A 72,089-nucleotide genomic window follows, 5' to 3' on the forward strand; every position below is an offset into this window, starting at 1 on the left:
TAAACTGGCATACCGAAATAAGGTTCTTAATAAGACCAGGCGAAACAAGGACATTATTAAGATGAAGGTTATGAGGAGAATTGGTAATGCTAGTGGAAGTAACAAGAAGAAGGTTCCCATTACCGACAACAATATGAGATGGAGATGACGTATGTGGAGGAGAAGGGATGGTGATTATACCAGCGTCAGAAGCCATGTGGTTGGAGGCGCCAGAGTCGAAGTAACAGTTGTTCGATGGAGGTTGCTGGAGTGACATAGTCGAAAAGTTCGCAGCCAGGCTTGGTGCATCCCAGCTAGGTGGCACGATGCTAGGGTTGTACAGACCGGCCGGAGAGAGTGCCCATTGCTGGATGCTAGGATGAACGCCCCATCCTTGCTGAGCCCCGGTTAGGAGCGCTTGGGGAAGCTGCTGACCACCGGGTGCCTGCTGGATGCCGGTGAGGAGGGCGTGGGGGTGCGGTAGTGTCAAGGGCTGGGGTCTAGGCCACATGATGCACCTGGTCCACAGTTGATGAAGATTGGACCACGTGACGGTGGCTGGACCTCTAGGTGCGCAGTTGGAGGAGCCGCTCGCGCTTGCCCCCCTCCCTCCCCCCCTCCCAAGTTGGAGGATGGCTGCTGCGGGTTTGGCGCCACTGCTGGGGTTGGCGGGCTGAGCGGCTGGTGCTGGAGCAGGTGGCCGAGCACCGCCGGAGGTGGCAACCCCATTGTGGAGGGCGGTGGCTAGAGGGGCTGGAGTGGACTCCTCCATGGTGAGTTCCTTGAGAAGCAGGCCGTTGTGCACCTGCAAAAAAGAGGAGAATGTACGCCCGTGGCGAAGGTGGAGCCCAATAGCTTCAAAACGGCCGTTGAGACCGCGCAGAAGATTAAGGACAAGAGTCTGTTGATGGGCTCGCTAATGTCGCGGAGGGTGTCCGCCATGCCCTTGAGTTTCCGACAGTATGCAGTGATGTCGAGGTCGCCTTGCTTGAAGTTGCGGAAGGTGGCGTTGAGGTGGAGGGCTCGAGTTTCAAGATTGCCACGGAACTATGACTCGATGCCCAGCTAGGAGATGCAAGCGGTGGTGCCACACTCGACGACGGCTTCAGCGAGGACGTCGGTGATGCAGTCCATGTGAGCCCAATCAGGGGAGTTGGGGGTGGCCACGTCGGAGAGGACATGGCTCTCCAGGGAGTAACGGCCGATGGCGAGGAGAAACGACTCACGCCCGCGGCCGTAGAAGGTCGAGGCGACGTCGAGGACGAACGGCACCAGGAGGCGGATGTTCTGCACAGCAATGACTTGGGCGTGCAAGTTAAGGAGCGCTGCTGCCTCATGTTGAAGAAGAGCATTGTGGAGTTCCGGCACATCGGCGGCAGACACATCGTCCTCGTCCTCACTAGGTGCGGCATCCTCCGGAGGCGGCTCAGCCACCGCATGCTCAAGGGCGGCGCGATCGAGGGCAGCACGGAGGCGCGCATCCGCGGCGTCGTGCTCCTGCTGGGCGAGGGCAGCATCGCGGGTGGCCTTGGCCTGGCGGGGCGGCTTCGGCCTGCTAAGCGGCAGTAATAGCGTCCGCATCGTCGCTGATGACCGCGGAAGAAGCAAGGGCAGGGGCGACGGGAGGAGCGGCAAGGGCTATGGGAGAAGCAGACATGGCAGTGCGTGCGCGCACACGAGAAGTAGCGACGGGCACGGGTGGTGATGCGCGGAGGCAGCGACGGGCACGCAAAGGGGAGGCGGCGGCCAAGAAGGAAAGGTGAAAATCTAATCTCTTGATACCATGAAAGCAATAAGGAGTGCATGAATTGGATTAGATTGATTGAGAGGCCTATATACATATATATAGGGGAGAGATCTCATGGTTTATAGAAACAGCACCAAACAAGATCTCCTCGTATCACTCTAATCAACAAGGTCCGGCCGGCTAAACTAGGCCTAGGCCCAAGACATATACACATGCAAGGCAATACATGTACAATCTAACACGTAAGTCTCTTACACTTTTATGTCTATATTTTGGATTATTAGTATGGTGTTTGAACTATTTGTATTATAATTTATGGATGTTTTCAACTTAATCTTCAAATTTAAGACTTATCGTGTTATTTAGTGCATACATCCAGAATTACGTTGTAAATTTTACAATTGTTACCAAATTGCCAAATGGTTTTATCGTATTGTATATGAAATTTTTAGGTGGCATACCCTTGTATAAAATCCTAGAGCCGCTACTGTCGCCGCCTCCGGGGATTGGGGATTATTCAGCTCGACGTCGATGCCCAGGGGCGCCCCGAGGCAACCTGTGAACAGCTGCACGCACCGGCTCTCGATGAGGGGACCGACGCGCGTTAGGTGTTCCACGAAATGCTCATGGTACTCCTCGACCAATCTCGTCCGTTTGGTGGCCATCAGCTCACCCAGCAGGTTGGACCAGAGAAGGGGGCCTAGCAAAGGTTGAGGAGTTCGACGACGCTACTCCAGGATGGTGTGCCCTCATCACATTGGAGACGGGTGTACCAAATCTGAGCGGAGCCCTCCAGGTTGTAAGTCCTCAATGATGTGTTGCTAGAGGATGTAGGATTGGCATCGGTTGATGAAGGAGAGCGGATCGCACTTCCCGTCGAAGCGCGGGAATTCCATCTTCTACATCTTGGGGGTGGGGGGGGGGGAGGGGGGGGGGGGGGTTCGATCCTGATTGGGTCGATGGTCGTCACGGTGGCAAGGGCCCTCCAATTCCAGGTGGAGCAGCGACACCTGCTGCCCTTGCTGTCATTGATGGATGTCCAAGATGGCCGTCTCCATGGAACCCAGCTTGGACACCAGGGTGGTGATCACCGTTTGGAGTTCTGAGGTGTCGGCCGGCTTGTAATCATCCAGCTTGGGTGGCATGGCGGTGAGTGTAGGAATGCCTAATCTTGATACCAATCTGTTACGGACAGGCAAAGGAAGTGCAAGGACGGGATCAAACTGGCACATTGGAGGCTCTGTGCCTCGCTGCCGCCGATCTATGGTGGAATAGAGTCGGGAGGATGGTAGAAAGGTAGGAGGAAGATTATTTCATTGCTTGTGGAATCATCTGTCCCTGCGGGACTTACATAGGCTAGTAGCCAACAAGATCTCCTAATTTCCCTCAAAATCTAGCCAATCCAATCAGTTAAGCCAATATCTAACCTTATTAATCTTGCTATGTATTCTGTTGTCGACTTATTCTTGTTACGTTGCCCATAGGTGCGTCCCCACATAACAATTTCTATAAGAAGCTGTTCGGAGGAGAATTGGAAACCAGAATCCATCTACATCAAAAGTGCTGGAGGGAGAGAGGAAGACTCTTCGGAGGATGATAATGAGAGAATAACAAGGAAGTTCACAATGGAGTTGGAAAAGGCGGTGAGAGAAATGAAGACTAACACTGTGCCAGGCCGAGATGGTTTGACAGTGAGTTTTTGCAAAGAATTCTAGGAATGAATTGAGTGGGATATTCTAGAAACGTTACTCTGTCTTCTTGCGGGCAACTTAGATTTGGCAAGGATGAACTATGGGGCAGTAAGACTACTGCCAAAAGTGAAAGGGGCAGTCAACATCAGACAATATTAGGCCGATTTGTTTATTGAATGTGATATACAAGATTACTATAAAGACACTGACATTGAGACGTGATAAGCAAGACCCAAACAGCCTTTGTGCGGGGGAGGTATATACTGGATGGTGTGGTCATTCTACACGAAGCACTTCATGAATTAAGGAGCAAGAAGAGGTGATCATTCTAAAACTCGATTTCGAAAAGGTGTATGATAAAGTCAGTTGGAATTTTTTGAGTGAGGTGCTGTAGAGGAAAGGTTTTAACAGCAAATGGATAAACTGGGTGGAGAAAGTAGTTAGTGGAGGAAGAATACCCATCAACTTGAGTGGAGAAACAGGGGAGTATTTCAGAACATATAAAGGACTGAGACAAGGTGATCCCCTGTCACCACTTCTACTCAACTTTGTGGGGGACGCGCTACCAGCAATTTTACAGAAAGTCAAGGAAAGTGGAGTGATAACAGGAATGATTCCAGAATTAGGGGAGGGGGATCTCACACACTTGTACAGTATGCGGATGACACAATCCTGTTTATTGATCATACTTCCTAGAATATGGTAAATCTGAAATTTCTGCCTTTTTGCTTTGAAGAGATGTCAGGTACGAGGATATAAATTATAATAAGAGTGAGATTTTCAGTGGGGATTGGGAAAGAGGAGAGTCTGAAAATAGCAAAGGCGTTTAATTTTAATTTAGGAAGTTTTCCAATGACCTACACGGGCATCCCATCAGTGATAGGAAACTGAGAAAAGCAGAGCTAAGTGGAGCAGAAGGTAAAGTTGAGAAAAGATTGCAGACTTGGAAATCTGTCATATGGAGGAAAGTCGATTCTGATCAATACAAGCTTAACCAGCATTCTGATGTACAAATGGGTTTTTATTGGCTCTATGAAGGAAATCACCAAAAGCAAAAAGATTGACTCTTTAAGAGGAAAATTTATCTGGGAGGGCGTTGGCAATAAGAAGAAATATCACATGATAAAGTGGGAGGCCTTAGCTGTACCAAGAGAGAGTGGAGGTTTGGGTTTCATAGAGACTAGAGCCATGAACACAGCCCTGCTTTCAAAGTGGATTTTTAGGCTGGAAAGTAAGGATGACAGTATGTGCATGAAGCTGCTAAGGAAAAAAAATACCTGGGAGGGAAAAGCTTTTTCTGGTTCAAAACACAGAGGGACCTCACAATTTTGGCAGGGCCTACATAGTGTAAAAGAGTGGTATGAAAGAGGAAAAGGATGCTTAGTAGAGAGTGAGCATAAAACCCGATTTTTTGGATGATCTGTGGTTAGGAAACTCCCTACTCAAAATCACTTTCTATCATTTGTACAGGATCTGTCATGATGTAAACATTTTGACTGATTTAAGGATGACAGATGTCTGGCACACAAAATTGCCTTTGAAAATTCAATTTTTTTTTGTGGATGATGTGGCATGATAGACTCCAAACAGCAACCTAGCTAAAGAAACAAAACTGGGATGGCTCAATAAACTGCAATCTGTGTGGTAAAGTAGAGTCGATGGATCATATCATGTCAGATGCCCAATTGCGATAGTGAACTGGTGTTGGGTGAGGGACGCTATGGGTTGGCAAAAATCCTGTTATCGCTGGCTGATTTCCAAGACAACTTCCCGGGAGAGGCTAAAGGAAGAGACGTTTGGTGGAAATTGTTTGTGTTGGCTGGAGTGTGTTGGAGTTTGTGGAAGGCCAGAAATGAATGGCTTTTGCTAACACACTAGCCAAAACACCTTTACAGGTTACTTTCAAGATACAGGGCTTCCTACAACACTGGACGCTGCGGGCAAGGACGGAGGAGAAGCAGCAACCAGAGATCTTAAAAGAGCTGCAGGGGGGCTTGTTGAGATGGAAGTAATCTGTTAGTATCACTAGGTGAAAGTGTTTGCCTGAGGAGAGAGGTGTAATAGGCCTTCTTGTTAGTGTGAGGGCATTTCTTTCTGTTTTGGAAGTCATAGAGTGGCTGTTCTTTTTTCAGTCAGGGTGCAGAACCTTAGAGCTCTGGGAGATGGAGGGAAGGGTAAACCTTTTCGGGTTTTTTCTTTGTTGCGCTGTACGCCTGTGATCGCTTGTGGGCTGACTCCGCCAGCATAAACCTTTGTGCTTTCAATATAAGCAGTACCGTGAGCTCTTTGGTCTAAACAAAACTAATGCAAAGTCGAAACATGATAGCAAACATGCAAGGAAGGCATGAAACATAGACAAAGATGTTGCAAAGAGGATGGTAAATCGTTATATAACCTGACTCAAAGTTCAGATAGGATAACAAACATGCAAGTATTTGATGTTTCACAAAAGGAAAGAAAATTCAGTTAATATATTTAGATTGTTAACGGTATTAGCAACAAACATTTTTTTTTCTCAAACATGCAGGAGAGTTGTATATCATTATATTATTAAGAAGAAGAGGGGTTTTAGAAACCCGTACAAAACCCACACACCAGATTTTCATTTATAATGTAGGGACAAGGGACAGCATGTTAAAATATTGAGGTACATTCTTAAAACTATTTAGCATCCACAGGTAAGCAACACAACTTAACCATGATTTAGACAAAAAATTCCCCTGGTTACATGGAATCTAGCCTGCAGACTTGTACATTCCTGTTAGATTGATCTCTAATCCCAAACTAGGCCCAACGGCCCAGTTGGGCCTTTGATCCGCGCCCTGATCGGCACTGTGCTATATATAAAGGTGGGGGCCGGCGGCTCTGAGTACGAGGCTCGCCTGAGCCGAGCTCCCCACCGATAAACCCTAACCCGATCTAGTGAGGGGCGCAGTCAGTGACAGGAAGCACCGCCACCACTGCACTGCGCCACCACCGGTCTTCACCGCCGGTCGCCACTGCCCATCACAGTCACCGTCCTCACCGACCATCGTTGTCCTCGCGCAGACACCGACACAACGACCATGGCCGACGCCTCTGGATCGAAGGCCTACGATGGTCGCTAACCTAGCACTACTCCTCCCTCTAATCTATGTCTAGTTCACGTACTAGGACATGTTATCCATTTACAAGATGTACCCGGCTAGATCTATGACTATGTGATCATAATAAATCTCGACAATGGTACCAGAGCTAGGTCTTCTAGGGCTTTTAGATCTAGATCGGGTGAACGAAAAACAAATCGGGTTAATTCGAACCCTAACGAAACCCTAACCCTAATCGGGTGAAGAACAGAGAAAAGAAAGGGGTCTCGGCACGCGAAGCCAAACCCTAACCCGCGAATCAAACTCGGGGAAGAAGAACAGTAAAAGAAACCTAACCCTAAAAAGAGAAAGGGGACGGTAGATAAGGGGCTTCCTACCTGGGGCCCGGCCGTCCCGTCTTCGCCGCCGGCCATCTCCATGGCCAGTGCACGGGAAGAACCAGACGCGCCGACCGGGCAGGTCACGCCACCGTGTGGCTCCGCCTCGGGCTCGGGTGTCAAGGGCACCGTAGCACAGCCCTTTGACGGCGGTGCACTCACCCTCGGGTGGACGCACGCACCGGCGAAGGGGCGTGCGGCGGCGGCGCCACTTCCTCCGGCCGCCATGGCTGCTGCCTGCGCTTGCGTGAAGAGCGGAGGGAGGCGAACAAAATGGGGGCTAGGGTTATGGGACAGTGGCTAGAGGCCGGTTTTGTCTCTCCAACATTGAAGCCTGTCCGTTGGATTCGGATCAACAGACGAGATCGCTCGGGCCAACATTCGGCCCAGGCGAGATCAAAGAATCCCGGGCCAGGCCCAGGTTGTGGCCTGGGATGCGGGGGAGTGCGGCTACGCGCTGGGCCGTGGGCCGCGTTTCTGCTCTACTAGGCCAAAATGGCCACAAACAAAGTGAAACGGAATTTTTCTTTCGGTTTATTTTTCTAGAAACCTTTTGATACATATTTGATGAATTTCAATTGAATTTTGATGTCCAACTCTGCACAATTTTGATTCAATGACAATTTTGATCAGAGAAAAGTATAGTACTATAAAGTTTCTAAAAAAATAATAATAAGAATATTTACACTTTCCGCTGCGTATTTAAAGTTGTTATTTTCATTATTAAATTCGAACCAACGGGAGAATTTAATTTTGAAAAATGGATATGTTTTTAGTTTATTATAATATTGTTGTTCTTCTGACCAACATTGATTAATGGCAATATTATGATGTTATTTATGAGTTTTGTCATGCATTAAACAAGGCTGATGCCGCTTGGACAACTAGAGAGAGGGATTTTGCATCCTAAAAGATGTCCTATGATCTTGAGCATAGGAAGTGGGTCACTGCCAACAAAAAATATTTGGCTGTGATAAAGAACACGATTGAGCCTGCAATTGTGGGCTCAATCCCAGAGTATGATACAGTCACCAAGTACCTCGATAGAATAAAGAGCCAGTTCACTGGCTCTTCAAAGACATATGCTACCCAGCTGATAAAGCAGCTGGTGACAGAGAGGTACTCTAGAATGGTGGCATAAGAGAGCACATACTAAGGATGAGCAATTTAGCATCCAAGCTAAAACCAATGGATCTGGCTCTCAAGGAAGAGTTCCTTATCCATCTGATTTTTGCTTCCTTGTCAAAGGAATTTGACACTTTTATTGTCAACTACAACATACAGCCCAAGAAGTGGGACTTAGAGAGGCTCATGGCTATGTGTGTGCAAGAGGAGGAGAGAATGAAAGCTGCCAATGGTGGCACTATCAATTATGTGAAAGACAACAAGAAAAAGAATAATAATTTTAACTCCTCCTCAAAGTCAAAGGGAAAGGGTCCCATGCTGCATCAGCCTCAGCAGAACAAGTTCACAGTAGAGAAAAACCAGTGTCTATATTGCAAGAAGACGGGACATTATAAGAAAGATTGTCCCAATTACTTAAAGATGATCATGGCAAAGAAAGGTGAGAACATTATTACGTTCATAAATGAATCCATGTATGTACAGTATTTGAAATCTACTTGGTGAATTGACTCAGGTGCAACTATTTATGTTGCTAATTCTTTACAGGGATTCCATTCGATGAGGACTACGCAAAGAAGAGAAAGACACGTTAAAGTTGCAAATGGAGTCCGAGCAGATGTTGAAGCCGTTGGCGATCTTTCTCTAGAGCTTGCTGATGGCTTCACACTTTTACTTAGAGATGTACTTTATGTTCCCTCTTTACAGAGAAACTTGATTAGTGTTTCATGCTTGGATAATGATGGATATGATTGCCATTTTGGAAATGACAAATGTAAGATAACATTTAATAATGCATGTGTTGGTCTTGCTATCTTATAAAATGAGCTTTATTTGTTATCACTACGTGATGATGTGAATGTTGTATGCGATGATGGGAACGTTGCGTGCGACAATGAGAATGTATCCTCGTCTGCGGATGTAAATAGAAAATGAAAGAGAGCTCACGATGCGTCGTCGAATTTATGGCACTATCGTTTAGGACATATTTCGAGGGAGAGAATAGAAAAACTAGTTAAGAATGATATTCTTCCTCAATTAGAGGTCTCAGATTTAGAACAATGCAGAGAAAGTGCATAAAAGGAAAGTATGTAAAGAAAATTAAGAAAGATGCCAAACGAAGCGCATGAAGTTTACAGATTATTCACACAGACATCTGTGGTCCGTTTCCTATAAAGAGTGTGGATGGTTATGATTCGTTCATAACATTCACAGATGATTACTCCCGTTATGGCTACATTTATCCAATCAAAGAAAGAACAGAAGCATTGGATAAATTTAAGATATTTAAGGCAGAAGTTGAAAACCAACACAATTTAAAGATTAAGATAGTCAGGTCCGACCGTGGGGGGGGAGTACTACAGTCGGTATACCCCATATGGCTAAGTTCCTGGACCTTTTGCAAGGTTCTTATAGGAGAATGGCATAGTAGCCCAATATTCTACACCAGGCGAACCTCAGCAGAATGGAGTAGCTGAAAGACTCAATCGTACCCTGATGGATATGGTGCGCAGTATGATAAGTTACTCCACCTTACCATTGAGCATGTGGATGGAGGCGTTAAAAACCACCATTCGTATTCTCAATAGAGTACCAAGTAAGTCGGTGCCCAAAACACCTTATGAGTTGTGGACAGGAAGAGTACCCTCACTAAACCACTTATGTGTGGGGGGGGGAGTCCTGCTGAGGCTAAAGTATTTAACCCAAACATTGGGAAGCTAGATCCCAAAACAGTAAGTTGCCATTTCATTGGCTACCCTAAAAAGTCAAAAGATTTTCGTTTCTACTGTCCAGACAGACATACAAAGTTTGTGGAAAACAAGATACGCTGTCTTCCTAGAGGATGAAATGATGAGGGGGAGCATGGTAGCTCGAGAAATTGACCTTGAAGAGAAGCGGGTGTATGCGCCCATTCCAATGATTCATGAGCCATTTTTCTCACTACCTACTGTCGCTGCACCGACAGTGCAAGATATTGTGGTGCCAGCACCTGTTGTTATTCTGCCTGTGGCAACAATGAATGACGATGAGGAACCTGTTCTTCAGAATCCTGCAGAACCTATTGCCACACATGAGGGGGAGCAACAATAGCCTCAAACAAAAGATGTGCCAAATGTGGAGGCCCCTAGAAGGTCTCAAAGAGTTAGAAAATTAGCTATTCCTGCTGACTATGAAGTATACAACACCTGAGGCAATTTCAAATGGAGGATGATCCCACCTCATTTGAAGAAGCCATAAGAAGTGATCATTCATCAAAGTGGCTTGAGGCCATGGAATATGAAATGAAATCTATGAATGCCAATAAAGTTTGGGACTTGGAAATAATTCCTAAAGGAGCCAAAACAGTAGGCTGTAAATGGGTCTACAAAACAAAACTTGACTCTCAAGGGAATATAGAGATATAAAGCGTGACTTGTGGCAAAAGGCTTTACGCAAAGAGAAGGGATTGATTACAATGAGGCTTTTTCTCCAGTCTCATGTAAGGATTCCTTCAGAATCATAATGGCATTAGTGATACATTACGATTTAGAATTACATCAGATGGATGTAAAGACAGTATTTCTCAACGGGGACTTGGAGCAAAATGTTTACATGGCACAACCGAAAGGTTTTGTCATGGAAGGAAAAGAACGAATGGGATGCCACCTAAAGAAATCCATTTATGGATTAAAACAAGCTTCAAGACAGTGGCACTTGAAGTTTGATCAGACAATAAGGAATTTTAGGTTTAAAGAGAATGTAGAGGACAATTGTGTCTATGCAAAGTTTAAGAATGGAAAGTTTATCTTCCTTGTCCTGTATGTGGATGATATCTTACTTGCTAGTAGTGATGTCGGTCTACTACTGGAGACAAAGAAGTTTTTGTCCTCAAAATTTGATATGAAAGATCTTGGTGAAGCTTCGTTTGTTCTAGGGGTCGAGATTCACCGAGATAGAAGTAAAGGGGTATTAGGACTGTCACAAAAGGCATACATAGAAAAGATCTTAAAGAAATTCAATATGCACAAATGTAGTCCCTCACCTGCTCCTATAGTCAAGGGCGATATATATGGGGATTTTCAATGCCCCAGGAATCAGTATGAGATCGATCAAATGAAAACGATTCCATATGCTTCAGCTGTTGGAAGCTTGCAATATGCTCAAGCATGTACGCGCCCTGACTTGGCATTTGTTACCGGGTTACTTGGCAGATTCCAGAGCAATCCTAGAATAGAACACTAGAAATTAGTAAAGAAAGTCTTGCGTTATTTGCAAGGAACGAAAAGCCTCATGATGACGTATAGAAGATCAGATTCACTCCATATAGTGGGATATTCAGATTCTGATTATGCGGGAGATGATAGAAAATCCACAGTCTGGATATGTATTCACTCTCGCAGGGGGAGCTATTTCATGGAAAAGCTCAAAGCAAACCAGTCACTACATCATCCACAATGTATGCCGAGTTTGTAGCGTGTTATAAGACAACGGGGCAGGTGAACTGGCTAAAGAAGTTCATACCCAGGTTTGAAGGTGGATTGACGACATCTATAGACCACTTAAGTTATACTGCGATAATAATCCGGCAGTACAATATGCTCACAACAATAAGTCAAGTGGTGCTGCCAAACACATTGACATAAAGTATTATGTTGTGAAAGATAAAGTCCGGGATCATGTCATAAGTCTTGAGCATATAAGTATCCGAAAAGATGCTCGTGGATCCACTTACAAAAGGCTTACCATCCAACGTGTTCAGAGAACATGTAGCCGGCATGGCTTTAAGGAAAGCCTACAATTCTTGGACAAAAGAAGGCCCAAAGTTAAGTATCTATTTCAGAACAGAGTGGTGTGTTGTAGTTGTTAAATCTATCGGCAATTGACCATGACGATGAAACATGCTCTATGCGCTAATCTGTAATGGAATGAACAAAAGTAAATGATATGAAATTGAAAGATGGTAGGAAGATCAAGGGGGAGATTGTTAGATTGATCTCTAATCCCAAACTGGGCCCAATGGCCCAGTTGGGCCTTTGATCCATGCCCTAATCGGGGGTGCCCAGCCCACTATGGCTGGAGGGTCCCTGTCACACTGCGCTATATATAGAGGTGAGGGCCAGCGGCTCTGAGTACGAGGTTCGCCTGAGCCGAGCTCCCCACCGATAAACCCTAACCCGATCTAGTGAGGGGACACAGCCAGTGACGGGAAGCACCGCCACCACTGCACTACACCGCCACCAGGTCTTCACCGCCTATCGCCACCGCCCATCACCGTCACCGTCCTCACCGACCGTCGCTGCCCTCGTGCAGACACCGACACAATGACCATGGCCGACGCCTCTGGATCGAAGGCCTACGATGGTCGGTAACCTAGCATTACTTCCTCCCTCTAATCTCTGTCTAGTTCATGTACTAGGACATGTTATTCATTTACAAGATGTACCCTGGCTAGATCTATGACTATGTGATCATAATAAATCTCGACAATTCCATGTTAAAAATGTGTTCGGGGTCAATTGACACATTTCTCGTCATTCTTTGTGATGTTGGCATGTGGCTGCTATTGAATGTGTCTTTACAAAATGTTCAGTAAAACTTTAACAGATTCTAACTTGGTTTTATAAATTGAGAATATAAAGACCACAGCTTCCATAGAACAAGTAAAGCTTGAGATAATAACATCATCCCACCAAAGTATCTAAATAAATAATGTTACTGCAATATAGTTTAGTTATTGCTTTCATAGAGAATTTTTCTCCTGTAAGGAAGGAGGCCGGAATTCTCTATGATGTTATCCAGTGATGAAAAACACAAATATACAGTAATATGAGGGCATTACATAGGTGATCTTATATCTTGGTGACAATAAATTCCTCACTGGAACCAACAGATCCAGTAAAATTGGCAGAAATTGTAAGCATCCAGCACCAAAACCACTTGCAATCCAATCATCCACAGAGGATTTGTCAAGCCCATTCTATCAAAATAGGTGAACACGTAGCTATCCCCCTAGCCCAGCCCAAGGGACGAGCGTACAGCGATCTCAAATTGGGATCGAGGAACTAAACAAATAAGGAGGGCAGATAATGAAGGAGCATAAATACCCATGAGCGACGCCTAATAAACTAATTAGGAGGCAGATAATGAAGGAGCATAAATACCCATGAGCTATGCCTCGATGAGATGGCGACTGGCGAGCACCTGGTCGGTGGGCGTGAGCAGTCCGAGCTCCCCCGCACGGCGGCTGATCTTAGCGACGCTGTAGCCGGCAGAGACGACAAGTACGAGGAGCATGGTGCTCGCAACGGTCTTGGCCATGACCGGCCCACGCCGCCTCTTGGCGCGGTCGATGGCGAGCAGAGCTAGGCGACGCACGGGCGTGCGGAGGAGCAGCGCCAGCGCCAGCGCCAACGCCTGCCTCTGCGGCCAGCAGCGCGAACAGGAGCTGGATCATGGCTGGCGACGGCCCTGCTGGACGGTGCGCCGATGGAGCAGGTGGAGAGTGGCGGGTGGGCCGGTTCTCGCTGGCCTGCATAGGGGAGCAGCTCGCGAGCAGTGCGGGGATCCCGAGGAATTCAGGATTTCTAATTATCCGCCACTCGCTCTCGGTTTGCCAATTTTATCATGACAACTAAATTTACCATGAAAAATAGAAATTTACCTATAATTTTGATATTTTTGCTTGATGTGACACACCAATTCAGCATGTCAGCGTGACTTTCACACCTCGACTGCCCGGCTCAACGGCGCCAGCAGCAGTCCGGCACCTCACCTCTCCGCTGGTCACTGCCAGTGGGGCCCTCCTCTGGTGTACGGTTCATCTTCCTCAAGGGGTTTGTATGAATAGAGGGTCATTTCTTCTCTAAGATATGGCCATGGCGGTTCTCGCAGGGGCCTATGGCTGGCTAGTGGAGGGGGAAGGGGCGGCCACCTAGGCGGGCTCGCCAGACCAAGCGCCGGCCCTAAGCAGCGGGCCAACTCCCTCTTATTGCAAGCACATGCACCACGCAACAAATTAGTGTCTCTAAGCTTGATTTATAACCATCTGAAAATGGATACGAAATGAAACACGGAGGACGGATCAACTCTAGTCAACTTCATTAAATATCAATGATATTATAGCACGGAGGATGGAGAGGCCTGTTGGTATTTCTTATGCTCATGTAGAATATTGCGTAAGTGCATATAATTATCGTTGTAGCATTTGACCTAGGAGTATTCTAGGTATCATATTTATCCTCAGGGAAGCAACGGTTAAAGAATGTGATAGCTAATAACCATCATGTATCTACCAACTAATATACCAACTAGGTTACAGTGGGAGTAAATGATATATATGATAAGGGTAGTGACATACACAGGAGAAGTCTAAACATGAAGATGAGCAGCCTAGCTAGTAGGGAGGACAACGAGTGAGCATAGGGTTTCCTATGATTCAAACTCTACTTCTATGGTTATACCTTAGTCATGTAATTGCAACACAGAGATTGAATCGACACAACAAGTATACTAGGTGGAAGACACAACAATAGGAGACTCGGCTCCTACCCAAAGCCTGAACCTTGTTACTGAAACCTTACCTTTTAAGAACTTGCCTAAAAACATGTGGTGGGATACTCAGACTAAACAGGGCTGTCACCACCGCTAGCTACCACAATTATCCGTGACGATAAGCAGGCAACCAAAGGCAAGATAGAGTATAAACACCATGCTTACACCTTCTCTCACTACTCTAATTGTGCACACATAGATCAATTAGAGCACCCTATGATAGGCAATGATCGTATACAAGTGTGGGCTTCTATAACAATCTTATATGTAACAACTATATGCTAAGCTAAACCATAACAACGATATAACAAGTATAAGGTTACATAAGCATAAGATAAGTAAAGTAGAGCAAGAATATAAATATAAGAGTAAAGTCTTATAAAAAGAGAAAGGAGATACAAGAGCATACTAGACCTCGTAGAAGACTAGATCAGAACCCAGAGCCTAAATTCACTACTCACTCTAACTCCCAACTACATTAGCACTACATCTTGAGAGAGTGGAGAAGCTTCTTGCTTGTGTTGTGTCTTGAGAGTGAGGGGGATAGGGGGTATTGATAGTTGAGAAGAGGAATAAGGGCCACTCCTTGTGCCATATCACCAATCCATGTGACATGCCTTCATAGCCATTGATCCAAACCGCCATTGCATCAAGGGGTGAGATGTGAGGATGTTGTGTTTCCTTGCATGGGAGCATGCAAGAGGCGGTGGAGCACAAAAGGGTGGTCGGCTGACCATAGGGGGGATCGGCTGATCCCCTATGACATGTGGGGCCTCCCTCCTTTGGTGTGGGGTCTATCTTCTTGATCATGTGTGGGTATGCACCAGTGAGACCATGTGTTGATGTCAGTTTGGTGACATGTGGGCCATCCAATCTGTGTGCTTCGCATGTGAGCCGTCCAGAGAAAACACAAGGTTGATCTGATGGTTGATATTGCTTCGAGAGTGTGTCACATGGATCATGGCTGGGCTTGAAGGATTGGTGGGCCCAATGTGGGGCCGGCTAACCCCATCTAGGGTCTCCTAACCCTAGAGGGTTGGCCCCACTTTGCTTCATTTCTTTCATTTGTCTTACACCTACATAGAAATACTCCATGGACATGTGGAACTAGTTATTGGATAAAATATGCTCATTCAATGCTTATCTTCCTTCTATTCTGAGGATGTTGTCGGTGATTTTGAGTATAGATAAGTATGACATTTTCACTGTCAACGAGGCCGCCGAAGCAGAAAAAGCCAGAGAGCTAGATCGGATCAGAGCTACCAAACTCGATCATCGTATGCATGCACGGGAGCACCAAACACAGATCTTGTCTGTGTCATCCATACCCCTGGTGACCACCGGCACCATCAGAGCTATGCCACGCTCGACCTGGTCGGAGGCCTCGCTGGCTCGTCGGTCTGCCCCGTGGGCCATGAGGCCATCGCCTAGGATTGCTCACTCGTGCTCTAGGCTAAGTCGTGCTTCCTGCTGAAAGCCCTAGTTTGATTTTGGATAATTGATGAAACCTTTGTGTACTAACCTTGTAATCTAAGTGATGTGTGAGATAGGTTGGCACACTCAAGTTGTGGAGCATGATGGCACTCAAGTGATGGTGATGATCACATGAAATGATGAGATGGCCACATATGATGATGATCAAGTGCTCCAACTTGAAAGAAAGACAAAAACAAAACCCTATGGAGATCAAGGCAAAGGTATAAATAGGGATTTTGTTTTTGTGGTCAAGACACTATAGAGAGTATGATCACGTTTAGGATAGATGATCATAATATTAAGAGGGGATCTCTACTAGACAATTCGGTCATCTAGTGCCACTAGGTGTTGGACTTGATGCATTGCATTTAGGCCTAGTGTACATTCAGAGAGCGAGCAAAAATATTTATTGAAAATGTTTTGGGAAATGGTAACTTGGCTCTAATATGTTTTCAGAAAAACACCTAAGAGTTAGCATCGCTTGCGGGAAGTTGCTCGAGTTGCCGTGGATCGAATCATGACAAAGTTTGCAATTCAGAGAGCAAGTGGGGGTGCCTGGGTGGCACCACCACCACCTATCTGGTGCCACTGGCCCCTAGGGCGGTTTCCACCAGGACTTGGTCTTGAGCGGCAGCAGTGGGGTAGTCACCGGACGTGGCTGTGTGCACCAACCCTGCCATGGACAATGCACCGCCATGGACTATCCGATGCCACCACTCTATTTTTCAGAGATTGGGAAAAACGTGACTTGGGCCAAGGTGGCACCTGCCCTAGTCACCTGCCATGGGCACGGCGGTGCACCTGCCCTAAATTTCTAGAGAGGGGTGTTTTTTGGGGACTTGGCTAGGATGGTCGACCGCCACCCCTAGGGCAGGTGGCATAGCCATGCCTTGTCCGGTGCCCAACAGGCTAGTTATAACCAGTTGGAGGGGCACCACCACCCCTAGGGCGGTGGCACACTGCCCTGTCCGATGCCCTGCGCAGAAATAGCCCAAAGGGTCAATGGCTCTATTAGCTTGTGTGGCTATAGGTAGAGGAGGTGGCCTGGCCTTGGCCACTCTCTTGGCACCTCATACACTTGTGTGCACCCTTTGGGAGCTGAGCAAACACAATCCACTCACTTGCACACTTGATTTCATCATTTGAGTGCGATTGGTGAGCCTCTAGTGCATTGCATTGAGTTGCATCATCTTGTGGCACTAGTTGGGTGATTTGGGCTGGTTGTGATCTTGTTACTCTTGGTGTTTGCGGAACACCTAGATGGCCTAGTGATTGGAGGATCATTGAGCGGAGTTGGTGATTATATCTGGCTCTGATCGGTTGCTTGTGCGTGTTCTTGACCTTCTCCTGTCGAAGAGCCAAAAGGTACTCTAGTAAATTGCTCGTGTCATTGAGTTACCTCACTTGTGGGTAGGTTCTTGCGGCACCCAAGTGTTGGGCTAGGTGTGATGATACCTATTAGCCACCGAACCACCAAGTGTTGGTCGACACAATAGGGGACTAGCGTGCCGGCAAGCACATGAACCCCAGGAGAAAAATTGGTTGTCTCTTGTGCATTGGATTTCTCCCTTGGGATTGATATTCCTATTGATCATCACTTGCCACGTGTGGTATATCTATCTCCATCTCTTGTATTTACACTTTGATATTCTTATGCAGTGGTAGAAGTAACTAGAGTCGCTTAGTTGAGTAGCTAGAAATAATTAGGAGTAATTCTTGTGCTAGCTAGCTCACTAGTGTAGAATTAGCAATCTAGACCTTTGTGTGCCATAGAGATTATAATTCACTAGAATTGATTGGGTAGGTGGCTTGCTTCTCTTGGTAGAGCTAGAACAAAACTTGCTATTGCCATTTGTTGTACTAATCATTTTGCTCTAGTGATTTGTAGATTTTAATTAGGCTATTCACCCCCCTCTAGCCATTTAGGAACTTTCAAAGTGGCATCGGAGCCATGGTCACCGTTTAATCAAGGCTTAACAACCTTTGGTGTCAAAAGATGGCTCAAGTTGTGTTCAACCATGTGGGGGGCAAACCATCGTTCTTTGATGGCATATGTTATGACTATTGGAAGAAAAAGATGAAGATGTATCTTGGTTCAATCAATGGTCAAGTGTGGGATGTGACCGAGAGTGACTATGTAATTCTTGATCCCACCTATCTCACCAACCAAGACAAGGCAAACAAGCAATACAATACAATGGCTCTCAACACCATCTACAATGCCATTGATTCAAAGGTGTTTGAGCAAATCAGAGATTGTGAAAGAGCTAGTGAAGTATGGAAGATATTAGAAGAAACATATGAGGGCACACTGGTGGTCAAGAGTGCCAAGTTGTACAGTCTCAAGGACAAATTGACAAGCTTCAAGATGAAGGATGATGAGAGCATTCCGGAAATGTTTCATAGATTGCAAGTAATCATCAATGACTTGAAGGCTTTGGGTGAGAAGATAAATGATGATGATGTCTCTGATTGGTTCTTGTGTGCTTACCTCCAAGATTTGAGACATTGAGATTGATCATCATAAGAGGAGGATTGAAGGATATAACCCCTAACCAAGTACTAGGTGATGTCATGCGACATACTATGTGGAAATGGATGGGGTTGACCAAGATGAGAAGAAGGATAAAGACAAGAAGAAGAAAAGTGTAGCATTCAAGGCTAGCACCTCATCAAAGAGCAAGGGTGAAGCTAAGAAAGAAGAATCAAGTGAAAAGGAGGAAGCTAGTGACTTTGATGATGAGTGTTGGGGTTATGATCCTCGGGTGTTTCAAGGCAACGATTAGTTAGCAGCCGAGCGACCCATGATATACTAGCTAGCGAAGGCACAAATGAACGAAGCCCAGCTAAGCCAAGCAAACTAGGCTAGATGCCAAGGATGGGGTCAGCCATGACCCCTCCCTTCTGCCTTAGCCATACGCTGCACATGGGTCCATGACCTTTCCAGCCGTCCTGACCCCTGGGAGGAACGGAGAAAGGTCAAGCCCCACCAAGCACGCCTGCTCTAATAAGAGTGGACATGCTGCACTGACCCCGTAAGGACTGAGGGGACATCGGTCACCTTTTTCAGGTCAGATGCCATCCCTACGCCACATAGCACAAACAAGACAACACCGCACAACGGTGACTGCCATCTAAATACTGTCCAACAAGACATATGTATGATTCTACCCACTATGGAATAGGATCCACTATGGAGGCCTTTACTTAGAGGCCATCGAACCCAGCAGGAGCCATGACCCAGAGGTCGAGATCATGGCCACTAACTTCACAAGCAAATAAGGCGACCAACAACCTAGGGGCGGCTACCAACTCTAGTACAACGCCCCTAGGAGATCAGGAGACGACGATGAAGTCCACGATAGAACCCACATCTCACAAGATGGATGGTGAACCACCACCGTGCCTATAGTGTCGCCATGACCAGCATAGTAGCACCATGCCACACCATGCCACGACCTAGCCACAAGACCATGACGATAGCCATGCCTGGACGTGCGCAACAAGATGGCGTAGCTTGCAAGCCAAGTTATCTAGGCCCCTCCCTTAGGCTCACGACCCCTCGGTCAGGGGAACTTACTTCTTTGTACATGCCTTGGCCCCAAACTCTATATAAGGGTAGCCAGGGCATTCTTCCTAAAAAATCATCTTCATATTCTTCACAATCTCCAGACTCCTAAAGCTTCCCTTTAGGCAGTTCATCTCCTAGCTCTAGCTCTCCTACCTCTTCCACCATTCTTGCACCCCCATTGTAAAAACTTCAGAGCATTCAAGCGAGGAACACACACTTGATCATCTCTAAGACTAGGACATAGGGCTCCAGCCTAAACCAGTATAAATCCTCGTGTCTTTTGGATGCTACCATCATCATCCTAGAGCAGCGCGACAATCATATAAATACACTAGTCCGGTTTATGAAACACCGATAGTTGGCATGCTAGGTAGGGGACAGTCATGCACTCTCGTTTGTTGAGAAGGAAGCGATGGCTCCTAGCACCATCGGTGGACTCGCTCGTGGAATGGCCCATAGCGGCCACATCCTGTCACAAAAACCATGAGTTCATCGGCATCGAAGGGCCTAACACCCATGTCCACCTTCAGCCACAGTCCAGACCTCCGCTCTAGAGATCTAGACCCCATGGCCTATGGCAGACACACTCTCTGAAACTACCCTCAGTGGCAACATCCTAGGGTTCACCTACTGAAGGGGGGCCAGCACCCTCTCTCATCATTGTCCATGGCCAAATCTTCTACCTAGGAAGCCAGAGGCCCATGGCTCATGGCAAGCTCACCCAGGGAATGGCCTTTCAAGGAACCACAAGATCGTTCACACCAATGGGTTAATGCCCATCACCAGCTTCTATCCTATCCAAGCCAATCGTGTGAGAAGCCTGGGTTCAGTGGTAGAGCCACGCCCCAAGAGGCGTCTCCGTCTCTAGCGGAACGCAACAGGTTAGGGTGCGCACGAGCGACAAAATCACCCACCGCCACATGGCGTCGTCATTAGTGATTCGATGGATACCTAGCACCATGCCTCACAAAGCCAAGCCTGAAACCAGGGACTAGTCCCATGTGGTGAACCAACCGTCCATCACGCCTTTGCGAACTGTCAGCTTTCACTCGAAGGCACGTGCATCTGAGGAAGCGGGCCCTCTGAGTGCACCACACGCCATGCCGAGTGGACCAAACCACATTGCCCTTAGAACCCACTTCCTCAGTGACATGTCATACTAGCCCTTCATCAAGGGTGGCAACCACATCCAGAAGTGGAGATGCGATGACCATGATGTCATCGCACCATGGGGGCTCAAGCACCAGAACGCACGAGCCCTCCCGGCTAGAAACTACAGTGGGCTGGACACGAAGAAGTCATCCCTAAGGGTTCACGAGCCCACTGAGGATGCCGAGTCAGCAAGGGTCAACCCAAGGCCCCCCAAGAGGATGATCCACACTAGATACGACTGATCCAAGCGATAAAGAAGCACCCTCATAGTTTGTAGCCCAGAGACCACAACAACTCTACTGCAAGCAAGCGCTCGGAGGTTCGCCTCAACACGAGCAACCACAGCAGGGCAAACATCCACCACCTAAACGAACACCGATGATATCAATCCTGTCCCTCTCTTCGTTATTTGATCACATTCGCGTACACACGTAGACATGACAACAAACCAAACTAGCAAAAATGGAGCGTAGAATAAACTTAGGGACACAGAATCCACGTGGTTCATTTCGAAGGCACTTACCTTCTAGATATCCTAACCCACTTGTCATGAGCGGCCAATATCGCAATCCATGGGGGTGTGATAGAACCAGCCCAATTTATACAAGATCAAGTATGACTGGCCCCTGTGTAACACGTTGAAGCGCACATACTTTCACTTATATAAACCCGATAGTCCGCCAAGTGTCACGAAGGACCTCGGTAAATCCACATCACAACCAAGACTATAATAGATTAAGCAAATACACATTGCATACACAGAGTTACAACGGAAACAATGTTTACAATTGAGTTCACAAATAATAATATGTTGCCAAGTTTACAAATATGATAGCTAAAACAACATAGGTTGAAAATGGTCACAATAACATAAGTTTCAAATACACTGCTAGCAGAAGTAACATCATCCAACAATATCATATAGATGAGAAATAAATATAGAGTCACCAAGCCCACTAGCAGTTAGACACCATCTTCAACATGCCAAGAACTTCACCTACAACATGGTGGGATAAACCCTGAGTACTCAAATGTACTCAGCTAGACTTACCTGACAGGAGAGAAATAAAAAGACTCTCAAGGATATGCAAGGCTTATTTAGTGGAGCTGGTTGGATAGCATAACTTTGCAAAAAGAGCATTACTACCATAAGTACTTACTTTCAATATTTTAGCATCAAGTTTAGTGAAGCTTAGTATGGCTAACTTTGCACCTATTCTAGAACAATCACTTGATCAATAAGCATCACAATAGTAACCATATCTGGTTATCATATAATCATCATAACCATCACGTTCCATCCAGTGTTACTATGATGAGGGGCTCAGTCAAGTTTCTCACTATCTAGGAGAGACAGCGATTCTAATCGATTACAACCAGCTGGGCAGAAATCCTAACACAAACCCACACTTCCCCCGTCGGGGTCACATTAGGTCACCTTTAGTACAACTCAGGACTCAACTTCGTGGGTTCAATCAGCAGCCATACCCTTAGGGTCTGACCAGCTGCCAGGACGTTCAGGCCCTACCTGCCCTTGGTCTCATATCTAGGCTCCCCGCACATCCTTACTACCTCCAGTGTGCGCACTTGGACAGAATGACTGCCTAGCCTAAGTTGAGCTACTTGGCTTCAGCGGTCGGAACGAGTTATCTAGCCAGCTAAGTGAGAGGCTGTGTTCAAAATGACATGAAGGCCCACAACAATGCAGTCCTTAACCAACACCGATGGGATAAATATGCACATAAGACCTCCATGTCCTGCTATCTCTCAATCACCAGAACCCGTCCGGTCTCTATGTATTCATCATCACATGGTTATTTTCCACGATAGCAAATATAGCCAACCATGACCAGGTATCCACCTATATTGCAGGTGATAGAAAATCACCCACTTCTACTAGGTCTAAGCATGGCTAAGCATAGAATGTACCTAGTCATACTAGGGGTTCAGGTATTTATATATAGTGGACAAGGTAGGAATTATGCAACAAAGGTTTCATTCAACTCCTATCACATAATGCATCATACAAAAGTTATACTTATGTGCATTTGTAAAAAGAGAGGGTAGGAGACTTAGAATGCTCCTGGGGCTTGCTTGGGATCCAACACTAGGTCAGTGTTTGTTATATGACTAGTCGCTTGGCGATCATCGCTAGTTCAGGCATGAACTCTCAGGGTCCTTCCATCTTCTAGATCCGTCCAGCAACACACCATCTTCGAGACTTATCCACCAACATCCGTCTTCTGGTTTGACTCCATCATCATGTCCTTCCACTCTTCATGTGGTTCATCTAGCATACCTAAATGAGAATGCACAATGCAGAGATATGAATGCAAAGAATGGCCACAAGGGATGCATCACATTAAAAGCATTCAAAACAAGCTCAAGGTTACACAAGATGGCATAGCACCTAGAGTTGTTTAACTAAACATCACACGATCTATTATAGAAAGATAGCAAGCACATCAAGTATAGCACACAAGTTAACTTAGTTTAGATATTACAAGCATTCATCAATCAAGAATTAACTAAACATGTTTAGTCAAATAAGAGTAAGCTAACGCAATTAACTTAGCACATGCCCAGAATCTGGACAGCAACACATAAGGCACTTGTTTTAATTATAACTGGAGTTATATGCATCAAACAAATGGGATCCTAGACTTTCTGAAAATCTTAGGAAGTTGTCTATAACTTTCTTATTTACACCTAGAGCTGATTTAAAGGTTAACAAGGTTCAAAAACACTAACAAGAAGATCTACACAAACTAGGATAGAAAACTAACATGAACTTCATAAATGCATAACTGGAGTTCTAATCATCCAACAAACATGATTCCTAACTTTATGGAAATCTTATTAAGTTATTTATAACTTTTCTATTATTATCTTAAGATGGTTCTACAGCTATCAAGGTAAATCAACACCAAGAAGGCATCTCTAGTCCAGATTTGGACAGATTCTGCCATTCCAACTCGGACAGCTATAACTTGAGTTCTGGACCACCAAAAAGGGTGTTCTTGGACATTTTGGAAAGCTTAACAAAATCAATACAACTTTTCTATTATCACTAATACATGATTCCATGTTTAAATAAGCCAAACAATATAATCATTCATATCTATTTAGAGGACATTTAAAACCTGAGAGCAAACTTGTAAAATCTATAACTCCTAAACTATCAGGTCTAAAATCATGAAATTTTAGTACAATCATGATAAGAAAATTATCTACAACTTTAGTGTTCACCATATTTACATAAAACATCATTTGCACTACGAAAAATATCACCACCACAGAACTGTACATGCAACCATTTTCAGCACATAAGCAAAGTGGTGCTTCACTTCATCCTTTAACAAACCATACATGTACAACTAATCACATGGATCACAAACTACTATTAACATGGTTACTTAACATTAGTCATATCTACATGAAACACATTAACACATTTAAAAAGGAGCTAGAGCAATGGTTTGCAACTTGTATAAGCACATAGTCATGAGTTGATATACCAATCAAGAGAGCATCTAAACAAGCCATTCAAAGGATCAACCAAAACTAACCTTGCTCAGCAACATGCCACTCAGCAACAAGTATTACCATCATCACAAGAAACACATATAAGCTTATCTACTATTAAGCTTTCACTAGCTTTTCTATATATATAAAAACATATATATTAATTATAGGTGATGTTGCAACCATCTCATTTGGATCTCAAATTTTTATGAGAGATAGATGATGACAAAACATGATTACTGTACAAATCTTACATGCTCAGGTTTTATAGATTAATTATTACAAAAAAGACAAATTGCTATTGCAAGAAAACATGTGAGAGCATGACAAAAGTGAAACTCAACATTTTCTATAAACACATGGCTATATAAAACTTCCTTAGCTTATAACAACATTATGCTAGGGTAAAGGAACAACATTTTCTATTTTTGCATCTTTATTTTAATTATAAATCATTTAAAATGATTTTTTAAGCACTTAAGCAAGTTAAATCAATAACTCAGTCATATTGCATCCAATGAACATGAAACTTTTTCCACAGCACAAGAATCGCCTGAACAGGCTACCACCAAAATTTCACACCATTTGGAGCACTACAACTTTAGATATGAATTTATTCCTAGAAAACCCTAATTTACAAAGAAAAATAAAAACAGCCAAAACTTTCTATTAACACATCAAATTATAGTTCACTACATAGATCTACTCACAAGGATTCCAAAACATCTTCATTTGCTATTTTACGATTTTTCTATGAATGAATATGATTTTTCAAAGCTTCAGCCAATTATATGCATATAAGAAAAAGAAAAGGAAAAACACTTTTTCATCTGGAACCCTAAACTTTTCTCAAACTCACCTAGCCCATAACTAAAAAGTACTCTCTCGCACACTCTTGCATCAGGAACCTGCAAAGAGTTTCTATTTCGAGTTATACCCTTCTCCTTCCTCTTACACGGACGTAGAGCAGAGGACGGAGGCAAGGACGGGCTCGATGTCGGCTGTGGACATCGACGGTGGCGGAAGAAGGGCGCTGGGGCCAGGCAGTGGCTGGGCATGCTCATGGCTAGCACTAGCTCAAGCCCGAGCTAGGCCCGAGGCAGCCTGGCCACGTGAGCCTGAGGTTCGGCGGTGGAGCGGCATGGCGACAGGTCGCCCTGACGGCGAAGCGGGACCAGAGTGGGGTCACTCCACGTGAAGCACAGTGCAACAAATGTGGTGGTGGCTGCTAGGCACAAGGAGGCATAGAGGCAAGGAGATACAGTGGTGGGAGCTCTACGACCGTCGATGGCGAGCGTGAGCGAGAGCAAAAGGAAGAGGGGGCGATGCGAGCAACGAGCGAGAGAGAGCGCATGAGGCCAGATTCGTGGAGCTAGGGACTCGACATCCACCCATCGTGCACAGGAGAGGCAGGGCACATGTTGTTATGGTGGGGTGCAAACTCATGCGTGTGGAACACATCGGCATTTTCATGAACACTTGGTAGGCGACAAGGTGGCCTCGTTCGGATCCAATTTTGGGCCATGTCCAGTCCAATTTGGGCCATGGGCCTTAAATGAAGTTTTCTGTACTCCTGATGCCCTCCAACTTTTATTGAGGCACTTAGGGCGACTGTATTAGGAGATAATTATGTCCAAATTTGACACTAGTGAGCAGTTTAAACAGGGGTTAAGCTTTGCCCGGTTGGATCCAAATTTCACTGGTCAAACTGAGTCCAATTTTTTCTGAGCTCTTCTCCAATGAATTATCTCTAACTTTTATTTTGGGATCAAGTGAAGTTGCTTAATGAAATCATGATAACATGGCATGCCAACCTAATGACGTCGGTTGACATCTCCATGACTTAGAATATTTTTAGGGGTGGAAAACAACAACATATTCAATCTTTGAGGCCCTGTTTGACTTATTTCCAAGCTGATTTGCCTCTTGATCCAAAAACAAAGTTTGTAGCACACGAACTAAATTACCACTTTTATTAAAGGTCAAACCTTGTATCTTGAACAAAAACTATTTCTTTACTTTGGTCAAAGCAGTATCACAATAAAGCTTTAAATTATGCTTTTTGGTCCATTGAAGCATTTTCTTGACATTTGCTCAACATGACATTTTTACAACTTTTGTTCATGAGTTTAATTAGAGTTGTTTGAGCAAGGTTGCAAGGTTTGATTGACACCACATGTTCTCATTCACTAGATAAGGCAATTCAAACAAGGACATAACTTGTCATTTCATGTGACTTCTTAATTCCAAACTTCATGAAACTTTTCCAATTATCAAGATGGCTTGATTCTACGGTGATGCACATGAAAGTGGCATGTTGAACACTACTCAAGCCTACATTTGAAAAGGGTCAATATGTAAGCAAAGGTCTGTTGTACCAGTTAAGTGGGACTCAATTTCATAGATTTGACCTCATCACTTCCATCACCACTTTCAAGATTGTGAACAGGAGATCCTAATCATTGCTTGACATATCCTACTTAAGTCCACATTCGCTGCTTAACTCATGACTAAGACCTGGGTTGTTACAGCCCTCCCCCCTTATGAGATTTCGGTGTGAAAGACTTTTAAGGGAAGAGAAGCATGTCATCCATTTCCCAACATCAGCGATAGCATTAGGCTACTTAGCTTCGAGCATCAGAGAGGTTAATTTGGTCAAGACAACTTTCTGATACTTTTTCTTCATAGTAATTTTGTCTAAAGAATTTTCCTTCATTGATTTCCATGAAGCATTATTACTTTGAGAGGAATCCAAGTTAGCACAGTACTTCATTCTCGGTATACGGAGAGTGCTACGGAGCATAAACTAACTACTCAAAATTATCTGTTTCTCTAGTGGATATAGCATGTATATGAACAATCATGTTCCACAAAACCCTTCTTGTCAGGAAACAGGCCTACCAACAGAAGGTGTCTGCACCATTGGTGACTGTCCAACCACTCGGATGCCAACCGATGAAACGCTACATAAAGTTCCATGTGTGTAGTTCTCTTTCTCTAATGACAACACTATATTATTTGAGTCCATTGAGAGAGCGGTGAATGTGATAGCTGACTCTATCGGCTCAGCATTTTCGACGATCATTATTTAAGGGGATCCTCGTATCCAAGTGGCAACAGTTATCTGGGTTGTTGTAGATGCAACCTCTTGGGTGAAAACACATAGCAAGTACCAAAGGACGAGCTAATGTTAAAGATTGCTACTGAAAAGGAGAATAGTGATGCTCAGAGGACAAGAATGGTTGAAGATTTATTCACAAAGTTCAAAAAGCAGTCCTCTACCAAAGTAGTTTGAGTACAACTTTCCTTCACGGTACAATTACAATCCAACAAAGCTTACTTGTTGAACTACTTTTGACATTGAAGCTTCCTTTCTAATGTCAATCAACAAATCAAAATCATAATCTAAAATCTATTGTGACACCTTTCAAATTGTTTTCGACTCGCAATGGCACAAACTGACTTATAGAACACCTTGACTGCTCAAACATTGTTGATATGAGAGGGCAAAAGCAAGGAGTCTTCTCTAGAGCATCTAAAGGATTATCTAACGACAAAACATTGACCATGTTGCTAATCTTGGCATCAATTCCAAAAACAACCTTCTAATATGAGGGATGATAGCAGTCAATAGAGAAATCATAGATTCTATACACCTTAGTTTTCAGTTCATATCGCACAAACTACTGCTCTATTGTGCATGAATTTTGGTGAGCATATGGATCCTAGAGTCCTCTAACTACTGACCAAAATTCAGCTCAAACGGACACAATTTGACTATCCAAACAAATCATCTACCAAAACTGCTTTGTTCTAAAATTTTAGTGACCCGAACTGACAAAACATCTCTCAAATCCGATGCTTTACTCTACCAATCCTCAAACCAACTTTAGACATCGAAGTACCCTAAGCGAGGAATGAGATCACAAAGTTTGGTGCGAATTCAGCCATGTTTGAGCCACTAATCATTGGCTTAAAGGTAATCAGTTTAGTGCCGTGAAATCTGGATAGATTTCCTGCTCTTCTTTTTCTTTGCTTCACACATTGTGGAGTGTGTTCTGCACTCACTAGCTCTTCTTATAGAAGCAGCAGTAGCTTTCTCACTGAGGATGAATGCTAGTATTTTTCCTTACATGCTTCTTAGGAAACAACCTCAATCATAGATTTAGACACCAACTTGACGATGCACAAGCACTTTATTTGTGGGTTGTTTTTGCGAGGCCCAAATGCATACTCCATGTGGAGGGATAGTCCTACAATGATAAGGAACTGTTTTTGACTATCCTTCTATGCTTCCCCCAATAGAATTATGAATAAATCCTTTGATAGCACCATATACATAAGGATGCCGACCGAGACTAGGAACGTGTTTTCTCTAGCTCTTTACTTGGCTAATACAACATGTCGCACTACCTGTGTGATTGTCCAAGATGGAATTGACTTGACAACACAGCGTGTGGAGAAGAAAGCAATACTTGCATCACTGACCGACTTTGCTGTTTCTTTGCTTAACATTGTTCTTGTGAGACATAGCCTTTAGGGCTACCAAAGAGTGGTTACCTAGCTAGAGATTAACTTTCCTGCTGGTAACTAATTAGTTGTTTCTCAACACATAAAAATCTCCAAAACTTCCTTCTTGATGGCAACAATTGTAGTTGATGCATATATAAACAGTCAATATCAAAGTCAGCAGAAAAGGGGATCACACCTAAAAAGGTTGATTTTTACTGTATGATCATATTGCACATAAAGATCAAGACTTGGGTAGAAAGCTCATGAGCACCAGGTGCCTATTATAGGACATAATATCCTAGTCCATTTATCATCTGACTGATAACTTGTCCAACTTTAAGTGTTTGTACCTTTCTAATCCAACAGGGATGACATAAGTTGCTCACTAGATGACCAATGTCATTATAGGGACAGTCAAGTAGAGTCACTCATCTACCACCTCTTGTAGTCTTTTATTGTTTATGTTGGTGATCTGTTCTTCAAAGGTTATCCTCTTGACAACTTTAGAAGGAAGTCCTACTGCATCTGGTCTGATATAGGGATCTTCCGATTGGATATGGAGAGATAACCAAGGAAAAATCCCACATGAAATAACACATCGATGTAGTTCCATAATGGATCATGACTAGACACATCAATACCAGTGCATGCCAAACCATACAACCTTGTGTGCACGCCCACAGGAGGCTCTCAGTTTCATCACAGCTCCATAGAATGCAAATCGTAACACCATTACTAAACATACACCCAATGAGAAATTTCAAGTGGCATAGATTAGGTTGTAAGAACAAGCACTATGCAAAGGAGGGATAGCAAACAAGGATAGCCACAAGGTTTGGAGTCGACAAGGGTGGTCCAAGGTAAAGGCATGGCACAAGAGAAACATAAATTAACTAATGAAGACCACTGAGCGTGAGACTCTTGCTTAAATTCCACACACATCTCGCTTCCACCAACAAAGATCTCTAGAGAAAAGATTTACATGGGAATTGGTCTTGTTGGGCAGCAACATGAGATCAAGACTGATAAATATTCAGAGACTAGAGAGAGTTGGAGACTAAACAAGTGAGATTCGAGGGATAGAGCCGCTACACCACTCAAGAATTTAGTTGATAAAGCAACAACATGGTCTGCAAGGAAGAGATTTCGAGGTTCAGGCAACAAGAGATTAGTGTTGCACTAGATCATTTGTAAGATAAGGAGCAGAGAGGTACGACAAGGATTTTTGGGTAGGGTCTTCACACACAGGAGCAAGACATCCATGACATATGCAAGCATTTAAGGGAACTAAGCTTGGGCTCACGGGTCAAAGGCATGAATACATAAACAATCAAGGGCTAACAATCACACACACAGGCTCAAGCTCCTAAGCAAGGGAATCTACTTGGAGACAACCATGAGATTAACATAACTTGAGTGTTGTTCTAGGATAAGGCTGTTCACACTCATACGCTTATCGAGGACAAAAAGGGTGACAACTCTGGTACCACATAGATCACAACACATTCACACATACATCATGGTCTTAGCAAGCATTTGAGAAACTCAATCAAATTAGCTTAAGCAACTATAACTAAGCACAAAGCTCACACATAACAAGCAGTCATCTACAGCAACACCACTACACATAAACTTGTGAAACATGGTGGCAAGGTATTGTTATCTTTTATTTCCTTTTACTAAGTAGGTGTATATCTCTTCAAAATAAGTTTTAATTACATTTAGCAAACTAGTTTTCAGCCATGCACAACATGACAAAGCTAACAAAACTAAAACCATAATTTTTGGACATTCCTAGCTCCAAGTTCACATTTTTCAAGTTTAAAGAGCACATATCAAGGTTAAAAAATACTACATACAAAACATCACCAAACAGTAAGTTTTATGATTTCACTCGGTAGAGCACTTTGAAACAACACTATCAAAATTGGTTTCACCCAATTTGGATGTTCTTAGCACATGTTATGCATTTTACAAATCTAACACCATTTCTTCACACAAGCAAGGTGACATCACATAGCATATCTATAACAACCCAGGTTTTTGGGCAACCAAAAATGTGAGCTTTTTAAAATTTTTCCCGCAATTGTGTGAAGCATGTAGTCTCTAGGTCAAACTTAAATCAAACCTAGGAGAGTTGCTAATAAATTGTTGCACTCATATAGACTTGGTTGTAGGTGTGTGCCCTTGTTCGTGAGTTGGTTGAGGCTTGGGTCTTATTGGAGTTTGGAGTGAACAAATCCGTAGCAAGAATTCCTCTCGAATCCTTTTCTAGTTCTTCTCAAATCTCTCTTGTTTTCCATCTAAAATTCCTAAAGCCATAAAAGGAAAAATCCTTTTTCTCTTCTCAATCAGCCCACTCCCTCCTCTTCTATCTCATGGCCCACCTCCCCTTCTCCCTTCTGGCCCAGCGCCTTCCCCACCTCCCTTCGTGCTGGCCTAGCAATGGCAGCAGGCTCCCGCAGCGCCAGCTCGCCTCTAGCCCACCTCATGTAGCTAGTAGCATCGCAGCCAGCAGCCCACATGGATGCGAAACCCTTGGCCTAGCTCTGCCTCCTCTCACCCCATAGGCCCATTCCTCATAGGCCCACATGCACAGCCCCCATAGGCCCGCCAGCTCAGCCCGGTCATGCCCCAGCACCAAAACCCTAGGTGTGCCCCTGCATTCCCAAGCACCGCCGCCGCTGCCCAATGTGGAGACATGCCCTCGCACCTCGGCATCCGTACACACACGCGCGGGGATCTACACCACGTGTCCCATCTGTGGCAAGGATGATGAGGATCACCAGAGCCCCTAGAGCCCTAGCCCGCACGCGCCTATAAGAACACCAGGCGCCGCTCCTGTTCTTGTTTCCTAGCCACCATCGCCGCCACTATCTTCCTCCTCTTCTCGCCCTCACTCATCCAGCAGTGAGCGTGCCACTACCCTACTGCTTTCCATGGCCACCAAGCTACACCACCACTGCTGCGACTATGCCTATCACCTCCTCACCATGCCATGGCGTCAACCACGAGCACATCGCTCTCCGTCGATGCATCCGTGATGACCACCGTGACCTCGCATTGATACTGCATCTTGCTGTGGGCGAGATGTCATCCTCGCCAAGCTCGACATCGACCATGTCATGCTCTGTTCCGAGCGCGCTGTGGTTGCATCCACCCCATCCACCACCACGAGCTCCTCTTTGTCCTCACGGCATGTACCCCGCCACCTCTATCGTCTACACTGAGCAGAGGACCACCGACGCCATGCTCTGACCTTGCCCTCCCCACGACATGCCTTTGCATTGCACCATGACCACCATGGCAGTTGAAATCACAATGTCCTCGCTCTACTGCTGCCCTCACCGTGTCGTGTCGAGCCTCGTCGTGCCTCTGCCATGATGCCGCCATGATGTCGAGGGTCACATCGATGTGGGCACGGCCATCCTCGAGCAGCGTCCGAGGCTTCCCTATGACGCCGAGCTCCACCTCACCGCCAAGCTGCTCTTCATCGAACATGCCCAACATCCTCGACCTCCTCTTCATCGAGCACCCCTCGCTCTGCCTTGTCCTCACGGCCACAACATCAGAGTCGGCCAGCACTCCTTCCCCAGGCATGGAACCTCGTCAAACCAGACTCCATCACCGGCATTGCACCATAGCACCGCCTCATCATCCTCTACTCCAGCCCAACACCTCACCGCCGCCTTCTTCCTCATCGGGCAGAAAAGCATGATCGCGACATCCTCCACTCCGCCCATGATTAGGAGCAGCACAGCCCTCGGCACATGCAGCACCAACTATAGCGGCCAGCTCCACCTCGCTAGCAAGCCGTCGAGGCTCAATGGGGAGATGGATGACACTACCACCTCGCTGGAGTTCATTCGCTATCATAGGGAGGCCATGCCTCTATCATTCCTCAAGCATGGCAAGGCCCTGTTCTAGGCCACATCTAGCAGCAGCAGTCAGCTTTCGGCCATTCGCTGCCATGGCTAGCACCACCTCACCATCGACCGTCATCCTCCTCCACGCCAGTGAGCTTCCAGTAGCCAAAGCTCCCTCTTTTCCTTGAAAACCTACCACTGTTCCTGACCGCTTCTTGCTGTGAGCTCAAGCCGCGGCCTTATAGCTTACCCCGCCAACTTTGGCCATCATTGTCGCCACCTCCAGCCACCTCCAGCCAGCTCCCGGCTTACCGCAGGAAGCCGTCGGCCAGCCGTAGCAAGCCGCAGCGAGCTGCAGCTGGCCAGCAATAAGCAGTAGCATGCTAAGAGTGGCAGCAACAAGCCCGAAGCTCACTAGTGCCCATCCTTGTCTTCGCAGCAAGGTCAAACCCCTTCAACCCTTGCCAGTGCCATCCCCAACGTCGTCGACAATGTCTTTTTTCATAATTATTCATTCATACGTCTTTTATTGTCTATACATGATCATACACTTGATGATACATGATCTATCTATTATCTATATCTACACATGCCTGTGTCGTGCCTTCACCATAGGTCTAATCTCTTATTGCTATGGATATGTGTTACTCCATCTAGTCATCATGTCAGTTTGGCTCTTGTTCTTATGTTGTTTGTGTCGTCGGTTGTGTGTCTTTGTTGTCATCTAGGGACCGTGCCTTCGATCTGGTCGAGGGATCGTGCTTTGTTCAATAGTTTCAGTCATGGGTTCGTCCCGCCGTGGCTGTAACACCAAGCATAACTCGATTCCCCACCTTTAGTTGTCTCCATCATACTACGATAGTTAGCTCCTAGTTTCATCCCTAGGATGTGGCCGTGATGTACTCGATGTCAATATTGACATGGCTCTTACCCACACAATTTGAGCCCTTCATGACCTAGTCTCGAGGGAGGTGAATTAGGGGACCACAATCTAGGACTACGAAAGCCAACTCGCGTAGGTACAGCTTATGGTCATGAGTTGCCTCGCCATGACCATTGGGCTCTACCTCTTTTGCTCCTTAGTTCTCTTTTGCTTTTCTTCCTATCCACACCATAGGCTTGAGCCACATGGATCATGGCATTTCCTTGGCTCTCATGGTGACAACCGCATCGCTAGCGGTCATAGGAATAGCCTTGTGCCAATTCTGCACCTAGGTCGTGGAGCCTTATGAGTTGGTGTGGATCAAGAGACCATGTGATTTGTCTCCTTTCTTTCAACCCTAGCCTGTCCCCATGGCAAGTTGGTTGGAAGAATACAGAGACTATTCTTCTCTCCTCCCTTCTCCCCTCTATTGATTCTCGTCGATCCTGTAAGATGGGGATTGATCTTCTTGTTCTAACATCTTTGGCTTGTGTCCTTGCCATGGCATGTAGATCAAAGTGCTGCGGAACTAGAGTAATAACATGAAAGTTGAAGTGTTGTGGAACCAAGTTCCCTTTTCGTTAGTTTGGTGTTTGTTGCCCTCTTGTTTCCATTCCTTCAATTCCTATCGATTGCAATGGCAAGCGGATCAAAGGAAGGAGAATCTGTTTTTCCCTCTGTCTTTTGGCTATTTCGTGCTCAAGCCCCTTGTATACTTGTACCTACTATAGACCATAGCGCTCTCTAGGTTTTAGCGGTGACAACTGCACCTCTAAAACCCTAGGGGTGTCTGGTGCCATTTAGTGCATGTGGGTCAAGGAACCCTATGAGTGGACTCGGGCGTTGTTCTTCTATGTGTCACTCCTTTTTGATGCCCCATCTTTTACTATGGCGTGAGGATTGGAAGAAGCAAACCACCATTCCTCTCCTTCTCTTTTTGTTCCACCCTCTCTCTGGTTCTCGTCAATTACAATGGCGTATGGATTAAGAGAGACCGGAACTTTTTCCCTCCTCCTTAGCCCGCTCTATTCGATCCTATCTTTTGCCATGACAATTGGATCAAAGGTCAGACTACCACTTCTAGTTAGCAAGGTTAGCATCTATATCATGTTCTTGGAACCATGTGAGTCGACTCAATCAACCATTAGAGTGCAGTCTCTACCGAGGATGTGACATGGATGTGCCTAGCTGACTTCTCCATTGCCCCTTTTTAAGTCCGAGGAAAATAGACTCGCTTCATGAGGGCTAGCCTAGTTGTTCTGTGGTATTTGCTTAAGTCGAGCTAGAGTCTAGGCCATTATTCGTGAAGCCATACCGGTCGACATGATCGGCCTAGGAAGTACTTGCTAGGTTGTGACTCAAGCTTGTACTTAACAGACAACCAGTTCTATTTCTCTCCAACCCAAGGCTTGGACTTCCTTCACAAGGGCTAAGTCCTTTTTTCTTCAGTGTTCTTTTGGTGTTTAGTCGCTCTTCCCGTGCTTTGTTGCCCCTTTATTCGTAGTCTTTCTTGGGTTAGGGACTGATTGCTCTTTTGTCTTGTTTGTCGCTCTATTGCGGTAGTTGCATCGAGGATAACATTGATCGAACCGGAACCCGATGGAGGAAGGACATGCCAATGATAGCGAGACTTGGAAGAGAACGGCTATGGTTACACTGAGGATCTTAGAGATAATCAATCAATAGGTGCCATGTCCCACCCAACCTCGTAGAATCCTATTAGGCATGCAATAATGTAGCTGCTAGTGCTTTACTTTCATGCAAATGAACTGTGATAGGTTGCATGGTAGAATTGGTTGAAGCCAATACCTTGACGCAACCTTTACCCTTGCACACCCATTGTTAGGCTAGATGCTCGCTTACTACTTACTGCTTACTTCTACTATGCATTATATCTATGATGTGATGCTTGGTGGAGGATTGTTTGTGAGTGGCTAAGGCACATGGTGCCGCTAAAACTTGTGATAACTTGGGGAGATCTTGGCAGTGTGTCTTGGGTGTGTGGTGAGGGTTGAGTTGACTGGATAGGATTCTACGACAAAGTCTTTGGATGAGTCTTGCCAGGGGGATGTGACCTAGGCATTCCCTACGAGAGGTACCTATGGTAGGGTACATGTGTGAGGAGTATATTCTGAGGAGGTGACTCTTTGGAATGGAGATGTCGTCGAGGCATGGGGTGTTGGTTATCCCCTTTGAGAAGATGTCCTGTCCGATCCCCCTAAGGACCCTACGTGCACACCAATCAATCCTGAATGGGCGGGGGATGGATGCTGACCAGCTAGGATGGTGCCACTACTACTAGGCTATTAGCAAATAGTGTAGGGAGGTACAGGCATGGGACCCACGCCCTCCTAAGATAGCATAGTGATCTCTAGGGGCCCTGATACTATGTCTCACTAGTCTTAGTGTGCCTAGTGGACTCCATGGTGGCCCAGGGTTGAGTGGTAGGGTGGCATCGCACCTGGTTGGAAGGTAGCCTAGGTATTAGCCTAGGTGGGGCACTACGCTGATGATGGTGATCTTGTGGTTCTAGGTGTACAAGCTCTGCAGAGATGATCGATTTATACGTATAGTCACGTCCTTGGATATGGACATTCCTATGACCTACGCTTCCCTTGATTAGTGAGAGGAGTCCTTTCTTCTTCTTCCCCCTGTGTTTGGTGTTGGTTTCCAGGCTTTGGCCGTTGAGGCAAGGCACGAGAGGGAGTCGTCCTTCCTACCTAGAGAGTGAGAGTGTGGTGAGATGTGTGTGATGGGATGAGTGAACATGTGTGGATGAGGTGTGTTAAAACTTGATGAGCTATTATAAAATATTGATGAACTTGCATAGGAAAACTACATCCATAAATAGGCCTTTTGCTCTACCCTTGCATTTCCACTTACCACAAAGCAAACACAAGGCATAGGGTGGGAGCCAAGTGGCCTAGTACAAATCATACTAAAAGAGTTTTGGCAGGTTTTGGATGTAATCTATGATGATAGTGGAGATTAGGAGGATTAGATGGTCTCATTCCTACACTCAAGTTTGGTTGAGGTGATGAAGTCTACACCCGCTGACCTTCTACGCCAACTCTAATGAGTGCTCGTGAAGGAGCCTTCACCCGCCGACGTGCCACATCTACTCTGATGCAGTTATGTGTGCGGTTCCACTAGTATACATAGTACTTAGGTGTGATATCACATGTTGTACTACCTTGCAAACTTGTAATTCTATGATGTATGAACTATGATATCAACTGAATAATGATAATGTGATAGTTTGGTCTTCTTGGACTCATATTATGATGTAATCTATGGATTTCCCTTTGAGGAAATCGTGGATCGTTTTAGTTGGTATCAGAGTCATACTTGACCCTAGGACAAGACCCTTAGGACCAAACACTAGTTTAGAAGCCAATTAACCTATTTGTTGTAGAACTCTAGGTGCTAACACTTTTTTCCTTCCTCGCCTTGAGTTCTAATGCTAACTAACCTCCCCTATTGTGGAAAGTTGACCTATAGAAAACATTCACCATTACCGCCCACGCTAGTCGGTACATGTGTGAGACTTGAAGGCTCAGGAGTCGCCTTATGTCATCACTATGCATATAGGCATTGTAATGCTACTTGATTGCCTGGATCTTGTGTTGTTGTGCTTCATGTGCATTTTAATGTTTGAGTGTAAGCTATAGAAGCTATTTTGTATATGTGAGACTCTAGATGTTGGATAACCTAGCAGGCTAAATCCAAGGCCATCCTATGACTAGATAAGTGACCCCAACTAACAGAGTTAAAAATATAAAGCCAATGTATCATATCTTGACTAACCCATTTCAAAACTATTTTTCGGCTTCCATCTAAACACCTTTTCAAAGTTGCCCCTCCTTCTTTTGGTTGAAAAAGTCCTTTCTTAAACAAAAGCAATTCTATTTTAAAGGAAAATGGTTTCAAAACATCTCAAAAGGTCTTCCTTTTCAAAAGAAAGTAGTTTTAGTTCCTTTCTCAACCTAATTTGATTTCAAAAGCTATCTGCGAAACAGTTTGAAAACCTGGTCTCCTTTCAAAAGGTGTTACAAATCTGCTTCCAAAAAACAAAAGTTTTGCTTTTCAATCAACAAAGTGTTTTCAAACCAAAGATCTTTGGCTCAATTTTGTTTTCAAAGCCTTTGATTTTACCTTAAGAGCCAAATCCTTTTCAAAATAAACCTTGCCTTCAAAAAAATGTTTACAACTGATTTATTAAATAGAATCCTTGCGAAAAGATTTTGTTTGCAATCTTTCAAAAAGAAATCTAGCAAAACCAAAGTGAGTTTTCAAAATCTAGTTTCAAAAGTTTTGTTTTGAAAAGGGGTTTCTGAAAACCAAGTTTGATTGCGAAAGCTTTACTTTTCAAATAAGATGATTTGAAAACAATTTCAAAACTAGTTTTGTTTGATTCAAATAAAAGGGAAGCACCATTTTGTTTTGAAAACTAAACTAAGTCTTCAAAATCTCTTGATTTGAAATCACTCAAAAAAAGGAGGTGTGTTTTGTTTTAGAAAACAAAAGACTTTCAAAAGATTTTGTTTTCAAAACTTGCATCGATTTCAACCCTCTTCAAAAATTCGATCTATCCTAGTGAAAGGTCCTTGTGTGGTTTTGGTAATTGAGTGACAACCTAGGTGGACTAATTGTGTTTATATGAGATACACAGGTGATTAGTCCACAGGAACATGTGTGTGAGCAACATATGCCATGAAGGTGAAAATGGCTGGGAAATGTTGCAAAGCTTACACATGTGATGATAAAGGAGCTCATTACAAATGAGACACTGACATTGAGTCATGTGATCAAAGTGGAGAAGATCAAGACATGACTTGGCTTGATGGACCGGTTGCAAGCGTGAAGGGCAAGTTGGAGGCTTTGGAGTGATGGACTGTGTGGCAGGTAAAGCTTGAGCAAGACTTGGCACCGATGGAAGAAGGCAATGGTGAAAAGCAAGTGAGGTCAAGATCGATGAACCAACAAGATCACGTGATGATATGAAGTGGATCATATCATTGTTGATCATGTTGGTGCATGTGTTGCATCGACATTGGAGGAGATGGAATGGAATGCGCAAGGCAAAGGTATAACCTAGGGCATTTCATTTCACCAGTCATAGGTGTGTAGAGAAGTTGATGAAGGGGTTTAGGATAGATGGCCGCACTATCAAGAGGGGCAAACTTGTTTGCATATCAGGTCATCTAGTGCCACTCGAGTGATCTAACTTTGCATCGTCGCTAGGATTGAGTGGCGTGGCAAGTTGAGTGGCTAATCCTTTTGAAAATGATTGTGAAAATGCTAACACACATACAATGATGGTGTACACTTGGTGGTGTTGGCACATTTATAAAGCAATGAAGTTGGAGTTGATGTGGATCAACTCGGTAATGAAACGGAGGCGAGAAGGGTTAGGAACTCCACCAGCAGAGTGTCCTGCCCATAGAGTGCGAACTAGTCCTGATGGTGCCACCGACGCCCTATACAAAAAAGATAGGGTCTCACAGAGTGGACCGGACGCTGGTCACATGGTAACCGGACGCTGGGGACCTGCGTCTGGTCAGTGGCGGCAGAGAGCGTGTAGGCGTCGGTCTTTGACCGGACGCTAGCGCTGAAAGTGACTGGACGCTGGCAGGATGCATTCGGTCAGGCTGACATATGGTGACGTAGGTGACACAAAAAGGTTGGAGAAGGACCGGACGCTGATGTTGTGTCCGATCGTGACCGACCGGACGCGTCTGGTCATGATTGGTACCTTACTGGAAACAACCGGACGCTGGGGTTGCTGCGTCCGGTCACTTTGAGCAACTGCGTCCGATCATCACTTGACCGTTGAGATCAAGCGACTGAGGTTGAACAGTGGTGACACGTGGCGAGCATCCATTGACCGGACGCTGAGGTCCTGCGTCCAGTCGATATGACCAGCGCGTCCGGTCAACCTGAAAAACGCCCAGTGAAGGGGTAACGGCTAGTTTAGCCCGTGGGGCTATAAATTGAAGGGTGTCTCAGCCATGGCTAGTGCTGAGCACCTTAGGGGACTTTGTGTCCACGCTTGAGAGTGCTTGGGAGCCCTCCATCTCACATATACTTGATAGTGATCATCCGATTGTGTGAGAGAGCGATTCTAGTGCGATTGCATCATGAGGTTGTATCGAGTGGCACTAGGTGATCGAGTTGCAAGCCAGCGGTGCTTGTTACTCTTGGAGGTTGCCACCTCCTAGGTGGCTTGGTGGTGGTCTCCGTCATAGCCCACAAGAAGCTTGTGCGGTGCTCTGGAGAAGAGCTTTGTGAGGGGCATTGTGCTCGCCCCACAGGAGCCCGTGAAGAGCAACTCTAGTTGAGCGTGTCATTGAGTTACCCTCACTTTTGGGGTAGGTTCTTGTGGTGCCCGACGTGAGGGCTTGGTGGATGATGCCAATTAGCCGCTGAACCACCAAGTGAGCGGTGACACAACGGGGACTAGCGTGTTGGCAAGCACGTGAACCTCGGGAGAAAAATCACCGTGTCAACCTTGTTCTTCCCATTGGTTTGCATCCTCGTTACACAAGCTTGTAATTACTTTCATATACATTGTGCTTGTGTAGTTGCTCTTGTATCTAGTTAAGCTTGTGTAGCTCACTAGTTACCTTCTTGCTTGTGTAGCATAGAAGTAGCTCCCTTGCATGGCTAATTTGGTTTGTGTAACCTTGTTAGTCATATTGCTTAGTTTGTGTAGTTAAGTATTTGCGCTCTCTAATTTGGCATTGGTTGCCTTGTTATTGAGCATTGCTAGTGAGCTTAGGTGGCTTTGTGCTTTTGCTTACTAGCATGTGTAGGAGCTCCCTTGTTGCTTAAGTACTAGTGGCATAAGTTTGTGTGACCTTGCTTCTAGAATTGGTTAGGTGAGCTCTAGCTAGCCCGACACCTTTGTTGCTTAATTAGTATCTTTGGATCTTTACAAGGTGCTAGAGAACATAGATAGACTGGGTGTAGTCTTGGCTAGACCGATAGTTTTAATTCCGCATTTGTTTCGGTAAGCCAACACGATTAATTTTAGAAAGGACTATTCAGCCCCCCTCTAGTCCGCCATCTCGACCTTACACCTAGATTTAAAAGTTTTGCAAATCTCCCCCCTCTTTATCCATGAAGAATTTCAAAACTAACCATCTTGAAAAGTTTTGGTATTTGCAAAATGTTTTCATCAAATTGGTTTCAAAATCCGTGTACTCACTAGTTTAAAACAGCTTTCGTCCAAAAAGCCTATGTGGAAAAGTTTATAAAATAGGTTTGAATTCAAAAACTCTCTTGTCAAAAAGGCCCAAATGTTCTTGAAAATCATTTTAAAAGAGGTGTGGAAAGCAAAAACCTTCTATAAAAGTTTTGATTTCATAAACTGAAAGCCTATTTGAAGCATTCTCAAAATCTCTTCTATGAGTTTCATCTAGTTTGACCAAAAATCAAAACTTTTAATTTAAGTTTCAAAAACCAAAAAGGGGTACAATCTATTTCAAAAATCTTTGTGCTGATTTCAAAATCGTAAGGTTGTAACCTTCTTCCTCGCAAAACAATGGATTTAAAACTGTGTTTAAAAAAAAGAGAGGCTTCCAAAATTGATTATAAAGGCTTTTTCCTCATCTTTTCTAAAAACTCCCCTCTCCCTTTAAGCTTGGGATATCGTGTGTTGCCGGTGACTTCTTTGGTAGTGTGTCATGATCATAACCCACGGTGCCGCTATGAAACCTAGGGCCCCACGTGTGATGCATCCACATAGCTTGCTGCTTGGCGTACGCAGGTATCAAGGTATGTGACTATGACCGCTCCAAGTGGTACCCGCATACCCCTATAATCATAAGCTTAGCTTTTCAAAATCTTACTACAAAAGCAACCGTTTGAAAAAAGTTTTACTTAAAACAAAGGATGTTTTGGATTTCAAAAATCTCCTTTCAAATGACCTATCTTGTTTTAACAAAGAGATTTCGAAACCTAAAGCTTTGCCAAAACAAACCCTTGTTTGGAGTAAAAACAACCTTCAAAAGAAAAAGTGGGGTTTTGAAAAGGTTTTCTTCCCTTAACTTCTTATCGTCAAAACTCTTGGGCTCTTTCAAATGTTTTGAAAAACCTACTCCTATTTCAAAATGCTTTGCAAAGATGCTTCAAACCCTCTGTTTGTGTCCTTGAATTTTTTGAGAAAAGCTCTTTCCTTTCAAATAGCATTTTCCAAAAAAGGGGATTTAAGAAAACCTAATTTCAAAGCTTCTTCAAAATGCTTTGCAAAGTAATAAAGGTTTATGGTTTTCCAAAATTCAAAAACCGGCTTCAAAAGGGATTTTGTTTCTCAATGAAAACTGCTTCCAAAATTGTTTTTGCTCCAAAAACCTGTTGTTTACAAAAAAATCATTTCCCAAATGTCATTTAAACTTGCTTTAGAAAATTATGGTGCATGAAAATGTGTTTAACTGGTATTTAAACTTGTTTCCTGAAAACCTCAGGTTTATAAACAAAATAATAATAATAATAATAATAATAATAATAATAATAATAATAATAATAAATAAATAAATAAATAAATAATACATATATAAATGAATGATGATTTCAAAAGGAAATTTGAAACTTGGTTTGTGAAAATTTCAAAAAGCTCTTTTGACAAATGACATTTCTTCAAAAACCATTTTGATCAAGCAAAACTGCTTTCACCCTGTTAAAAAATGGCTTTCTCCATTCAAAATGTTTTATGTAAACTACTTTCCAAAAAGCCTTTCTTTCAAAACCTCTCTCGAAAAAGCTTCTTGTAAAACCTGATGCATTAATGCATGTTGAACATTCGGTAAGAGCCATCAGCCTTAGATGATCCCATCGAGCCATCCTTCAAGAGTAGTAACCCCTAAATCTTGGGGATGAGATTCCTATAAGGGGGTGGACTATAACAACCTAGGTTTTTGAAAGGATCCAAACAATGCCTAGATGGGGGGGTGAATAGGCATATCTAAAATTTCTACCTAATCTCAAAGTCAAATATCAATGACAGTCGAAAGTCCCGATAGTTTGGGCCAAAACTTTTGGCTAGCCTAAAGTTCTGATGCAAACTAGCCGAGAGTTCCGACACCTACTGAGAATAGCACTACAAGTGCTAAAATGAACTTTGAGTGAAAGATTTCTTACAACCCCACTCCCTAGTGGTAAGATGAAGTGTTGGGCTTGCTCCTTTGACGCCGAAAGGTCACCACTTCATAGATCAAGTCCAAACCCTAAGAAGAGAGTCTGGAAGACAAACCAACAAGAACAAATATGATAGCACAAATCATAACAACAAGCACACAGGACACAAAGGAGCTCCTATGTTCTTGTTGTTGAGGTGACCACAAAGGTCGAAGTCTCTTCCACCTCCTTGCCTCTCTCAATGCAATCACAAAGGTTACTTGAGCTTTCCACTAAGAAATCAAGGGTAATACAAACTTCCCAAGGCTCTTCCACAAGATGGAAGCTCTTGGGCGATGCCCTAGCTGGCTAGGGTTCCAAGAACCCAAGAGTAATAGACGCAAATCTAACTGGCTTGACAAAGAAATCAAGTGCTCAACCTAGCCAAAGTGATTCTCTCACTCAATCCACTCTCCTTTCACTCAAAACCCTAAGGGAATCGAAGATTGGAGCAAAGAGGAGAGGGGTGCCTTGAATGCTTGGGACCTATTTTGGACAAAGGTTGGTGAGTAATGAATGAGTTATCAGTTAGAAGAGAGGAGAGAGCTATTTATACTCAAAGGCAAATCCAACTGTTTCAGATCTGAGTCAGAAGTTCCGACACAGATCTCTAGTAACTTCTAGCTCAACGCAAAAACACTGTTCACACTAGATAGTCCACTAGGCTTGCTCGCATATTATCAGGAACTCCAAGCGGTCATCAGGACTTCCGATAGCTTGGACTTTTCGGCCTTCGTCAGGACTCTCGATAGACATGACGAGCCAAGTGACTAAGTCCCAAGGCATCAGGACTTTCGGCACCCAAAACTCCTAACTCCCGTAGGGACTTTCGACAGGCGAAGATGCGCAGGCGGCTATGTCAGTGAAGTGTTGGGACTTTCGAAGGGAGGCAGGAACTTCTAGGCACCCAGAACTCCTGACTCCCGTCGGGACTTTCCGATGGGCGAAGATGCGTAGACTGGGCTATGGCTAAGTCAACAAGCGCTGGGACTTTCGGCACCAAATGTCAGGACTTCCAACTACCAAATGTCCATAAACTATGTCCAAGTGTTTGTGAGGTGATTTTGTGCCTCTCTTTTGATTTTACTTTTATGCTTGAGCACTCTATCTTCCTTAGACCACCTAAATTTGCATCCCTCTTTATAGTATGGCATATCTAAACCCAAAACAAAATAAAAAGGCTTTGGAGAGCACTTTGGGTTCATTCGCTTTTTGCACTTGATGAATTGAGGGATACCATTTCATCTTAGATCAACTCTTTTAAAACTTTCAAGGGACTAAAGCTACAATATATCTCATTAAGATCTCATTAGTCCCTAATTTGGATGTCATCAATACACCAAAACCCACATAGGGGGCAAATGCACTTTCAGTCTCCCCCTTTTTGGTAATTGATGACAACCAACTTAGGCTTTCATAAAAATGTAAGAATTTAAAGCTTTTGAATCCCAAAATTTATAGACAGCTCCCCCTTAATATATGCAATGAATTTCAATTTCAATGATGATCATCAACACATCACTTGCATATATTAAGGTAGAAACTCCCCCTGAATTTTGCAATCCATGGGATGCAACAAGCGTATGTGAAGAAGTGCATATCCGCTGAAAAAGAGAATGCAATATGACATGTTATATTCACTTAACAAGTAAAAGAAAATATGATGGCCAAGGTCTCAAAGTAACAACCGAAAACAACACATGGCCATCCAAAATAGCATCCACCATTCACATGTAGAGACTAATAGATATGTAGATAAACATTGCTTGTCCTACAATCATCTATCACACAAATATAGTTGTCCATCACATAGTGCCACCACACGACTATAGTTCACACAAGCTCAAAGTTTTAAAGTCTCACAAGCTCGAAGCGACCAACTAACTTATTATAATAAGATCAAAGCCTAACACTCCCCCTTTGTCAACAAGTGCCAAAAGGGGTAGGTCAGCGTGAGAGAAACAACTACTCATCATCGTAGGCCTCGTCATCGTCACGGTCACCACCACCATCATCATCATCGTTGTCATCATCATCTTCCTCTCGGTACTCCTCATCATCGACATCCATTTGTGACTTGCCATGGGGATGGGGCTGATTGGATGACTCTCCATAGTATTCCATGCAAGCCTCATCATAAAACTCAAAAGGATCATGAAGTGGCTCCAAGGCCTGAGGCAGAGCAGGAGGGAATGTCAAGCTTCTGCTCAATGTGATGCATCCTCACTAGCATCTCTTGCTCACACTCAGCACTAGCACAACAAGCTCCAAACATATACTTCATGAAGAACTTGAACTTGCTGGGGGGCTTACCACTAGAGGAGGAGGAGGACTGAGGCTCCTCACTATGAGCATGGCGAGAGCAGCGAAGCACACGGTGGAGAAGCACATGAGGAGGAGCCTGAGGCACCTTTGCCTTTGCCTTTTCCTTTTCCCTTAGCAGCCTCTTCTATCTCCCACTTTGCCTGAAGCAACGTCTTGTTGGACAACTTGAGAACATTGTGAGGGGCATTTAAAGGGAAGTGAATGTCGGACACGTGCTCAATGATATGCATGATGAATGGAGCATAGGGGTAGTGCTTCACCACATCCTCACTAGCCAAGAAGATCTTGTCCCAAATATAACGACTAATGGAGAACTTGGTGAACTCATCTCCAAAGCAATCAATTACAACCTGGGAATCCTCATAGAGATTGGTAGAGTCACCTATCTTGGGATACAAGATCTAACAAAGAATATTGTTGAGCACATAGTAATAGGGCTTTAGCCAAATGGTCTTCCCATCAACATGATGACCATCCAAATACATGTACTGATACTCATCCATGGCAAGAGCTAAAATCTCAGTGATGGCAGTGGAGGTGCGATCCCTATGGTCCAAGCCAAGAAGGTGAGAAAAGGTAATGAAATCAACCTTGTAGTGCTTATCTTTGATGGTCCAATGAATGACATGTGTATCCTCCTGAGTGTCCAAGCAATAGGAGGCATAGAACTGACAGATAATCTCATTGTTCCACTGGCTTGTGGAACTCCATCAGTCGCTACAACCCCATCCTCCTCAAGTCACTAGAGTAGCTACATCATGTCCAAGCTAGGTAGCTTGCTAAGCTCAAAAGTGTCAATGGCCTTCATTTGAATCACAGGGGCCTCGCTATTAGTTGATGTAGCAGAGATAGACCAAATGATGCTAAAAGTCAAAATGAAATGGTTGCCTAGAACCTATACTCAATTCTCAAATCCTTGGCACACCGATGATGAATTCTCAGCCACATGGCTGATGATAATCAACCATCAAATGAGGCGTGTAACCTCCAACTGGATTTGGAGTGCGCTTGCTGGTTCCCGGATGGTAGGAGTAGGACCGGCGAATGGAACCAACCGACCACCCCAAAATAGCCTAGAGCAGAGGGAGTCATGGTGTAGACATCTTCAGTAATGGTCCTTCCTTCTTGATCAAGGGCTTCCTCAGTAGGATCAACAACGGGCACATCGCCGTTGCCAGGAATGAACTCTTGAGCAGCAGCACCAGCGGACGGAGCTAGAGCCTAGGCTTTAGCATGAGCAGCACAAGCACGAGCCCCATGACCACCAGTTGCATCATGAGGGAGTGGCACCTTGGTGTGTCCAAGTGGGCAAGAGGATCTAGCGAGGTCATTATTCTTCTTGGAACGCTTCTTGCTACGACGTAGAGTGTCATCACTATTAGAAGCCATCACTGCAGAGAAAAAGAAAAATAAACTAAGAAGCAAGGTAGAAGAAGGTTGAATGAGAGCCTTGAGATGGAGAAATATGGATGGAGTTATGAGCAAGGGGTTGGAGGTTATGGCTAGTGCCGGGACTTCTGACGGTCAGGAGTTCTGGCCCAGGGGCCAGGACTTCTGGATGTCCGAACTTCCGACATGACTGCCTGGGACTTCTGACGTAGGAAACTTTAGAAACATCCTACCTTGAGCTCACCATGCTATATGGGGCAAAAATATGATGGGACACATCATTTTCACATGTGACTAGGTTTCAAACATTCCACAAAGCAATAGTCACATATGAAGACTATAAAATAGATTTTGAAAGTGTCACATAATATTTTCACAATTATTTTCTCCTAGCTAGTTCTAACAAAGCATGTTATGAGAATCAATGATATTTAGCTCACTCCTCAAAGCACAAAATCTTGACTCATCTAGGGGCTTTGTGAAGATATCGGCTAGTTGCTTTTCGGTGCTCACATGATGAATTGCGATATCTTCAGTTGGCTTCATGGTCTCTCAAAAAGTGATGCCTGGATGTCTATGTGATTTGTTCGATAGTGATTTATGGTATTATTTGCCAACTTAATGGCACTCTCATTGTCACACAAAAGGGGAATCTTGGTTATCTCACAACCGAAGTCTTTGAGAGTTTGCTTCATCCAAAGTAGTTGGGCACAGCATGCACTGGCCTGCCACATACTCGACTTTGGCGGTGGACAATGCAACGGAGTTTTGCTTCTTATAGCTCCAAGACGCCAAAGACCTACCAATAAATTGACAAGTCCAGGTGGTGCTCTTTTGGTTTACTTTACAACCGGCATAATCCAAATCCGAATAGCTAAGTATCTTGAAAGTGGAACCTTGAGGATACCACAAGCTAAGATTAGCATTGTGCACTAAATATCAAAAAATTCTCTTAACAGCCATCAAATGACATTCTTTTGGATTATCTTGAAATCTTGCACACATGCACACACTAAGCATAATATCAGGCCTAGATGCACAAAGGTAAAGGAGGGATCCAATCATGGAGCGATATACCTTTTGATCGATGTCCTTTCCTCCTTGATCAAGGTCAAGATGTCCATTGATTGGCATAGGTATCTTGATGGGCTTGGCTTTGTCCATGTCAAACTTCTTCAACATGTCGTTGGTGTACTTGGTTTGACTTATGAACATGCTATCCTTGAGTTACTTGATTTGAAATCCAAAAAAGAACTTCAACTCTCCCATCATGGATATCTCAAACCTATTTTGTCATAATCCTACTGAATTCCTCACAAAAAGCCACATTAGTACAACCAAATATTATGTCATCGACATATATTTGGCAAACAAAGATATCATTATTGACTTTGCGAGTAAATAAAGTAGCATCTTCCTTTCCTATCTCAAACCCTTGTTTGAGTAGGAAATCCTTCAAGAAATCATACCAAGCTCTAGGGGTTTGTTTGAGCCCATAGAGTGCCTTGTCGAGCTTGTAGACATGATTGGGATACTTGGGGTCTTCAAAGCCCGGTGGTTGCTCTACATACACTAACTCGGATAGGGGGCCATTGAGAAATGCACTCTTCATGTCTATTTGATATAGCTTGAAATCATGATGAACGGCATAGGTAATTAGAATACAAATTGATTCTAGCCTAGCAACCGGTGCATAGGTCTCCCCAAAATCCAAGCCTTCAATTTGAGTGAATCCTTAAGCCACCAACCTTGCCTTGTTCCTTGTCACCACGCCATGCTCATCTTGCTTATTGCGGAAGACCCACTTGGTTCTTATAATAGAACTATCCAATTTATAAGAGCACAAGAACAATGGCAACCCGCAAGCGGTCGCACTATCATACTTGAGCCCATATAAACCCAGTAGTCCATCGAGTACCACAAAGGGTCTTGATTCATCACCAACATACAACCAAGATCATACATGATTCAACATACATGCCACAAGTTACACAGAGTTCACAAATACATTGCCATACATTGCCATTACAACCCAAGTTCTAAATAAAGTAATAATAGCGGACGCAAAGTAGTTTTAAAACCAACATCTCACACCATAGTTTAATACAAGTCAGTTCATGATCACCACCCACAAAAGCATCACAGATAAGATATATAAGTAGAAGCGCCTTGCCCGGGGCCTACTCCTAGTCCACAGCAGGATAGAAGCAATTCTTACAATAGCCATGAAAGACTGTGGTATCTACAACAAGTGGGAAATAAACCTTGAGTAGAAGAAGGTACTCAGCTAGACTAACCCATCATAAACCAAAAATAAAGTGACTATAAGGATCATGCAATGCTTTATAAGTGGAGCTAGCTTGACACCATTTTGCATAAAAAGCCACTAATTTAGCTATACATTTTATAATTTGGTCATCAAGTTAATTATAGCTATTCATCTCTAGATTAGCAACTAACCTATTCCAAATATGTGGTATATCATTTAGTAGCATAACAATAGTAACCATAGCTGGTGTAAGATTTTCATATTCATCAGAACCATCATATTCCATAATCCAATTACTATGATGAAGGGGCTCCATCAAGTTTCTCACTATCCTGGGAGAGACGACAATTCGAATCGATTGCAACTAGCTAGGGCAGTATTCCTAACACAAACCTAGGTAGACCAAATCAACGGTCACCTTAGGTCACCTTTGGTACAACTTAGGTCCAATTCATGGGTTTGATCAGTGCCGCACAATCAGGGACACTACCAGATGCCAGGTCGATTAGGACTCTAACCTGCCCTTGGCCTCACACCGGCTCCCCGCACATCCTTACTACCTCCATGGCGCACACTCTAATAGAATGAGGCCTAGCCTGAGTTGAGCTACTCGGCTTCGCTGGTCGCAACGAGTTATCCGGCCAGCTAAGTGAGAGGCATGCATTCAAAATGACAAGACGGCCTCCAACGATGCGGTCCTTAATCGACACAGATGAAATCAAATGAGTCAGCCTACACATAGACTCTGCTCGGCCTCCAGTTACATTACCCCATCGTTCTGTTCCACGATAGCAAATGTAGCCAACCGTGCTCCAGTATCCACCTATATCTCATAGGTTACAGGAAATCACCCGACTTCTACCGGTCTAAGCATTGCTAAGCATATATTCGATTCTGGACCTATATAGGGTTAAAGGTATATATATCTAGATAAGGTAGATTCTATGCATCAAGTGTTTCCAAATCAATTCTTACAACCTAATGCATCAAACATAAAGGACTCAAGTGATATTTTGTAAAACATAGGAGGCTTAAAATGCTTCCGGGGCTTGCCTTTCCTGAAAGAAGTGGGTCGGTGGTCAGGGCACTCTGAAAGTTCCTCAATAGCTAGGCTCCTCACCTTTGGGAGTTGCTGGCTATGGTGTCTCCTGATTCTCCTCCTGCCTCTTCTTCGAATTCCAGTAGGGTTACTCCTTCGGGCGATCCTATATGTATGAGCATGAAATAAGATATCATGGATGCATAGATAATGACATGGCTAATATGATATGATAAAATGCATACTCATAAGTGTCCTTAATAGTAATGTATTAAAGTGATAACAAGATAAATTTTCTTTTACTGAGTAGGTGCATGTGTCCTCTCTAGTAATTAAACAAATTTCCATTTAAGCAATTTCTGGATTGCAAAACAGCAGCCAATTGTTTTGACCATAACTAGAGCTTTACACATCCAAAATAATATGAATCTTAGACTTTCTAGAAAGCTTATAAAATTGTCTACAACTTTCTTATAATCATCTTAAGATGACTCAGCAGCTATCTAGGTCAAACAATTCAATCTTTGCAGATCTGTCCAGAGGATAAGAAAATCTGACATAAGAGTTTTAAAAGCTATAATTTACAAACTATTAGGCCTATGACCATGAAATATTTTGGACAAGCTAGATGAGTAAGTTATCTACAACTTTGTTATTGACAAGTTTTACAGAAAAGATCGTTATCATCATGGATTTGTCACCAGAATAGAAACTACCCATGCAGCCATCTAGTTGAATTATAAAGCAATAATTAACTAGCTGCCTATAGACATTTAATTCCAAGCACAACTACTAATATCAACAGATCATATGCATCACAAGCACCATAGAAAACATCATGGTTAAGCCTAAATAATTTACTTATGTGCATTTATTAATTTCCTTATATAATAGGGTGATTTAGAGGATAATTATTTCCAATGATCAATAAATTCGGAGAAAATTACAGTAGGTTACATATGACCCCAATAGTCTTCTATACAAATTTCATGCCATTTGGAAAAGTATAGCAACCTCTACAAAAATGACATGTCAATGATCTTGTATGGGCCTACATATCTAGGTGCTAGTTTCCTTTTCACACCAAACCGTTGCACCTTTTTCATAGGTGATACTTTGAGGTATATGTAGTCACCTACCTTAAATTCAATAGGCCTTCTCTTATCGGCATAGCTCTTTTGCCTAGACTGAGCGGCTTTCATATGTTGTTGGATAATACATACTTGTTCTTAGCTTCTGTGACAAAATCAATGCGATAGTATCTCCTTTCTCCGGGCTCAACCCAATTCAAAGAAGTTCTACATTTTTGACCGTACAAGCCCTCAAAAGGAGCCATCTTGATGCTTGCTTGATAACTGTTCTTGTAGGAAAACTTGGCTAAAGGTAGCCATTTTTCCATGAACCCTTGGAAGAGATCACACATGGTCTCATAATATCTTCTAAGATTTGATTTACTCACTCAGTCTACCCAGAGGTCTAAGGGTGATATGCTGAGCTTCGAACTAGGTTGGTACCCAACTGCTTGTGCAAGTGCTCCCAAAACCGAGAAGTGAATTGGGATCCTCTATCTGACATAATGGTTCTTGGTATCCCATGTATACAATGCTACATATTCATGAGGTCAGGTAGCGGGTGCTAACCAGAATAAAATGCACAGACTTTGTCAATTCGTTCCACAATTACCCATATCGAGTCAAAGCCCTTTTGACTAGGGTGGGAGTCCAACAATAAAATCCATGCTGATCTCCTCCCACTTCCATCCTAGAATAGATAAAGGTTGGAGCAATCCAGCAGGTTTCATATGATCTGCCTTGACCCTACTACAAGTATCACACCTAGCAACATAGATGGCGATTTCCTTCTTCAGATAATATATGACCCAAGAAAGGTACTTTCTTCAGCCAGAATTCACACATGCTAAACTTTGCATACAATTTATGCTCTCTCAGCCTAGACAAGGCAACTCTCAGATGCTCTGCATGATCTGCCTCATTCCCAGAGTCAATCAGGATATCATCGATAAACACGATCATGAACTTATCAAGCTTGGGCATGAACACCGAATTTATTAGGTACATAAAATAGGCTAGGAGCATTTGTAAGTCCAAAAGACATGACCAAATACTCATACAAGACATATTTAGTGGAGAAAGCTGTCTTAGGTATCCTCTGGCCTGATCTTAATCTGGTGGTAGCCTGATCTCAAATCGATCTTAGAGAATACATTTGCTCTTGCCAATTGATCAAACAAAATATCAATACGAGGCAAAGGGTACTTGTTCTTAATGGTTACGGCATTAAGTGGCCTATAGTCCACACACATCCATAGCGATTTATCCTTTTTCTTCACAAATAAAGCTAGGACAACCCTCGAGAGACTGAACTAGGTCGAATGAGACCTTTGTCCAAAAGTTCTTGTAGCTGAATTTTAAGTTCTGCTAACTCATTGGGTGGCATCCTATAGGGTCTTCTTGAGATAGGTGCTGTACCTAGCACTAACTCAATCTTAAACTCCACATCCCTATCTGGTGGCAAACCAGGCAATTCGTCTAGGAATACATAAGGGAACTCACAAACTACTGGAATATCATAGAGAGTAGTGGTTTGGATGACACATGACAAGTTTTGAAGATCAAAACTTCTAGGAAGTGGTACTAGAAAAGCATTACCCCCCTTGGGTTCCCTCAGCATAATTGTTCTAGTGGACATGTTAATGAGAACTCCATGACCACTCATCCAACTCATGCCCAAAATCACATCTATGGCTAACCCTAGGCAATACTATGAGATCCATAGTATATTCCCTCTCTCATATAGAGATAAGCACATCTCTAACTATTTGTTTTGTAGAGATAGTAGCTCCAGTTGAACTTATAATATAACCACCCTTGTCTACCTCAATTATCTTCTGATCATGCTTAGATGCAAATATTTGGCTCATAAATGAATGAGAAGCTCTAGAATCAAATAAAACAATTATGGGGTGCTTCTTTACAAGAAACATACCAGCAGTCATGACTTCCCCTTTGAGAATATCCTCTATGGCTATATAGTGCACGTATCCAGGTCATGCCTTTGGATTAGCTTGCTTTTGTTTGCCTTGATTCTGATTTGCACCCTTCTTATATGGGCATTCCCTAGCCCAATGGCCGGTTTGGTTGCAATTAAAGCATGGCAGATTGCTTTTTGGCCCTGTGGAGCTTCCCTAGCCTATTTTACCCTTGGGTATGGCAATAGTGAAGGCTCTATGAAACGCCTGCTAAGGACGACTAGCCTGGGCTTTTTGCTGGGAGGCCTAAATTTAGGTGTTGGGGGACGAAATTGTTGCCTAGCTGCCCCTAGAGCCCTGGAGTGAGAGGAACCTGAGGCACCTACCTCAGCTACTGCTTGCAGCATTTTGCTACCGCATGTAGGTTGTTCTGGTTTTCCTATGTTAGGGCATCACTGACAAAGTCATTATATGTAGCACATTTGGAGTTGGCCATTGTTTTCATCCACTTGGTGCTAAGGCCTCTCTTAAAACTTTCAATCTTCTTTGCTTCTATATCAACAAATTATGTGGCATAGTGGGAGAAGTTATTGAATGCATGCATATACTCTGTAAGAGTCTTGGTCCCTTGGGTGAGCTACATGAACTCAGTTGCCTTCATGTGCATCAGCCCCAGGGGGAATATGATGCCCTCTAAATGCTGCCTTGAATTGATCCCTAGGTGACATTTGCATTTGTAGGTAGGGAAGACAGATAATGGGTCCACCTAGATTCCTATTGACCCTTGTAACTAATGGGATGCATACTCTGCCTTCATGGGTTAAGTGACTCTCAACAAGCGAAACTTTTGCTCAATGGTATTCAACCACTCATCTGCTTGGAGTGTTTTTTCTACCTCTTTGAAAATTGGAGGCTTAGTATCCTAAAAATCCTTGAAGGAGCTATACTGGTTTGGTTTAGGCCCTTGGTTTTGCTGGCGGGCGCAAGTGGTTTTCTACGCAATGTGGCATAGTGTTTCTTCCATCACTCTTTGATTCCCCAAGAGCTGCATGAAAAATTCATTCACAGAGGGTGACGGCGGTGGTGGTAGGTCACCATCATTGCCACCATTTTGGCTGGTGCTAGACCCAGCGCATGTGCGAGGCATCTGCAAAATTGCAACAATAAGTGATTATTGGATGATGTCAAGAGATTGCAGAAGAATTTTATAATCATGCCAAACTGAAATCACTAGAGAGAATCTTAAATTCATACAATAAAATAGCGGCACAATAATTCATTCTCACAACATAACATAACCAATTTGATCACTTATCATACTCGCAACGCATTAACATGCATGTCACATTTCACCAGCAAAACGAAACTAGGATTTAATTAAAATTCCAACCATCATGGACCAACATGCAAGGTTCCAATGTTCATTAATGATAAATCTAAAGATCGAAACTTAAATCACATGTCCATTACATAAAAGATTGAAAAAGATAAGGAGTGAGCGCATCTAGCTAAGCACTACAACTGAGTTATGCCTCGGAGTGGTCACTATCAAAACCGGACGTAGCATTTGCCTCGTCATTGTCCACAGCACAAGTTGTTCTTCCTCTTCCTCTTCCCATCCATCATCTTCCATGAACATTTTCAGATCTTCCTCTTCTTCTTCCATGGCTATTGGGGGAGGAATAGGATTAATCATGTTGTTGAGGCGATGAACATCATGCTAAAGCTCCACAATGGTGGTCTGGTGCTCCTAAATCTGACACCAGTACTCCGCCTCCCTCCGACGGTAGTCATTCTCTAGCCACCCAGCTAGAACCATACTCCTAGTCCTAGCCTCCTCTCTAGCCTCTGCAAGACGGTAGGCCTCATCCCTCTGCTGAATGGCCTACACCCTCTAAGCATGAGCGACCCATGTCTCTACCTATGCTACGTTCCTATCTGCAACAACATTCTCCATCTAAGTCTAGAGGGCTCCCAATGCTGTATGAGCATTAGCAGTGTCCCAAATAGCCTCCCTAGCTGTCTTCTTATGCTTACGCACACACTTCTTTAGCCTTCGCTATACTTCTGTAGCTTCCATGAGCTGGTTCACACAGATGTTATATGACTCTTGCCAGAAATAGCAGGGCGTCCTCTCGAGCATAAAACATCTGCATGATAGCTGAATATAGCACTCATAGCAGGACTCGAGCTCTATGCCTGCTCATCACGGTCCCCGCACCACAGAAACACGATCATGCTACCTCCAAACTACCATAGTTGGATCCACCTGAGGAATAGATCCCGCTGCATTGTTGGTGAGTGAATTACCATGCTGCTGACAAAGTGTGCTCAAGATCTCAAAGGCTACCACTTGAGCGCCTTCCCAAGGGGTTCTTCCCTCAGACTCTGCTTTCTAGGCCTAGTACTGCGGTGCCCGTGTACAAGCTGAGATGGACACTTGCACCTCATAACATGGTTCCTCCTACACATGCCTCTGTGTCCAAAAGTATTGGGGCGGCTCTGTGTACCCCACAAAATACAACACTCTCCAGAGCAAGGCAGGTGTGCCAAAGATACCCAAGAATGCCTCGTTCCCTTCTGGTGGGTAATAGGCTTGCCATTTTTAGCAAAAATGGTGCAACTCTCATGAGAACAATGTTATAATAGAAAAGAGTTACTTAACTGAATAAGAAACTTATAAGGAGAGGAACAATGCAAGTATGTAATGAATGATTTATCATGATGCATGAACTTTCCATATGTCCTCACAAACTTAGGAAAATTGAAACTTCTAGGGACATACACTAGTGGCATACATACAGTTATCTCATATATAAACATAACTAGTCGGGCTACACGTTTCGTTGTTAGCGTACCTGCAGAAGAATTTCATTTCATCCCAGCCCCACAATTGTACATGTAGAAATGAAAATCTAGGCTCTAGGTTGCAAGCTAAATACTTCCATATATATATATATACCATATATATATATACTTCCATATCAAAGCTACCTGAAAGTAAATACGTCCCATACACACCTATAAATATGCATATATAGCCGTATCAAATCTAACCCACAATTAAATATCTTAGTATATATATGAGACATATATATACTTTAGTATCAAAGCTACCTCTCCCCTTAGACCGCACGCTCACAACTTGCGGTCATGCCACTCATCATCTTACCTTGGGCATAGAGGAATTTAATCCATACATTCCACTCAAGTGAATGACATCCATACAATAGCATGCCGTATGGACGACGAAAATAAAAACCCCCATGTTAGTACTTATTTAACCACCTAAAATCCTTAACTGGGCATAAGGGAAATGATCACTGGCACACCTTAGATTCAAATTTCAGATTTGAACACACACACACACACACACACACACATATATATATATAGCTATAAGTTGCTAAAAACTGGTTTTTGTAAAACAAAGACTTTTGTTTTAAATACACATATGGCAATAATGTTGAATCTTGCTCTGATGCCAGCTGTAACAGAACCATCCAATTTATAAGAGCATAAGTACAATGACAGCCCACAAGCAGTCACACTATCATACTTGAGCCAATATAAACTCGGTAGTCCATCGAGTACCATGAAGGGTCTCGATTCATCGCCAACATACAACCAAGATCGTACATGATTCCACATACATGCCACATGTTACATAGAGTTCACAAATACATTGCCATACATCAGAGTGCGATTAAAGTTATTACAACCCAAGTTCCAAATAAAGTAATAATAGAGGACGCAAAGTAGTTTTAAAACCAACATCTCACACCATTGTTTAATACAAGCCAGATTCATGATCACCACCCACAAAAGCATCACAGATAAGATATATAAGTAGAAGTGCCTTGCCTAGGGCCTACTCCTCGTCCAAAGCTAGACAGAAGGAATTCTTACAATAGCCATGAAAGACTATGTTATCTGCAACAAGTGGGAAATAAACCCTAAGTACAAGAAGGTACTCAGCTAGACTAACCCATCATAAACCAAAAATAAAGTGACTCCAAGGATCATGCAAGGCTTTATAAGTGGAGCTAGCTTGACACCATTTTGCATAAAAAGCCACTAATTTAGCTATACATTTTATAATTTGGTCATCAAGTTAATTATAGCTATTCATCTCTGGATTAGCAACTAGCCTATGACAAACATGTGGTATATCATTTAGTAGCATAACAATAGTAACCATAGCCGGTGTAAGATTTTCAAATTCATCACAACCATCATATTCCATAATCCAATTACTATGATGAAGGGGCTCTGTCAAGTTTCTCACTATCCGGGAGAGACGACGATATCGAATCGATTGCAACTAGCTAGGTAGTATTCCTAACACAAACCTAGGTAGACCAGATCAACGGTCACCTTAGGTCACCTTTGGTACAACTTTGGTCCAATTCACGGGTTTGATCAGTGCCGCACAATCAGGGACACTACTAGATGCCAGGTCGATTAGGACTCTAAGCTGCCCTTGGCCTCACACCGGCTCCATGCACATCCTTACTACCTCCATGGCATGCACTCTAATAGAAGGACGCCTAGCCTAAGTTGAGCTACTTGGCTTTGCGGTCGCAACGAGTTATCCAGCCAGCTAAGTGAGAGTCATGCGTTCAAAATGACAAGAGGGCCTCCATACGATGCGGTCCTTAATCGGCACAGATGGAATCAAATGAGTCAGCCTACACATAGACTCCACCTGGCCTCTAGTTACATTACCCCATGGTTCTGTTCCACGATAGCAAATGTAGCCAACCATGCTTCCGGTATCCACCTATATCTCATAGGTGACTAGGAAATCACCCAACTTCTACCAGTCTAAGCATTGCTAAGCATATATTTGATCCTGAACCTATACAGGGTTAAAGGTATATATATCTAGATAAGGTAGTTCTATGCATCAAGTGTTTCCAAATCAATTCTTACAACCTAATGCATCAAACATAAAGGACTCAAGTGATATTTTGTAAAACATAGGAGGCTTAAAATGCTCCGGGGCTTGCCTTTCAGGAAAGAAGTGGCTCGGTGGTCAGGGCACTCTAGAAGTTCCTCAGGTAGCTGGATCCTTGCCTTCGGGAGCTGCTGGCTATGGTGTCTTCTAATTCTCCTCCGCCTCTTCTTGCAATTCCAGTAGGGTTACTCCTTCGGGCGATCCTATATGTATGAGCATGAAATAAGATATCATGGATGCATAGATAATGACATGGATGATATGATGTGATAAAATGCATACTCATAAGTGTCCTTAACAATAATGTATTAAAGTGATAACAAAATAAATTTTCTTTTACTGAGTAGGTGCATATCTCCTCTCTAGTAATTAAATAAATTTCAATTTAAGTAATTTCTGGTTTGCAAAACAGCAACCACTTGTTTTGACCATAACTAGAGTTTTACACATCCAAAATAATATGATCTTGGACTTTCTAGAAATCTTATAAAATTTTCTACAAGTTTCTTATAATCATCTTAAGATGACTTAGCAGATATCTAGGTCAAACAATTCAATCTTTCAGATCTATCCAGGAGGACAAGCAAATCTGACAGCAGACTTTTAAAAGCTATAATTTTCAAACCATTAGGCCTATGACCATGAAATTTTTGGACAAGCTAGATGAGTAAGTTATCTACAACTTTGTTATTGACAAGTTTCGTAGAAAAAGATCGTTATCATCATGAATTTGTGACCACAATAGAAACTACTCATGCAGCCATCTAGTTGAATTATAAAGCAATAATTAACTAGCTGCCTATAGCCAATTAATTCCAAGCACAACTACTAATATCAACAGATCATATGGATCACAAGCACCATAGAAAACATCATGGTTAAGCCCAAATAATTTACTTATGTGCATTTATTAATTTCCGTATATAATAGGGTGATTTAGAGGATAATTACTTCCAATGATCAATAAATTCGGTGAAAATTACAGTAGGTTACATATGACCCCAATAGTCTTCTGTACAAATTTCATGCCATTTGCAAAAGTATAGCAAACTCTACAAAAATGACAAGTTGCATAGGCTTATTTTATCAAAAATGGTTTAGCCTAGTGAAAAGTGTCAAAAAATAGATTTCATATTTTCCTTACTTTCATCCTAGCATAAGAACACTGTGTAGAAATTTGAATGATCATAAGTTATGTATTTTTACCCCAATTAATTTCACCAGAAACTAGCATTTAATTAAGGTGAAATAGAAAGGCCATATTCCAAGTATGCCCACTATAGGTTTAGTATTTTTCCTAGCTAGATCATGCCAACACAAGACCCACAAATTTGGAATCACAATTTTAGCACTTCCCTAGCTCAAGTTATGCATTTTATAAGATAGAAACAAATTTAAAAACACTTTACTAGCTTAATTTAATTCACCCAGAAAATACCCCAAATAGTAGGTTTCATATTTTTATCAAATAGTACTCTTCATAATGAATCCAGCAAAATTTGGATCACCCCATTTGGACACTCCTAGCACAAGATATGGATTTTTAAAGTTTGCATTTAAATCTATGAAAACAAATAAAGAAAACATTTAAAACTCTGACTAATAGCTGCGCCCCGCGTGTCAATGGGACCCACACAGTCAGCAAGGCAGAGCAGAGCGCTGGCTTGGACCGATGAGAACTCACCGACGGTGAGGTCTCCGGCGATGGCATCACCACTACTACACTTGTCTCGTTATGCCGCATCAGAGGGGTACCATCGGTTGACTCAGAGGCTCACTAGGAGCAAGCTTGACGGCAGCCATGGCAGCTCGACGGCTGATGCGTGGTGGTGCACCGACCATCTCTAGCCTGCAAGAGACTTAGGGTTAGTAGCGGCGCTGGAGGAGCATGGCCACGTGCATGGCAGGCACAGCGGCGCTGAGCATGACGAATGGTGAGGTCACCGTTTCAATGAGACGTAGTCCGTGGTGGATCTCCATCTTCGGCGATGGTGCTAGGGTTAATGGAGATGCAGAAACATGTGCTAGAGGGGGACGATAGGACCTAGTTAGTGCTGGCCGCAGCAAGCTTGAGCTGTGGCCCTGGCGTGCACGCGTGATGCGGTCGCGCATTCCCGCACGGTGGTGGCGATAGCGGTTAAACTGGCTACGGCGTGAGCTACTATGACTTAAGATGATGATGGACTAGGGGAGAAAGAGGTAGGAGGAGCAGTGGCTAAGGTTAGCCATGGTGAGCTCAGAGCTCAATGGTGCTCCGTGGCCATGGCGGCGACGACGATGTGAAATGACGCTTTACCTTGGCTTGAACAGTGGCAGTGGCGAGTCGAGGAGGTAGAGGAGATGATGGTGGAGCTATGCGCATGATGGATCAGATAGAGGTGCAGCGAGGACGGCGAGCACTACCGGCAAGGCTCGATGGTGGCGTGCGGGTGCGATGCCCGCTCTAGCGCGATGAGTATGAGAGAGAGTAGAGCGAGAGCGAGAAAGCGCAAGTGAGAGTGGAGAGTGAGTGTCCAGCCTCTTCTCCTCTTTAGCACGGCGATATGGGGCCAGCAATGGCATATGACAGCCATGCGGCGTGCATGCGCTGACACCGATAGGCCACGATGCGTGTAGCTTGCTGGTTCAAACCGGCCATGAGGCCGACTGATAAGCCATCTTCGTGCCATTGTTACTCCTAATCCGTGTAGAATTTAGCAATAACTCCCTTGCTAAGATTTGTAGAGCTATAGGAGATCTACAACTTTACTTTAGAAAGTTTAGTCAAATTCCTAAGGGTTTTCAAACTACATTGCTCTAAAGTGGTATACTTTGAAACTATAAGTCATTAAAGACTTAGAAAATTTCACGGCCCTAAAACAACATTTGATTGATTCTTGTGGGCCCTATTTGACCATGTTAGGCACTGAATTAGCTCATGACCCTTAAATAAAGTTTGTTCCACATAAGATAGGCTACAACTTTTATTAAGGGTGCACTGCCATGTAAACACTTTATGCTATAGTTCAACTTTGGTCAAACCAGGATCATGAAAAATGATATTACGAGTAAACTAGGACTTAGAAGCAAAATTAGCCTATGTCATGAATACAAACATTGTTCCATTTACCATCCTAGATATTTCTAAGGTGTTTTTTAGACCTCACAACCATTTCTCACATTGGTCACACATGATCACAAGCATATGTAAGTATATAAGGAATATCACATGTGATAAAGAGAAGGTGAATGAAATGAAACTTCACATGCTCATGCTCATGAATGCTTGGATGATGCTTGTGCTCATGAAATGCAAGTGCGAAATGCATGCTTAACACTAGGGTGTTACAGCTCTAATCACATTTTGCTTGGGCCTTTCCACTAAGGACTAGACTTCATTCTGAGTGAAGTTGTTCAACTCCTCTTGCATGGCTATCATCCAATCTGGATCATCAAGTGCCTCTTCCACCCTATGAGGTTCCAAAGGAGAAACAAACGAGTAATGTTCACAAAAACTTGCTAAACGAGAATGTGTTGTTACCCCTCATTGTATGCTCCACAATATGTTATCAAAGGGATGATCCCATTGAATGGATTGATGCACTCTAGGATGTGGCACTTGAGTTGATATTTGGATGGGGCCATCATCTTCATCATCATGGTCATGATCAATTGGAGGGTTGTCTTCACTTCTTTCTTCATTGTTGAGTTGAGGTTGAGCTTGCTTATTGTTGACACCATCTTCATGAGAATGACCTTGTGTTTCATTTGATCTCCCATCTTGATCATTTCTTGTTGCGGAATCTTCACCATGTTCATTGGATGAGATATAATGAGTGGTTGGATCAAGATCAACATGCATGATATTATCATCATCTTCATCTTCGATGGGCTTTACTTCACCAATTGCAAGCTTCTTGATGGGTTTATGTGGAGCTTCTTCATTACCTATAGTCTCAACATTGACTTGCTCCTTTTGAGAGCCGTTGGTTTCATCAAAAGTAATGTTTACCGTGATTTCCATCAAACTGGTGGTTTTATTGAAACACGATATCCATGTTCATTAGTACCATAACCAAGCATGAAACCTTCATCAACCTTTGGTGCAAACTTTGAGCTTTAGGATTTCTTGGTAAGTATGAAACACTTGGATCCAAAAACTCTAAAGTAGTTCACCTTAGGCCTTTTACCGGTTAGAAGTTCGTAGGCGGTCTTGTCCCTTTTCTTGTGAAGATATAAGCGGTTGATAGCATGACATGCCATGCTAACTGCTTTCACCCAATAGCTGGTTGGAGTCTTGTATTCATCCAACATTGGTCTTGCGGCTTCAATGAGATTTCTGTTCTTCCTCTCCACAACACCATTGTGTTGTGGAGTGTATGGAACCAAAAACTCATGCTTTATTACTTCTCCATCAAGGAACTCCTCAATGTTGGTGTTCTTGAACTCTGTCCCATTGTCACTTCTAACTCTCTTGATCTTGACATCAAACTCATTTTGGGCTCTTTTTGCAAACTTCTTGAAGATGCCATGTACCACACTCTTGTCACGCAAAAAGAATACCTAAGTGAAATGAGAATAATCATCAACAATTACAAAACCATATTTGTTACCACCAAGGATTATATAAGCGACGGGTCCAAATATGTCCATGTGAAGCAATTGTAATGGCCTTTCGGTTGTCACAACATTCTTGACGGGATGTTTAGCTCCAACTTGCTTTCCCGCTTGGCATGCACTACAAATCCTATCTTTCTCAAAAGAAACATTTGTTAGTCCAAGGATGTGTTTGCCTTTTTGAAGTTTAGCCAAGTTCCTCATCCCAACATGAGCAAGTCGACGATGCCATAACCAACCCATGCTAGATTTTGCCATTAAACAAGTATTACGATTTACTCTATTTGATGTGAAATCAACTAGATAGAGTTTCCCTTTTAAATGAACCATGAATGCAATAGAGAAATCCTCCCTTCTATAGACTTTCACACCCTTATCCATAAAGAGACAATTGTAGGCCATCTCACAAAGTTGCAAAACGGACAATAAATTGTATCTCAACAAATTCACAAGTAAAACATTGGAAATGGAATAATCATTTGAGATAGCAATTTTACCCAAACCAAGAACTTCTCCTCTTCCATTATCACCAAACACAATGTTCCCACTTTGGTCATGACTAGGTTGGAATGATGTGAACATGTCCTTCTCTCTGGTCATATGATTGGTGCAACCACTATCCATCACCCAACTTGTTCCACCGGAGGAATATTCCTACAAATACAAATCAAGCTTTTGTTTTAGGTACCAAAATGGATTTGGGTCCTAGGGGGTTAGTCACATAAAACTTGGGCACCCAAACACTCCTCATAATCTCCTTCCTCTAATGGGCACCAACATACTTGACTATAATCTTGCCATCCTTGCCCCAACAACACATATAGTCACTAGCATAGCACCATGGAAGTGGTGCTTGTGGCTTGGGGGCCTCGGATTGCTTCGTCTTGATTGTCTTGTTACTTGTAGGTTGAATCTTGGGAATGTAGACCTTGTTGTTGGCCTTGCATATAAGCTCATCAAGAGCAACGCCCTTGTTGAACTTCACACAAGGCACGCCATTGATCATGTTCCTTCCATTGGCCTATCCATCATACCTATTCTAGCCAATGCCTTCCTTGATTGATGGGTGCCTTAATGACTTGTATATAGTCTTGTTGGATTTCTCTTGACACTTGCACCCATTCTTCAAGATCATCTTCAACCTATGAATCTCCTTGTCTTTCTTCTCTAGCTCAACAAGGTTAGTTGTATATGCATTTACATCAACTTTATAGCATCTTTTACAACCATTACTAGTGGAGACATTAGAGTCTTCGGTTGCCTTAGGAGAAGTTGAAATGCTAGCCCAAACAGTACTATAGTTTAGCTCAAGATTTTGGTATTTTTCTTCCAAGCTTGTGAGGCTTTCTTGAGCTATACTCTTCTCATTCTTGAGGCTAGCTACTAGATCATTAACCGAGGAATATTCCTTAGTCAATTTCCCAATTGAGTCATTGGCTAAAGATAATTCAACGGTTAACTTTTCAACCTTCATCTTTTCCTTAGCGATAGATGCTTCAAGTGCAAGGTTCTTGTCTCTCTCTTGAGTGATTATGTCTCCTTGCATCTCCAAGTATCTATCACTCTTCTCTAATTTCTTCATTAGTATTTTTATTTTAGTGTAGGCCTTTTTACCAAATTTCTTTATCAGGGTTGCTTCAAGCTCTTCTATGTTCTCATCACAACTATCATACTCATCACTAGAGGGATCGGATGAGACATGTACCTTCTCCCCCTTCGCCATGAGGCAAGTTGGAGTGTAGTAATCATTGTCGATGAGGTTGGAGAAGAGCCTTGGTGATGAAGATAAGTTGGGGAAGAGTTTTGGTGGTGAAGTCGAGTCTGGGAAGATCATGGTCGGTGAGGAAGAGTGGTGGATGGCAATGTTTGCGGCTCCCTTCTTCTTCTTCTTCTCATCATCACTTGAGTCACTATCATTTGACTCCCACTCTTCACCAAGATGAGCTTCACCTCTCTTCTTGCCTTTGTTCTTCTTGTCTTCATCCTTGTCGTGCTTGAACTTCTTCTTCTCATTTGAACAATCGGCTATGAAGTAATCGGTTTGGCCACAACCATAGCAAAACCTCTTCTTGTTCTTCTCTTCCCATCACCATAAGTCTTTAGGTTGCTCTTCTTATTTATAAACTTTCTAAAGTTTCTAATGATGAGTGCAACTTCTTCATCAGACTCTTCTTCTTCACTTGAGGAATCGTCCTTCACTTTTTTCTTCTCTTGACTAGAAGATTTGCCTTCATGAGCTTTAGTTGCCTTTAGGGCTGCATTCTTGTTGTATCCCATTGCATTAGGATTTTGATTGTGAGCATTGATTGCATCTTCATCTAGACACTCATGATTCTTGAGCTTTGAAAGAACTTCTTGGGTGTCATCTCATCATAACTGGGCCTTTCCATGATCACAGACGCTAGCATGTTGTTCTTAGCTCTATAGGTTCTCAACATCTTTCTTGCAACCTTGTTGTCATCCCATTCGGTGCTTCCGAGAGCTCTTATGCGGTTAACCAATGCCATAAGCCTATCAAACATGGATTGTGTTGTTTCATTTTGCAAGAACACAAATCTTTTCAATTCACCATGAAGTAACTCAATGTTGCCTTTTCTCACACTCTTATCTCCTCCAAATGACACTTTCAAAGTATCCCAAATTTGCTTTGCACTTTCCATTCCATTTACCTTTCTAAACTCATCCGAACTTAGGCTTGACACAAGTAATGCTACGGCTTGTGTATTTTGATGGAGATTGTGCACTTCTTCCAGAGTTATCTCTCTACCTTCATCGGTAGGAATCATCACACCAACATCCACAACTTTCAAAAGTCTTGAGGCAATGAGATGCATCTACATCTTGTAGTACCAATCGGTGTTTCTGGTTCCATCAAAGTGAGGTGGCTTGCCAATGTTGACGGAAGCGGTATGTAGAGGTGAACCTTTGATGAGTTGTCCATAGTCAAAGTTCATGTTTGAATATATTCCCTTTCCATGAGCATGCTCACCAGCTTCAATATCACTAGCAACATCTTTGTTTGCTTCATTCTTGCCACTAGTTGCATCATTCTTGCCACTTATTGCATCATCAACCTTCTTGCCCAATTCTTCCTTCATCTTGCTCATCTCATCTTGCATCTTTTTCATTTCATCTTAGAAGAACTTGACTTGAGAAGCCATCAACTCTTCAGCAATCTTCTTGGCCATCTTGATGGCGTCAGCTTGCATCTTGTCAGTCTCCAACATTGTTTCTTCTCATGCAGTGAAGCGCTAAAAGAAGACCTCGCTTTGATACCAATTGAAAGGATCCAAACAATGGCTAGAGGGGGGGGGGGTGAATAGGTATATCTAAAAATTTCTACATAGTCTCAAAGTCAAATGTCAGTGATAGTTGGAAGTCCTGATAGTTTGGGTCGGAACTTCCGGCAGCCAAAAGTTCTGACGCAAATAGCTGGGAATTCCGACACCTACGAGAATGGTACTACAAGTGCTAAAACAAACTTTGAGTGAAAGATATCTTATAACCCCACTCCCTAGTGGTAAGATGAAGTGTTGGGGTTGCTCCTTTGAAGCCAGAAGGTCACCACTTCGTAGATCAAGTCCAAACACTAAGAGGAGAGTTGGGGTGGAAGACAAACCAACAATAACAAATATGATGGCATAAATCACAACAACAACAACAGGCACACGGGACATAAGAATTTATTCTGAGGTTCGGCAACCCCACAAAGGAGCTCCTACGTCCTCATTATTGAGGTGACCACAAAGGTCAGAGTCTCTTCCACCTCCTTGCCTCTCTCAAAGCAACCACAAAGGTTACTTAAGCTTTCCACTAGGGAATCAAGGGTAATACAAACTTCCCAGGGCTCTTTCACAAGATGGAAGCTCTTCGGCGACGCCTAGCCGGCTAGGGTTCCAAGAACCCAAGAGTAATAGATGCAAATTGTAACACCCCAGTGTTAAGCTTGCACTTTGCACTTACATTTGCATGAGCATAAGCATCACCCATTCATCCATGAGCATTAGCATATGAAATTTCATTTCATACACTCTATGTTATCACATGTGGTGCTTAATTATACATGTATATGCTTGTGATCATCTTGGCTAATGCAGGTGATTGTTGTTTGGTCACTAAAACACCTTAGACACACTTAGGGTGAAAAATGGAACCAAGTTTATATTCATGAGTTGGTCCAAAAATGCTTCTAAGTGTAGGTAACACTAGAAATGTCTTTATTAAGTTGATTGTTTGACCTAACTTGACTAATTACTTCGAGAGCTTGCATGGCAGTGGGCCCTAAATAAAAGTTGTAGTTTTGGTCATGTAGAACAAACTTTGTTTAAGGGTCAAGAGCTGAATCAGTGCCTAAGTTGGTCAAATAGGGCTTCCAAAAATCAATTTGATGCTGTTTTGAAACTTGAAATTTTTTCTAAGTCCTAGGCTGACTTACAGTTTTCATGTAGCCATCTTTGGCGTTTTTAGTTTGTAAACCAGTTCGAATTTGACCAAACTTACTTAAGCAAAGTGGTAGATCTCATATACCTCTACACTTCGTATTAAAGAAGTTTTTACTAACTCAAACAAGTTTGGGTGATACAAGAGCTCAAAGTTGCTCTGTCAGTCAGCTCTTCGCCGGTCTGAACCGGCCGATCATGCAGCAGCAGTGGCCAACCAGCCATAGGCCGTGGCTGCCGCGTGGCGTTCGCACGTCGGGGCTGGACCGCGTCGTGGCCGGGCGCACGCTAAAGAGGGCACCGTGCGTCCTTGCTCACTCTCGCTCCCCTCACTCGCTCACTCTCCCATCTCGCGCACGCCAAAGCAAGCAGCAGCGCCGCCGCCGTGCCTTTGTCGGCCAAGCATGCCACCACCGCAGCACTGCCATTCGATTCGTCTCACATGTTGCTCCGCCGTGACTCACTCCACCTCCCTAAGCAGCTAGCACCACCATTCAAGCATAGGTGCAGCTACATAGCGTCGTTGCCATCGTTGCCATGACTGCAGTGCGCCGCTGAGCTCGAGCTCACCGTTGCAAGATCACCTCGCGCTTGCACTGCTCTCTCTCTCTCTGCCGTCCCGTAGTTGGTAGAGCTTGTGGATGTTGTAGTCATTGCCTTTGGCCAATGCCGGCCTCACCGGGGGAAGAAGACGCGTCCACCGCCGTGACCTAAGAGCGCCGCCGCCATGCGTGCCACCATGGTCATGTTTGCTTCGTCTTCTTCCTCTCTCGCTTTTAGGCATTAGGGCTTAGCCTTAGGACGGTGATGCTCAAACAGAGGATGGATGACTAATGCCGTCACCCGGCTCATCGAAACGCTGCAGCGCCGCCATCGCGCTCACGCCACCGTGCCTCCATGCACGTGTCCATGCCTCACCGGCGCATCCTAGAGCCATAACCCTAACCCTAGATCTCTGCTAGGTCACCATGAAGCTGTAGCTATGCTCACCCGAGCATGCCATGGCTGGAGATGGCCAGAGCACCACCACGCCGTGCCGTCATCTGCCATTACCACCGCTGCCCTAGCTAGAGGCTATAATGGCTCAAACCACCAACACCGTTGAGTGCGGAGTGATGAGAGGAAGCTAGTGGTGAAGACCGCGTCGCTGGAGACCTCGCCCTCGGTGAGCTCTCGCCGGTCAAAACTGCGCCCTGCATTGTGCCTCTGACGGGTCGGTCCAGTTGACCGCAGGGCCCGGACGTCAGTGCAGTGGGTGCGCTGAGCTATGTGCGCGTAGCGTTAAACAATTTTTTTTTCTATAAATGATTTCTAGATTTTGATGCGAACTTAAAAAATTCATAACTAATTCTAAGAGTATCCAAATTGAGTGAACCAAATTTTGTTGGATTCATCTAGATGAGTACTATCTGTTAAAAATATGAAACTTGGTATGTGCTATAGTTTTATAGCCTGTTTAAATTATTTTGTTTATTCCTATTAAAATTTGAACCGGTGAACTGGTATGAACAACTCTATTTTAGGTTGCTAAAACATGGTGAGTGTATGTTTCTTGTACTAGAGAGGAGATATACACCTACTCAGTAAAATTTAGTTAATAATAGTATTACCTTGTTATCATGTGGGTTAGAGATGTATATATATATATGCATTGCACCATATCATCCATATCATCACCTACGCATTCTTTGTCTCTTATTGCGTGCTCATGTATATAGGATCGCCAGAGGGAATAACACTTTTGGAGTTCGAGGCAGTGGGAGAGGAGGACCAGTAGGAGGCCCAATAGCCCATAGCTATAGAAATATCAATTTGAGTCCTTTATGTTTGATGCATTAGGTTATAAGAGTTGATTGGAAACACTTGATGCATATAACTTCCTTGTCTAGAAATATACCTTGAACCCTATGTAGGTCTAGGATCAAATAAATGCTTAGCAATGCTTAGTCGGTAGAAGTCGGGTGATTTCCTATCACCTGCGAGATATAGGTGGATACCAAATTATGGTTGGTTATATTTTCTATCGTGGAAAAGAGCCATGTGATGATGTAAATGGAGGCTAGGCAGAGTCTAGGTTGTAGGTTGACACTTGTGATTCTGTCTGAGTTGCTTGAGGACCACAGTGTTGGAGGCCCACTTATCATTTTGAACGCATGCCTCTAATTTAGCTGGCCAGATAACTCATTTCGACCATGAATCCAAGTAGCTCAACTCAAGCCAAGAGTCATTTTTGTAAAAGTGTGCACTCTGGATGGTAGTAAGGATGTGCGGGGAGCAAGACGTAAGCCCAAGGGTAGGCTGGGCCTGACCATCCTGGCAGCTGGTTGTCCCTGGTTGTGCGGCGCTGATTGAACCCGCGACATGTGTACCTGAGTTGTACCAAAGGAGACCTAAGACTACCTTGGTGCAGGTATGTTTGGGTTTGTGTTAGGAATACTGCCCAACTGGTTGCAATCAATTTGAATCGCCATCTCTCCCGGATAGTGATAAACTTGACAGAGCCCCTTCATCATAGTAACTTGATGGAATGTGATGATTATGAGGAACGTGCAAATATTACACCAGATATAGTTACTATTGCTTGCTTCATCTTAATTCAAGTGATTGCTCTAGTACAGGTGCCAACCTAGACATGCTTAATTTTAATAGGTATAACTTATTGCTAGAATAATTGATTAGCTCAAAATATATATTACTTCTTCTTTTATGCAAAATGTTGTCAAGCAACTCCACTTATAAAGCCTTACATGATCCTTGGTGTCACTTTATTTTTGGTTTATGACAGGTAAGTCTAGCTAAGTACCTTCTCGTACTCAAGGTTATTTCCCACTTGTTGTAGATGGAACTGTATACCATGGGTACTACAAGAATTGCTTCTCTCCCACTATGGACGAGGTGTAAGGCCGTGGGCAAGGCTCTTCTATGTGATCTCATCTATGATGCTTTTGTTGGACTTGATCACAAACTAGCATGTATTTGAACAAATATGTGAAATGCTGGTTTTAAAACTATATTGCTTCCACTATTGCAGTTAAACTTAGTATTGTAATAACTATATTTGAACTCCGATGTATGTTGAGATACTTGTGAACTTATGTAACATGTGGCTTGTATGTTGAATCATGTACAATCTTGGTTGTATGTTGGATTATTTGAGATCCTTCGTGATACTTGACGGACTACCGGGTTTATATGGGCTCAAGTATGACAGTGCGACTACTCCGGTGGTTGATGTTGTACTTGTGCTCTTATAAATGGGTCGGTTCTGCCACAGCTGGTATCGGAGTAAGATTCAACATTATTGCCATATGTGTATTTAAAACAAAAGTTTTTGTTTTACAAAACAAGTTTTGGCAACTTATAGTTATATATATAGGTGTTCAAATCTGAAATTTAAATTTAAAGTGTGCCAGTGAGCATTTCCTTTATGCCCAGTTAAGGATCTCAGGTGGCTTAGTAAGTACTAACTTTGGGGGTTTACTTCTTGAAATTTTATTTCATGATCCATACGGCGTGCTATTGTATGGATGCCATTTACTTGAATGGTAATGTATGGATCAATGTACCTCTACGCCCAGGTAAGTGATGAGTGGCATGACTGCAAGATGTTAGCGTGCGGTCTAAGGGGAGAGGTAGTTTTGATACTAAAGTATATATGTATCTCTCATATATGTACGGAAGTATTTAATTGTTGGTTAGTTTTGATACGCCTGTATATGCATATTTATATGTATGTATAGACTTATTTACATGTGGGTAGCTTTGGTACGGAAGTATATATATTGGGTATATATATATATATGGAAGTTTTAGCTTGCAACTTAGAGACCAGATTTTTATTTTCGCATATATATAATTGTGGGGTTGGGCTGAAATGAAATTCTTCTATGGGTACACTAACAATGAAACATGTAGTCCGAATAGCTACGCTTATATTATGAGAGAATGAATGTATACCACCGTGTATGTCGCTAGAACCTTAATATTTTCCTAAGTTTTGTGAGGACGTATAGAACGTGCATGCATCATGATAATTCATTCATTCACATACTTGCATTGTTCCTCCCCTTGTAAGTTTCTTATTCTGTTAATTAACTCTTTTCTAATGTAAGGTTGTTCTCACAAGAGTTGCACCATAATTTTGTTGGTACAGATGGTAGCACAGGTGGTGAATGACACTTTCTTGAACGTGTTTGGCACCCCTGCCCTACTCTGCAATGTGTTGCACTTCGTGGGGTACATGGAACCACCCTGTTACGTCTGGACGGAGGAGTACCTAGAAGGACAACCATGGTTTGAAGTGCAGCTAACTATCCCTGCTCGTACAGAAGCGCCACTCTAGTAGGAGTGGAGAGTGAAGTCTGAGGGAAGAACTCCTTGGGAAGGTGCCCAAGTGGTTGCTTTTGTGGTGTTGAGCAAGATCTGCCAGCAACACGGGGATGAGCTCACCGGTAGTGCTGCTAGTACTTTTCCTCAGGTGGATCCGGCAACTTCAATTTGGGTACAACGTAACCGCAATGCGTTGGTATGGGACCAGGATGAGCGGGTAGAGAGTTCTAGTCCCACTATGAGTGCTATGTTCACCATGATGAAGATGTTTTATGTTTGTTAGGACACCCGAGACTTCTGGCAGGAGTCCTACACCACTTGCATGAATAGGCTCATGAGGACCGAGGCTGCACAGCGTCAGCTCTGAAAGCATGCCCATAGGCATAGGAGGATGGCTAGAGCTACTGCTAAAGATAGGGATGCAGCCCATGCAGCAAGGGCTGATGATCAGGCTGTGCTGACAGGACTACAGGAGCTGCTAGATGCCACTCGTGCCGAGGCATTTACTACTATGCGCTAACGGATCCTAGCTATCAACCGTACAGCCCTGGCAAAAGCTGCACGTGATAGGGTCGAGGTTGAAGCCACGTAGCAATCACGTGTTGAGTGGGATTTGCGTCATCAGCTTGCTCATGCCCAGAACATGGTGGTTGATCTTCAGCATGAGGTGCATTATCTGAACACCCAATTGCACCCGATCCTTGATGAGGAAGGAGAAGATCCAGAGATGTTGGTAGAAGATGATGGGCTCAAGTATGACAGTGGGACTACTTCGGTGGTTGACATTGTACTTGTGCTCTAATAAATTGGTCGGTTCTGCCACACAAACCTAGCCGGCTTGACGAAGAAATCAAGTGCTCAAGCTAGCCAAAGTGATTGTCACTCAATCCACTATCCTTTCACTCAAAACCCTAAGGGAATCAAAGATTGGAGCAAAGAGGAGAGCAGAGGCGTGCCTTGAATGCTTGGGAGCTGTTTTGGACGAAGGTTGGTGAGTAATGAATGAGTTATAAGTTGGAA

At 43.6% G+C, this 72,089-nt stretch overlaps 1 protein-coding gene across 1 annotated transcript; it reads left to right on the forward strand.

Moving 5' to 3' along the window:
• The first annotated feature begins 18,005 nt into the window (after positions 1–18,005).
• LOC136510748 (uncharacterized) lies at positions 18,006–18,521 on the forward strand. The gene has a single exon (XM_066505098.1). The coding sequence runs from the start codon at positions 18,006–18,008 to the stop codon at positions 18,519–18,521; it is 516 nt and encodes a 171-aa protein (XP_066361195.1).
• The last annotated feature ends 53,568 nt before the right edge of the window (positions 18,522–72,089 follow it).

Source organism: Miscanthus floridulus, chromosome 16, assembly GCF_019320115.1.
Source record: "Miscanthus floridulus cultivar M001 chromosome 16, ASM1932011v1, whole genome shotgun sequence".
Taxonomy (NCBI): domain Eukaryota; kingdom Viridiplantae; phylum Streptophyta; class Magnoliopsida; order Poales; family Poaceae; genus Miscanthus; species Miscanthus floridulus.

What these genes read in the sequence shown, in the direction of transcription:
- LOC136510748 (XM_066505098.1), top strand. Translation starts at nt 18,006, where the DNA reads ATGGCTCAAGTTGTGTTCAACCATGTGGGGGGCAAACCATCGTTCTTT.